The sequence below is a fragment of the Notolepis coatsorum genome (assembly GCF_963971535.1).
Source record: "Notolepis coatsorum genome assembly, chromosome: 1".
In the NCBI taxonomy this organism is placed as follows: Eukaryota; Metazoa; Chordata; class Actinopteri; order Aulopiformes; family Paralepididae; genus Notolepis; species Notolepis coatsorum.
Genome location: NC_140165.1, coordinates 102,300,007 through 102,372,095, shown reverse-complemented (window position 1 = coordinate 102,372,095; position 72,089 = coordinate 102,300,007).

Here is a 72,089-nt window from a genome sequence, read left to right as displayed (position 1 = left end):
TGAGCACCACCGGTCCCATGGAACTGCTGCATACCGCCTTCTGTCTGGTCTGCAGCGTTGAACCTTACCTGCTCTTCCTTTACCTATTCTGAGGGCATATGGCCCTGAGCCATCGTCTTGTATCTCATCCTGTTTACATACACTTGCTGTAGTTCTTAGTTCTATCCATTACTTCAATTTCACAATTCTCTTATATACTTTGATTCTATTATCACCATGCTGTTAGGATAGGGGTTAGGATAGGGGTTGGCCGAGCCATACTGTATGGTGACTGCTTGGTTTGACTGGCAGTGGCCGCCGAGCCATACTGTACATGGTGACTGCCTGGTTTGACTGGCAGTGGCCGCCGAGCCATACTGTACATGATGACTGCTTGGCAAAAATAAATTAAAAAAAATAAAAATATATATATATTAATTAATAACAATTTTTTTTAAATAACTTTTTTTTTGGCATCCCCTATTATTTTACCCACGCGACGCCACTGAGTATAAGGCAATTCAACAAGGCTTGAGCAGCAAGGCTATGGTTAGTTGTCGTACCAGGGAGTGGTCGGAGGAGCCCGGCAGGTGGTCGGTGGGAAGCCTTCCCACAAGCACAGACGGTGCAGGCAAGGACGAAGGCGCGGGTGTCTTCCCTCATGGAGACCCACCAGAAGTGCCGCTTCAGTAGGGACAGGGTACGGTCAAGTCAAGTCAAGAGTTTTAATTGTCACGGCATACAGGTATACAATGAAATGCGGGTGGTCTTGCCCGCAACGATGTGCAATACAGTGGTACATATAATAGAATCAAAAGAAGAAACAACATTGTGCAGTAACAGGTAGCAGGTAACATGGAGTGACATCTCGGTATCTGTACATAGTTATTTACAGCGCATGTGTGACATGCTAGTTAGTTATGTAAGGGGTGCAGCGACCCGGCTGTAGTCCCTGATGAAACGCTGATAGAAGTTAGCAAACCCCAGGAAGCGTTGGAGCTGCTCGACGTTGGTGGGCCGGGGCCAGTCGGACACTGCCTTGATCTTCTCGGGATCCGCCCGGATCCGGCCACCCTTTATTATGTAGCCGAGGAACCCGATGAAGGAGACGTGGAACTCACACTTCTCCGCCTTGACGAACAACGTGTTCTCCAGCAGGCGTTGGAGGACCCGGCGGACATGCTGGACGTGCTCTTCCATAGAGCGGGAAAAAATCAGAATGTCATCCAAATAAACAAAAACAGAGCGGTTAAGGACATCGCGGAGAACGTCATTGACAAGGGCCTGGAAGACAGCAGGGGCATTGGTCAACCCAAAGGGCATTACCTTGTACTCGAAGTGACCGAGCGGGGTCTTAAAGGCTGTCTTCTATTCGTCCCCCTCCCGGACACGGACAAGGTGATAGGCATTCCTGAGGTCCAGCTTCGTGAAAATGGTGGCACCTTCTTGGAAACGAAAAAGAAACCCACGCCGGCAGGAGAGGAGGAGGGGGTAATAATGCCTGAGGCCAGGGACTCGTGGACGTATTTCTCCATGGACTCCCTCTCCAGGTGTGAGAGGTTGAACAGGCGACTAGCGGGGAGCGGGGCCCCCGGGAGCAGGTCAAGAGCACAGTCGTACAGGCGATGGGGTGGCAAGGAGAGAGCATGCTGTTTACTAAAAACAGCCTCTAAATCATGATAAATTGGAGGGATAGCGTTCGTTGGAAACGTGAGAAGACGCGTGTCCAGTTCTCTGGCTAAATTAATTAGCTTGTCTAGGGAAGACGGTTTCTCTTTAGACGCCAATTCATCCTTTAGGACGTCGCTGAGGCCTTGACGGAAAGCCCCTCGTAACGGCGTGTCATTCCACTCGGAACCCGCTGCTAGGATACGGAATTCAATTGCATATTCGCTCACACTGCGGTTTCCCTGGCGGATTGTGAACAAGCCGGCAGTACTATCCGAGCCCCCAGGAGGATGGTCGAAGACTTTGTGCATGTCGCCGATATATGCAGAGTACGAATTGCAGAGGGGGGACTGACTGAAGTGGAGGGCGGTTGCCCATTGTAACGCGGGACCCTTGAGCAGACACGACAGGTAAGAGTCTTTAGACTTATCACTTTGGAAGGTTTGTGGCTGTTGCCCGAATACTAATGAACATTGGAAAATAAAGGCACGACACTTAGAGACGTCTCCGTCATAACGTTCTGGTGCGGGGACATGGGGCTCCCTGTGCGGGGATACAACAGGTGGGTCGTCTAGCTGGGCAGAGACGTATGCATCAAAACGCTCACATTGTCTGTCTCGCTCCACGGAGCTGAGCGTGAGAGCGCAGAGTTGGGCAATGGTTTCGTCCAGTAACTGTGAGTGTTGGTTTACCAGAACGGCGTGTCCATTGAGGACGGTCTGGAATTCCCCCCATCCTCCGGGCTCCTGTGGTGCTGGACTCGACATCTGGTCGGAGTGTTCTGTTAGGATAGGGGTTGCCCAATTGCAGAACACAGGAGGAGAGAAAATGGAGCGGCTTAGGTTGGTTTTAATTATGACCTTTCCAAGCAGTGTGCCGCACGGGGGCGTCCAGGTGAGCGGAGTACCGGAGCGGTGGTCCTGGGGCACAGAGAGAACAGTATTAGGACAAGGCAATTCAACAAGGCTTGAGCAGCAAGGCTAGGGTTAGTTGTCGTACCTATAAGTAAGGTTAACACTCCGACGAGGGTAGAACAGGATCCGTGGGCTGAAGTACCATCTCGCTGATGAGGGGATCCCTCTCAGCCGTGTCAATTAGCGTGCTGGCAGCGTGGGAATCCGGGGATCGGATGCTGCCCATATAAGGGTGTGAGAGGATGAGGGGTGAGGAAGGCTTCCGCCGTGATGGTAATGGTGAGGAAGGGGGAGGGGTGAGGAAGGCTCTCGCCATGATTACAACACATGCATGCATGCCTGTTCTGGTTCATTGCTGGGTTAAGTACTTCTATTCTATTCACATATGCTTACTACATGTATCTATTATTCTATTCTATTATATTCACATACATGCTTATTGCTTACTACTTACTACTATCTATTGCTATGTCTGCTCATCACAAACACGCAAACTATCTAACGCCTGTCCCCGCCTCCCTGTCATCCCTCGTGGTGATGACCGGAGTGGTGGACGTCCCATGATGATGGCCTGGAGGATGCAATCCTCTCTACGCCGCCCCCATACCTCAGGTGGATCCGTCATCAGCTCTATTTTCAATCTTTCAAAATATTCTTATATACCCTAGTTGCTATTGCATGCACTTATTTGTGTTTCATTACACCTATATGTTTACACCTTCATTACACCTATACAGCTTACCAACTGTTTCGCCTGTTTTATTGCAACACTATCACGACATCTAAGAAGGGAGATCCCCCCTTGAACGGCCCTTCTAAGGTTTCTCCCCTCCACATTGCTTATGGTGCTTTTTTCCCTATTGCTAGGTTTTTTGTGAGTTTTTCCGTACCTTCTTGTCTGGGAGTGTTGCATTCATTTATTTTATTTATTTAAAATGTTTTGGACTTCATGGTGTTTTTGTTTTGTTCTTGATTTATTGTAATGTTTCTTCTTGACTTGTTTAAAGAAGACGTGTCCGGCCCATGGGGACATTAATGATGTGTTGCCTTACAAATACATTTGATTTGATTGATAAACCTAGATCTCTGGACAATCCAGAGACTCCGTGGGCAATCTGCGCATGCAGAGTTCAGGAGTAGGTGCGGAAAAGTGACTATAGCTCGGCCGAGAAAGTGCTGATCGACTTGTGACCGGTCTCTCTGTATTCAGGAGACTCAGGCATATAAAAGTCTATTGGATCATGTCTCCAGCACCCCCACAGCCATAGCTACATCCACTTAATGCCAAGGCTCTCATCCACATTCATACATTTTCTCCCCCTGCTCTCTCTCCCATGAGCTCAATGTAATGCGGAAGTACACTGGTCTATGTCATAGGTTCTCTTTGATTGGCCCACAGTCCAAAGTCATGACATCATCCCAGACGCATGTGGGTCAATGAGGCTCATGAATATTCACGCTCATTAGCGAAGAGACTGAGCTCAGTCATCTGCTTTTTTGTTTGGGACGAATGTTCTGTTTAGTGTGCGTCTGCTAAGATAGACCATCATGAATGTGCATGTGTGTTTTCTGGTCATCTGATTCTGTACCAGTGTGTGGTTATCTGTGTACTGACTGGCCAATATTGCCATAATCATCTGGAATTTTTCAGATCATCGACATATCTATCACGATATGTGAACAGTCTGCAAAATCATAACATCAACAATCCAATTGCAGTTCATCACATTGAACTGCATGATAATGTCAGTGTTGTGACGACTGCACCTGAGCAGGTCCCTGCGCCGTGCGGCACTGTCACTCAGCCCCGACGCGCACGTCTCCCTGGACGTTCTCGTCCCACAGCTGATTCGAGTCTACAATCAGAGACTCCTGTCACGGCGAGGACTATAAATGTTTGACCGGCCCAGAGGACAACGTGAGTTCATTCTGTTTGGAACAGTAGGTGTTTTGAGTCTTAATATCTTTCTTGACTATTTTGTCTCTCCTGAGTATTGTGATTGCATTTCAATATTTGGAGTAATTTGACTTTCGTTGTTGATGCGCATGTTATCTTCCTATTGTTAATCCTAACCTCGTTCTCTCCCCTCTAGCTTGGGTAGATGTTTGCTGGTTTACTAATCTCGTGTTTCTTTTTCTTGTGTCTAGTTTTGGGAGGACGTCGCCCTCGCAACCACGCCGCGCTCGTCGCGTTCATTCAGTAGTTTCTTTCTCCCCCACCTCGCCTATCCCTCGCTTGTTATTCCCTCGGGATATTCCCGATATTATTTCCTGGCGTTGCTGAGGCAACCTTGACCAACTACATATTTTCAACATGGTAAGACTCCATTCTACATATTAAATACATACAGTCATCTGCTACACAACACATTTGGGAGTAACCACACACTTCATTCAGACCAGGCTGCAGAAACAAATTAGTGGGGGGGTGTTACGCACCCCAGTAGGGAGACGCAACACAAGGCCACAGACAGGGTAGGTGAGGGTGCAGTGACACAAAATCCAGGAGACAATTTGCAAAATAATTATATTTATTTTACAAAACACAAATCAGCAACACAGAGAGCAAGGAGGATCTACCAGTGGCACCAAATGAAATATCAAAAGGAAATTAAAGCCCAGGTGGCGGTGCTCACTTCTAAGGCTGGTGTCTTTAACAGTAGGTCACCTACGTGATGCAAAATGTAGACCCAGGGTATCTTCCTGTCCTCAATGTCCCTGTGTGCGAAACAAACGAAAAGCAATCACCATAGGCTGGGTGACACAAGAACAAAATACACAGGTTAACAGAAATGTGCAACAAACTATAATGACTTAAACACAACACAATGAACCAGCGCGTCAGGTACCAGCTCTATACCAAACTAATGCCAAAAAGGCCACAGCTCTACATAAGATACACAACACTAAAGACACAGTTTCTGTAATAAAGATGCACAACACTAAAGATACCTCCTAAACTAACTAACAGCACAAAGTGCCAGAGCCTTCACCAGCTCTATTACCAGAACACACAAAGAGCTCTCCCACACAGACACAGCATCGTTACCACAACCAAACGAACCAGGGAGCTCACTAAAGTGGTCTGCACATGGCGAGCGACCGACGTCGCCTGGCGATGCGATCGTCTGTCGCTCAACGACAATCGCCTGGCCCCCCACACCAGAGCCGACCGACAGTTCACAGGTATAATAATGTGTCGCTCTGTTTAGCTGGGGGTGTGGTTATTACTTGTTTCCCCCCGGAGGGAGATATAGGAGGACGGACCGGATGTTAGGTTATCGTGAAGCAGGTAGCTGTGGTAGCTGTGTTGTGCTCTACGAGGGAATATTAACCTGTAAAACCCATATTGAGCTGGAATTAAACCACCATATATACGAATACAACCTCTCCTCATTCTTCCTGACATTACTGCATGCCTGATCGCTACAATACGTTCACTACCACCGATTGAACAAGTAATGTTATGCAGCTGAGAGAGAACGTTTTTTCACGGAAGACGCTGTTCTGTTCTCAACCATCATTTTCTTTGGACAATAAACCGTATAAACTACATCAGCCGCAGCCTGGACATTAAACTCTGTCAACATCCACAACTTCTTTTGTTACCCGAGTATAAAAACACTAGTAGGTGCATCGTGGCGCATTGTTCATTTATTAGTTAATGACAAGCGGCCACTATAGCTTGTCCAACTAATTATTTAAATTGTTCCTGTTAATAATAATTAACATAAGTAGCATGGTAATAATATATAGGTTATTGATCAATGAATGTATTGATACATACAGTAATGGTGTACAAATGATACACCAGTAGAAGTCATGTTATTTCCTCATTGTCCTTTCTGTGTCGCCTCAAAAAATAGGATCGAGACGGTTTTTAGCCAGGCGACAGAAGTTGCTGCGCGATCGTCGCTTCAAAATCTCTTGCCGTGTGGGTTCTCTCATTCATAACAAAGGAGGCGATACAATTCTGTTGGTCGGCTGGCAAAAAAAGTCGGTCGCTTGGCTAAAATCGCCCTCCGTGTGCGGAGCCCTTAACACTGCACACAAATGGGGTATATGAAGGAGTGTGGAGCTTGATTGCTTGATGAGCCTCAGCTGCTGCTCCTGCTGCTGCTGTTGTTGTTGTTGCTGGAACTGAGACACCTGAGAATGGGGATATGTAGACACAAGAGGGAGACAAAAGAACACAACAAACAACACATGCCTATATATACAACATATTATCATACACTACTCCCCCTATATATATACATAAGGACACCGTCCGTAACAGGGGGCATAAAATGTTCTCGGAGGGGCACAATGGTTTTTCAACACAGGTTCCCTTTTATACGTTTCAGCTGGGACAGCGGCGCTGTGGCTTGCTTGGCGCTGCCCACGGTGCTGAACTAAACAGCAGAGAGGCAATTGAAAAATCTAATTTCTCTCTATCTTAAGAACATTCACTTATACAAAAACAGACTGAACGGATATATATAACAGACCTGCTGGGGCAGCGGACTGAGAGCAGGGGACACAAACAGGCTGGATAAGATGGTCAGGAAGGCCAGTAGCGTGGTTGGGGTGGAGCTGGACTCTAGCGAGGGTGGCGGAGAGGAGGAACCTTGCTAAGCTCCAGGCCATCAGGGAAAACCCCTCCCACCCACTATACACAGACTTGGCTGACAGGAGGAGCATGTTCAGTGCCAGGCTCACACTACCTAAATGCAGCACTGAACGGCACAGGAAGTCCTTCATTCCGACAGCCATCAGACTATACAATGCATCACTGTGCCTCACTGCATCACTGAGCACAGAGTGACAGTTACCATCTTCCTGGACTCTTACTTTTTAAACAGCACTGTGCAATATTACACCTACTGTAGACTTCAGTATATTTTTACTGTATTTATTTACTGTATCTTTTTTTCTATTTTTATTCTATTTTTATTCTATTTTTATTCTATTTTATTTTATTCTATTCTTAGGCCATTTATTTTGTTATTATTTTTTTTATATTTAAAGTTTTTTATTTTTCTCAAACAAGACAATACATACATGACAAAACAAGACAAGAAATTATAATAATAACAATAACAACAAGGGGCGAGGGGGGGGGGGGGTTGCAGAGCGTTACAAAGGTTCAGTAGACAAACTTATTCCAGATAGTGATCTAATAAAGTTCAGGGGACCTTGAAGGCCATCGGGCCTATCACTCTCTTGAAGAGACAGAGCAGCCTGTTCCATCGATAGCAAGTCCATGAAGTCCTTGCGCCAGTTCTCCATACTGAAGCAGTTCGGTTTGCGTTCTTTCCAGTTCATTAAAATAATCCGTTTGCATGCTAGAAAAGCCAGTGCTACAGTATTATTTACAATCTTTGCTTGAGCAGTGTCCATTTTTACACCCAATATACACATTATAGGGCAAGGATTAATGTCAATTTGGAGAGTAACTGACAGGTCCTCAGCAATGTCCAACCAAAATGTCCTAACAAGCGGGCAGTGCCACAGCAAGTGCATGAGCGTACCCTCTACTCCACACCCATGCCAGCACAATTTGGGTAGGGTGTGATTCATTTTATTCAATGTACAGGGTGTTATATAGGCCCTGTGTAGTATCTTTAATTGTATAATTTTATATCTAACACATTTTGATATTTTTGTACTATTCCTAAGTGCTGCTTCCCATTGTGTTTCAGATATGGGTATACCCATGTCTCGCTCCCATTGGACTTTAGTTTGGGTATTGGTATCAGGGGTGGTTGAACATGATAGTTTATACATTGCAGAAACAATGCCTTTCCTGCCTGTAATTCCCCTTAATGTCTCTTCCATGACTCCGTTTGTTCCTATAGCTATGCCTTTAGACAACAATGATTTAATAACTGATTGTATTTGTAAATAAGATAAAAATTCTGTGTCTTTCAGCCCAAACTGTGTTTTAAGTTCAATAAAAGGTATCATATTTCCCCTTTCGATCACTTGGCCCACCTGTGTTATATTATGTTGTTGCCATACATTATTTTTAAGGATTTTACCTCCTGCAGAGAGCAAAGGGTTTTTCCATAATGGACATGATGGTAAGGAATATCCACTAAAGGTCAGGCGTTTATGTAAGATTTTCACTATTTCACATGAAAATTCTAAAAGCGGATTGTCCAGTCTGGGAGTGATTTTTGGGTTATACCACAACATTAAAAGAGATAGATCTTTGTTATGTTCTTCTATAATTTGTTCTTCAAGCCATTCCCAGCTGCCAATCTGTCTCACACTATTGTAAGCCCACTGCAAGGGGTATCTTGAGTTATATGCTATGTAATATTGGTGGATATCTGGTAGTCCTATTCCTCCACTATTTCTTGGTTTTATACGTTTTTTATGGCTGATTCTAGGTTTTCTGTTGTTCCATAGGAAGCCAGAAAATAATTTGTTTATTTCTTTGAACCAACTAGTAGGGAACTTTAACGGTATAGAGGACATCAAAAAAGCTAGCCTTGGTAACAAATTCATTTTTATAATATCAGATCTGCCCCAAAGGGATAAAGGTCAGATGTATTTAACTCAACCATTTTTTCAATGGGAGATCGGATTTTAATTCCCAGGTATTTAATTCCTTTTGGCTTCCAATTGAAAGGAGCAGAACCCAGATGTGATTGAAAAGTTAGGTTGTTAAGTGGAATAGCTTCACTTTTACTATAATTCACTTTATAGCCCGAACATTTACCAAATGTATCTATAAGCTTTAGCACTTGAGATATGGAATGGCTAGGATTTGTTAGTGTTAATAATATGTCATCAGCAAACAGGCTGGCCTTATACTCACAACTACCAATACGAATACCACTGATTTCTTTATGAGCACGTATAGCACAGGCAAGTGGTTCGAGGGAAAGAATAAAAATGTGCGGTGAAACCGGACATCCTTGGCGGGTAGATCGATAGAGATGGAATGGATCAGACCTTATACCATTTGTTCTGACTGACGTAACCGGTTCATGGTAAAGTGCCTTTATCCAGTTCATGAGAACCGGACCAAATCCGTATTTAGGTAGTACATAAAACAGATATTTCCACTCCACTCGATCAAAGGCTTTCTCAGCATCCAGCGATATTGCCATCGCTGGATGATGGGAGGCCCCCGCCCTTGACATGACATGCATTAGCCTCCTCATGTTATTTGAAGCTAGACGACCCTGTACAAAGCCAGCCTGATCAATATGAATCAATGAGGCTATAACATTTTCCAATCGCCCTGCAAGGACCTTCGCAAACAACTTATAATCATTATTTAAAATACTCAAAGGTCTGAAATTACACATTTGCAAGTGATCCTTGCCAGGTTTTGGAATCAATGAAATAGTAGCTTGCCGCATGGTTAGCGGCATGGATTGATTGGCCACTATATCATTAAACAGCAATATTAGAAGTGGTGTAAGAGTGACTTGGAAACACTTAAGAAATTCACTTGTATAACCATCGTCACCCGGTGTTTTACCAGTTGAGAGGGATTTGATAGCCGATTTAATTTAATTTTCCGTGATAGGTGTATCCAGTGATTCCCTTTCTTCTTCAGAGAGGGTTGGGAGATTTATATCTCTGAAAATGTTTTTAATTTCCTCTTCACTCGTACAACATTCTGATTTATACAGTGTGCTATAAAATTTAGTGAATGCTTGATTGATTTGAAGTTGTTCACAAATCAAAGAGCCATCTTCATCATATATGCTAGAGATTGATTGACGATTTTCTTGCTGCTTCAGTCTGAGAGCAAGCATTTTACCAGCCTTATCGCCAGATTCATAATATTTTCGACGCAACTGAAAGAGGGCAAATGCATTTTCCTCATGTAGAATTGCTTGTAATTCTGTTTTTATAACCAACACTGCTTTTTTCAGTTCTAAATTGTCAGGGTCCAACATATGACTAGTTTCCAAGGACTTAAGTTCAGTAATCAGACCATGTTTCCTTGCCATTTTTTCCTTTTTCTTAGCTGTTGAGTAGCTTATAATCCAGCCCCTACAGGTTGCCTTATAAGCCTCCCATACCGTCTGCACTGACTGGACTGATGTAAGATTAATACTAATGTACTCCTGTGTTTTCTCCTCAATCATAGACACAAAAACTTGATCTTTCAATAAGGAGTTATTAAATCTCCATTGTTTGGTTTTATTGTTAATTACAGCAGGAGTAAAAAGGACTGACAGGGGCGCATGGTCTGATAAAAGTATGTTATGAATTTTGCAATCAATTACATTACCCACCAAGGATTGTGAGAAGAGAAAATAGTCAATCCTGGAATATGAATTATGAGCGGAGTCAGCGGAGTAATACGAGACAAGGACTGAGGTTGGGACTAGATATTCACTTAAGTATATATATTGGCGCAGGTGTAAACAGCAGTAGGTTCATCAGTTCGTCTAAGTAGCTGTTTCATCAAGTTCGGTGATACAGTGAAGTGAGCAACCTTGCGTCTAAACAGAGCATTGAGAACCGCGTGCGAATAGAATGGTAAAAGTGTCAGAGTTTAATGAAGTAACGTTGAGTTCGACTTAATCTAATGTGAAGTAAATAGTCGATAATTTATTGTATATCGTGCGGCCACAGTTCTTTCGTGTGTAGCATTACCCATCGGTTCGTTGTGTCTTTAGCTAGTGCACTTAACCAGGCTGTGTGGCCTAAATACGTCGCCCACACCCGAGGAGTCCTAGGCGGAGAACCGTTGGACAGGTACACAGGAGAATCGGCGTCGGCAATTGCAGAACCATTCCTGGTTGGATTATATTGATTTGGGACGTGACCACCGGAGAAGAGCATCGTTGATTTCCACTATCGTTTGGGATTCAACCTCGTGAGGATTACAACTCGGGCCTGCCTCGTGGACGGGGCTGGCTAGCTGTCATCAATGCTGTCAGGCATTTTGGATTACAATTATTGCTTTTGCTGCTGATCAAGGGAGTTTACAAGAACCGACTCCTGTACCTGGAGTCTCTTTATTCCTCGTTGAATCAGACGGAGTACCCGAACATTCCTCTACCCTCCAGGCCTTACACCCCGGAGGGAACCCATTGTCTCCAGTCGGTACCAGTGTTGCCCTATATAATTGCTACTATACAACAGGTGGCGTCAGCTTAGACCCATCGTAGGATTCCTGCTATTCTTAGTGACTTATGCTCTTGACTGACTTTACGTATATTCTTCGCCATACAAGCGCAACCCTAATTCTCATTCTGTAACCTAACGTTGCCTAATAATAATAAATTACCCTCCAATAGTATTTCTGTGTCAATGCCGTGTTCTTGTGGGTGTTCACCATCTATATTTGATGTACTGTCTGGCCAGTAATTAAAGTACATAACTAGCAGTGGTTTAATCTATCACAATCTTTAATACAGTCAGGGTTTTGTAACCCCTCAGTTACAATTGGTCCTTCGAGCCGGAGGGTATCAGTGTAATATTTAATATAATATTAATATTAAACATGGCCAGCGGTGAACACTCCCCAAGCGGCTCCCCTAAGCTAGAACGCCCGCAGCGCAAACGTCAGCTACCTCCATATCTGGAGGAATTCGCTTTCGTTCTACCCCCTAGCTTATCAAAACAGACGTTAAATACGGATAAAGCGGATAGTCTAAGCATGTCCAATCCTATCGACTTGGCGACCCTGCCAGTAGAGACCCCAGTGGGTTCAAACGAAACTGACTCAGCTCACGGGGGGGACCAGGTGGGACATGACATGACTATACCTCCAGACAGCGTCACCGGGATAGACCCCGGAGCGCTCCAAGATAAAGAAAGCGCTCCAGGGATAGAACCCGACACACAACCAAGAGAAGAGAACCGCGCCCAGGAGATAGACCTCGGAGCGCGCCAGGAGAACAGATCTCCAACAAGCCCTGTCAGCACCCGATCACCTCCGTCAGTGTCATCCCCCAGCGAGGCGGACCAGAGACTGGCGCAAGCCTTGATCGCCACACTGACAGCCTCAACCGAAAGAGACCGACTTCAGGGTGAACGCGACCGGTCTCAAGCAAAGACGCTTAGTGAGCGCGAACACTCCGCCACGGAAAGAGAGCGCCTCCACGCGCAACTCCAAGCGCAAGCCCTTAGTGAGCGCGAACACTCTGCCGTGGAACGAGAGCGCCTCCGGGCGCAACAATTAAGTGAGCGCGAACACTCTGCCATGGAACGAGAGCGCCTCCAGGCTCAACAGATGAGCGAGCGCGAACAACGAGAGCGCCTCCAGGCGCAACAATTAAGCGAGCGCGAACACTCTGCAGTGGAACGAGAGCGCCTTCACGCGCAACTCCAAGCGCAAGCCCTTAGTGAGCGCGAACACTCTGCAACTGAACGAGAGCGCCTCCAGGCGCAACAAAGGAGTGAGGACGACCGCATAAGACTGGAGGAGAGGCGCCTTCAGACGGAAGAGAACATCGAACGAGAACGCGCCAATGCCCAGCGCGAAGCAGAGCGCGACCGGCTGCAGGCGCAGATGATAGAACAATTGATCGCCAGGGCGACACCCCCTCTCTCCGCACGGAGCTCCCGGAGATCATCACGACAAGGGTCTAGGGCACCTTCCCCTACCCGACAAAGCGACCCGGGACCCGGCCAACAGGAGGAACCTGTCTACGTCTCCGAGCCCCCTCCCCGACCGGTCCATACGAGACCCAGCCAACGGGAAGAACCGGCCTACATCGCCGAGAGACTGACTAGAAGACTCCAGGACCTAGAAGAGGAAGAGGAAGAGGAGGAATGTCAAGCCCACCAGCAAGAACGTACTCTGGACCAGGAGGCCCAGTACAGCCCTGACTTCAGCCCCGAGTCGCTGCACTACAAACCCCCGACCCAACTCACGGGTGAGTTTGACGTACAGTCAGCACCGAGGAACAGCACCTGGGGACCCGGCCTCTGGTACCCACCAAGTACTAACCCACGACCACACGTACGGGGAGACTCGCCCAGGAGGCCTCTTCCCCTACGCTCACCAATGTACCAGCCATCCATGGCATCGTACCTTGGCACACCGACGTTCCCAGACTTTACGCGCGAGGACAGAGCACAGTACACGGAATTACGCATTGTTTGGAGACTATGATGTCCGATGTCCCCGACGAGTCGTACAAATATGCCATCCTCCTCAAGCACCTCAAGGTGCCCAGAGCGCATAACATAGCGCTGGCATATTCCAACTCAAGCACCCCATACTCCGCGGCTCTAGTGGCCCTCGACCAGCGTTATGGACGCATATGGGATTATGTGATCCAAGAAATACGGGATATCGACCGCCTCCCCCCAGCCAAAGACAATAGAGCACTGGATGACCTCTCTATCAAGGTACAATCCCTAGTAGGGATGCTGGGGTCCCAAAAGGAGAAGGGGAGATATGAACTGTATGCAAATTCTAATGTGGAGCGAATACTGGAGAAGCTCCCTCCAGCCCGCCAAGAGCGTTTTCGGCGGCAGAGAGACCACCGTGATCCCAACGGCCCCGAGCCATCCCTCCTAGACCTGGCCGCTTTCCTCGCAAGGGAAGTTAGCAGCCTACGACTGGACACATTCATGTGGAGTGGATCTAGCCCAAGAGATGGACCTCGGAGGTCCAACGATAACCGCCGGTCAGTGACCGTTATGCACCAGGCCGAGTCAGTGCCGCAGCACAAGAACCACAGCACCCCCCAGACCATGGGGAAGTGGAAGATTGTATGACACTTTCAAGAAGCTGACCGCTGACGAGGTGAGTCAGTGGATCAAAGCCAACCGCCGCTGCTTCCGCTGCGCGCGCAGCCATATGGCAGCTGAGTGCCGCTTAAAGAAAAGATGCAGCAAGTGCGACGGCGCCCACTTGGAGGTCCTACACAACAGCAACAAGAAGAAACCCGTACCCCCAAGCAGCTCGAGAGTGAACGTCATGTACATAGACCCTGCGAAGAGCGGGAGCTCCCGAGTGCTCTTGAAGGTGGTCCGAGTGATCTTAAGCTACGAGGACAAGGTCATGGACACTTACGCCGTCCTAGACGATGGGTCAGAAAAGACTCTCCTCCTCGCATCCGCCGCAGCCCGGCTGGGTCTGCGGGGGAGCGAAGAAACAATGACAATCCGTACCATTAGAAGAGACCTGAAGACCATAAAGGGTGAAAATGTCTCCTTCACGATAGCAGCGGTCGGGCAGCCCGAGAAGCAGTATAGCATCACTAACGCCTTCACCAGCCACGACATAGGCCTGTCACAGTACACCTACCCCATCCCAAAGCTGATGGAAAAATACGTGCACCTATGTCAACTACCTATACCGCTCATCGACGACGCCACCCCGACCCTGCTCATAGGATCCGACCACGCACACCTCATCGTCCCAACGGACCGGGTCCACATCGGGCCCAGAGGCTGTCCAGCAGCGGTCGAGACCCGCCTGGGTTGGACACTACAAGGCCCCCTCTCCGGGTCTCCCAACCGACCGACAGCCACTCGCTGCCTCCACTCGAGGATAAACGAAGACACAACCCTCTTACAGCACGTCGAGAGGCTATGGACATTAGACGTGATGCCCTTTAAGAATGAAAAGAAACTTGTTCGCTCAAAGGAAGACACTTATGCCATAACCCTCCTCGAGCAGAGGACAAAGAGAGTCGAGGTCAATGGAGTGATGAGATACGCAACTCCACTCTGGAGGCGAGAGGGTATGCCCACCCTCCACGCCTCAAAAGAAGCGACAGAGCGATATCTACTGAACACCGAGCGGCGTCTAGCCAAAGACCCCACTCAAGCTACTGTGTACCGCGCTGAGATCGACAAGCTGATCACAGCGGGACACATAAAGAAAATTGACATTCAAGAGGCCGACCAGACGATCGAATCTTGGTATGTGCCCCACCACAAGGTCCACCACAACGGCAAGGATCGCATTGTATTCAACTGCAGCTACCAGATCGGACTACAGAATCTGAATAAAGAACTCTTGCCCGGCCCAACACTCGGCCCCTCTCTCCTCGGCGTACTACTACGTTTCCGCCAAGACAAGGTGGCCATCAGCGGCGACATCAAAGGGATGTTCCTGCAGGTGAGACTAGTGGAGGAGGACAAGCCCTTGCTGCGGTTCCTATGGAGAGAGAGGATCAAAGATGAGCAACCATCCATCTACCAATGGGAAGTCCTCCCCTTCGGAACCACATGCAGCCCATGCTGTGCTACGTTCGCACTGCAAAAACATGTGACAGAAGACCCTGAAGCTGACGAGGAGGTCAGACAAAGTGTAGAGAGGAGTTTCTACGTGGACAACTGTCTGCAAAGCCGAAGCCCTCCTACTCAAGCTCCGCGCCTCACTGATCAAAGGCGGCTTTGATCTCCGGCAGTGGGCCAGCAGTGACCCTCAAGTACTTCGCAGCCTCTCCCCAGAGACAAAGGCAGCAAGCAGCGAGACCTGGATGGCGACCATCCCAGGTGAAGCACAGGAAATGACATTGGGCCTAGTCTGGCGCTTCAAAACAGACTCGCTCCATTACAAATACACACCCCTGACCACGGAGCAGGGAAGGTCGACCCCTCTACCGACCACCAGACGGAGCGTATACAGAACACTCGCAAGGCAATACGACTTGCTGGGGTGTATCCTACCTTACACCACCCGGGCGAAAATGATTGTACGAGAGCTGTGGGACAAGGAACAGGGCTGGGACGACCCCATACCCGACCACCTAGCTTCCACCTGGAGAGAGTGGGAGAGAGAACTCAACTCGCTCCAAAATGTGAACATACGCCGAAGCTACTTCCCACCCACAGTGCGGCTGGAGACGTGCCAGATGGACCTGCACGTCTTCAGCGACGCCTCAGAAGTGGCCTACGGTTCGGTGGCTTACTTGCGGGCCCGAGAGGAGGGAGGAGAAATACACACAGCCTTCATCCTGGCTTGCTCAAGGATAGCCCCCCGCAAGCAACAATCGATCCCGCGTCTAGAGCTCTGCGCAGCTCTGGTAGGCGCGCAACTCGCCACGTTAATCCAACGTGAACTCACCATCCCGGTGCAAGGAACAATCTTGTGGTCAGATTCCATGACCGTACTCACATGGATCCAGTCCGATTCTTGTAGATACAAGGTCTTCGTGGGAGTCAGAATCACAGAGATCCAAGACCTAGTAGGATCAGCGTGCTGGAGGTACGTGGACACGAAACAGAACCCAGCCGATGTCATCACACGGGGGATGTCCCTAGATGACCTCACACGTCACAATATCTACAGTGACGGTCCTGAGTTCCTCAAGCTCCCGGAGGAAGAGTGGCCTACCCCCACCCCTCGGGAGGCTAGTCAAGAGGAGGCAGAGATCAAGAAATCTATGTTCTGTGGGTTGACGCACACCCCAGTCCCCACTGACCCTAACATAGACGACTGCCTCACCTTTGAGAGTGCGCAGCTAAAGACATTCCTGTGGCACCACCCTGAGGTTCCCCCCACTACTGACATTAATGCAGCTAACTACGAAGAGGCAGAACTCCTTCTGCTACAGCGAGCCCAAAGAGACTCGTTCCCCGACGAGCTAGACTGCCTGCAGGGAACAAAGCCAATCCCGTCAGACAGCAGACTGCTCCACTTGGCCCCCGAGCGCGACACCCATGGCCTCATCAGGGTGGGTGGTCGTCTGAGACGGGCCCCGGACTTAACGGATGACGTCAAGTTTCCTATAGTCCTCAACAGCCGACACAAGGTCACTGAGCTCATCATAAAGAAATACGACGAGGATGTGCACCACGCTGGGGCAGAGAGAGTCTTCGCTGAGATCCGACGTCGCTATTGGATACTGCAAGGAAGAGAAGCAGTACGACGCTTCCAGCGGACCTGTCTAGACTGTCGCAAGTGGCGAGCACAGCCCAGTATACACATGATGGCAGACCTGCCTCCCTGTCGCCTCCGACTCGGCGATAAGCCCTTTCACTCCACGGGCGTGGACTGCTTCGGCCCGCTCTACGTGAAGAAAGGAAGAGGGATGGAGAAGAGGTGGGGCATTGTATTCAAGTGCATGACCACCCGAGCAATACACATAGAACTCCTTCCGACCATGAGTACGGACTCATTCCTCATGGCCTTCCGGAGATTCACAGCGCGAAGAGGAAAATTGTCTACGTTGTTGTCTGATCACGGGACAAACTTCAAAGGCGGAGAAAGAGAGCTGAGAGAGAGCTTCCAAGCCATGGGTCCAGACTTAAGACCCACCTCGCTCCTTCTCAGATCGACTTCCAGTTTAACCCCCCGAACGCCCCTCACTTCGGGGGAACCTGGGAAAGAGAAGTACGTTCCATAAAGACAGCTCTGTACGCCGTGCTTGGGGCCCAGACCGTGGCTGAAGAAGTCCTCACGACAGTCCTCACGGAGATCGAGGGAGTATTGAACTCAAAGCCCCTTGGTTACGTCTCAAGTGATGTAGCAGATGTCGACCCAGTCACCCCCAACACTCTCTTGATGGGGCGCTTCCACAGACGGTGTACAGACCCGAAGAAGCGAACGGCCGAAGAATGTGGAGGTACAGTCAAGTATTGGCTGACAAGTTTTGGAACAGTTTCCTCCTCCACTACCTACCGTCTCTCCAAACCCGCCAGAAATGGGTAAAAGATAGAGACAACTTACAAGTGGGCACAGTCGTTATGATCATAGACCAGTCACTACCCCGAGCTATGTGGCCGGCCGGCCGCGTAAGCAAAGTGATCACTGGTGCCGACGGAAAGGTCAGAGCGGCAGAAGTTATTGTCCAGGGGCGGACCTACACCCGACCCGTGGCGAGGCTGATAGAATTGCCGAGGCTCCCTGACTCCCCTGATGACGATCATGACCCACTGACTTTGTAGATTGCCCTACTCCCCACAACAGACATTGAGCAGTTGACTGGACTATTAATCTGTCTTCCTTTAACTAATTAGGTGCGGACTAATTAGGAGGCGGCTGTTGTGAAGGGCCAGATTAAATTGAGAATATATATTTATCGTTTGATATACTTTGTATATTATTTATATATATACACGGAATATCCCTTTACCTGCGTTCAGACCAGAGTAATATTCGCTCTCCTATTGGACAGCGCCCCCAGGCGCCAGCGCGCAAGCCCCCAACGGCAAGTTCAAAGACAACTGCAGGCATGTCAGAACATGCCCGGAGTCAGCGGAGTAATACGAGACAAGGACTGAGGTTGGGACTAGATATTCACTTAAGTATATATATTGGCGCAGGTGTAAACAGCAGTAGGTTCATCAGTTCGTCTAAGTAGCTGTTTCATCAAGTTCGGTGATACAGTGAAGTGAGCAACCTTGCGTCTAAACAGAGCATTGAGAACCGCGTGCGAATAGAATGGTAAAAGTGTCAGAGTTTAATGAAGTAACGTTGAGTTCGACTTAATCTAATGTGAAGTAAATAGTCGATCATTTATTGTATATCGTGCGGCCACAGTTCTTTCGTGTGTAGCATTACCCATCGGTTCGTCGTGTCTTTAGCTAGTGCACTTAACCAGGCTGTGTGGCCTAAATATGTCGCCCACACCCGAGGAGTCCTAGGCGGAGAACCGTTGGACAGGTACACAGGAGAATCGGCGTCGGCGATTGCAGAACCATTCCTGGTTGGATTATATTGATTTGGGACGTGACCACCGGAGAAGAGCATCGTTGATTTCCACTATCGTTTGGGATTCAACCTCGTGAGGATTACAACTCGGGCCTGCCTCGACAGTGCCTCGTGGACGGGGCTGGCTAGCTGTCATCAATGCTGTCTGGCATTTTGGATTACAATTATTGCTTTTGCTGCTGATCAAGGGAGTTTACAAGAACCGACTCCTGTACCTGGAGTCTCTTTATTCCTCGTTGAATCAGACGGAGTACCCGAACATTCCTCTACCCTCCAGGCCTTACACCCCGGAGGGAACCCATTGTCTCCAGTCGGTACCAGTGTTGCCCTATATAATTGCTACTATACAACAGGTGGCGTCAGCTTAGACCCATCGTAGGATTCCTGCTATTCTTAGTGACTTATGCTCTTGACTGACTTTACGTATATTCTTCGCCATACAAGCGCGACCCTAATTCTCATTCTGTAACCTAACGTTGCCTAATAATAATAAATTACCCTCCAATAGTATTTCTGTGTCAATGCCGTGTTCTTGTGGGTGTTCACCATCTATATTTGATGTACTGTCTGGCCAGTAATTAAAGTACATAACTAGCAGTGGTTTAATCTATCACAATCTTTAATACAGTCAGGGTTTTGTAACCCCTCAGTTACACTATATCTTTGAAAAGTCTCCATTTATTCAACACTTCTGAATTCACTGACAAACTAAACTGAACTGACAAAAATAAGGTGCATAAAAAAGCAAACAAAATTCCTCCACAGGCTACTCACCATCATTAGTAGAGCGGCAAGCAGCATTTGGGGACAGGGTGAAATCTTCTTAAAACACTGTCCCTCCACTCATTCCTGAACTTTTTTGTTAAGTCCTTCATAAATGCCAACTGAATTAAATTGGCCTTGCGTCGATGAAGCATACTAAGGCGATGTTCTGTAAAGAGACGTTCTTGAGGGTAGAAAACGAATTCTCACAGAGTGCCGTGCTAGCTTCAGTAGTGTTGTTGTTGACATCAGTGCCCACTAGGGCTGTCCCTGACTAAGGATTTGGATAGTCGACTTTGATTGGCCAAAATAATAATAATAATAATAATAATAATAATAATAATAATAATAATAATAATAATAATAATAATAATAATAATAATAATAATAATAATAATAATAATAAAAAAAAAATTTAACCAGGGCGGGCACAGCTGACTCAGTGGGCGGGCCCAGCCCCCAAATGCCCGCCCATGCCGCCGGGTCTGACTTAATTAACCCAGGCCCCCGACCTGCTTGCACTACACCACCACCGTCGTTGTTGTATTACTCTGTTTTGTCTGTATTTCTTCTGTGAATAAATACACGCTTATTTAGCGTTTCCCTGTTGAACCGGTTGCATTCTCTTATTTACGGGTCCCGTTCCTCTGTTCCCATAACAGTCAGGTCTGATATCACACCAGTTGGCGTTGTTATTTTCAACAAAGAGGGAATATCACACCAAGACGCTGTTATTTTCAACAAGGAGGGAATAAAAAAAAGTGAATGATTGATGGCGAGAAAGGGACATGTGAAGGATAGAGGGAGTGAGAGGGTGAGAGGAAGAGTGACGGATGGAGTGAGGGACTTGGAGACCAAAGGACTGGACACAAAAAACTTGAAGAAAGAAGTAGGGGTCAGCAAGGGACGGCATAGAGAACTAGTTAAAGGCTCAATTTGTGTTTTTTTCTTGACCATATAAATTTGATGTACATATTTACATACAATGTAAATATCAGGTCTTGTTTGTACTCTGCAAAGATTACTTGGCAAAATTCTTTTTACAGAATTTGAAAACATTAAAAACTCAAACTCAGTAGTACTTAGTCCTTGCATTAGGGAGACTTGTCAATTCATTTTCGAATGGTAGCATAAATCACCTATCGATGATGTATGGTAGCCAAGGTAAAGTAAAGTAATTTCGAGCTACTTTAGTATTTATATTTTAGGGAATAAATGTTTTCAAAGGAAATATTGTACTTTTTACTCCACTACATTTATCTGAACCCATCAGTTACTAGTTACTTTGAAAAAAAAGATTTTGCATAGAAAACATGGCAAAAATATATGAAGATTATATACTTTCAAATCTGAAGCCTGTCAACTACAAGAGGACTTAATCAGAGCAGCATAACTGGACCACATACCACTTTAACATAAACTGTAGAGGTCAATGGATCGAGGATCGAATGCTCCCAAGCACTGGAACACACAAACATCATGTAGAATGCATACTTTTATTTGCAAATACTTCTCTACTTTTACTTAAGTAGAATTTGAATGGAGGACCTTTACTTTTACCAGAGTACTAATTTATCTGGGTATTTAAGTAAAGGAACTGTGTACAGTACTTCTTCCATCAGTGTGCACATTGGCTGTGGAGGAGGCAAGTTATCCTCAATTTGCTTCATGTTCTTGTACTACAAAGGTGCTATATGAATTATTTCCTTCCTTCATTCATTCATTCATTCATTCAGTCGTTCCAATTCCGTGTTTTGAATTGTGGTGGCGTTGTTTCAATTTTGGATTACGGATTGTGCATTTAAAGAGAGAGGGGTCAAGAGAGAGAGTGACTGACTGGCTGCTGAAAGAGGAGTATGGCTAAGAATGAGCGGTATGTGATTTAGACGTGACCAGCCCACCACCAGCTGTGAATGTCGTGTGAGACACACACACACACACACACACGCACGCACGCACGCACGCACGCACACACACACACACACACACACACACACACACACACACACACACACACACACACATACACACACACACAAATGCACACACTTATAAACACAAACATACTGACTGGACCCCTTTGCACATTGGCACTGTGATGAAGCAGGAGGTCTTACTCTCTGTTTCACAATTCAATCACGAATTTAAATCAAATCAAATCAAAGTAAAAAATTCAGTACTGTATCTACAAAATTCAGTACTGTATCTACAAAAAACCCTGTAAATTATCTGCCCTTTATTCATTTGCTTAGATTTTTTGTACACTTGATCTCAAGAAGGTGCTGAATGAGCTCAGAGGCAAAAACTGTTCAATCAATGTTAGCATGGTGTTATTCACTGTCAAAGATGAAAAATAAAAAAATAAAATATATTGATATTCTCCTTTGGTTCATTACAATTTACTCAAGCATAGTGACATACACAATATTTCTGACACTTGGAATACATTCCCTGAGGTCCAAAGATGCCCCCACACACTACGGTATAGACCAAGAACATGCAAACGGACCTTGTAGAAGTGGAGCAATCTTCCATTTACTTGGGTATGTACTTTTAGGCAGATTTTCTGAAAATAGGGCTTTAACAGTTTAAAGTACCTTTATTTTGCCTGGCCATGGTAAACTTCAGACGTAACACAAACATTCTGTTTTGAACTTGGGATAATTTCACATGAACAAAGGATGTTGTTAATTGTCTGTAATTAGCAGACAATTAATTAGCTGTAAAGGAATGTGAATCATTCACTACCCACTTTCAAAACCACTCTCAAGGAACACCTACGGGAGACTGCAATTCGAAACTGGCCCCTGTAAATGACCTAACCCAACCCCCTCCAATGTACAGTAACTTACCTAGTATGGTTTTGTCAATATTCCAATGTACAGTTTTGCTTGTTTGTACAGTGTCTCCCCCCCCCCCCAACCCCCTCCAATGTAAATTACCTAGTATGGTTGTCAATATCCCAATGTACAGTTTTGCTTGTACAGTTGTACAATGTTTCCCCCCCCCAACCCCTCCCTACCCAACCCCCCCCCCCCACACAACCCCACCCAACCTCCTCCAATGTGCAGTTTTTACATCAAATGTATATACTCCCTTTTCTGGACTCTTTTTGTATCATAAACAGTACTGTATTTGCAAATCTGATATGTCATAAATGTATAGATGTAGCAGTACTGTCTATCTGTATGTCATGTATGTCATATATGTCCTGATGAATTGAAAATGGGGGACCCTGATGTAAACAAGACGAAAGTCTTTCTCTGGTCTGCATCCCCTTAACAATTGTGTGTATTGAGCTGTACTGTATTGTACCCATTCTGCAATCTGTTAATAAAGTTTTCAATCAATCAATTCAATGTAATTTCCCTACAGCAAAATGTGCATAATGGTACAGTTGAAATGTAAACGTTGTATTTATATTTGTTTGTGTGTGGGGTGTACTAGCCTACAGTTTTTTACACAATTAGCCTACCTGTGAAATTACCTGTTAAATCTCATAAAACTTGATTGTCCAACTTATTGGTTCTCACTCTTTTACGTCAATTGATATGGAACAAGCCATGGACCCCCAATTGATAAGATGAATCTCCCCGGGACCCCTATCTGAGAAGATAGTTGTTGTTAGATAAGATAAGATAAGATAATATAAGATAAGATAAGATAATATAAGATACAAACGTAATCTATATATATATAAAAATATTAAAAAAATATAGCAGTGTAAACAATAGAAATGAAATCAGAACATAAACATATGAGAAAAATAAACAGTGTAAACAAAAGTGCAGATGAGGGTCTGTATGCTCTATCGGTTATAATAATGTTATATTCATTATATGTTACAATAAATATAGGCAATAAATAATTTGAATCTGTAAGGTGCGGGTCTGTACCATAACTGGCATAATTATACATTATAGTCCGTGCAGGTATTGGTGGTTAATAAGAGTCAGACACACTTAGTGGTCAAGGGTCAGACACTCCTAATATTTCTCTAAAGTTCTGCAGCCGTTAGATTTTGTATGGAACTGATTATACTGTACGTGGGGACATAACTGTGGAGAGAGTAAAAACTATGATCAGACTAGTCAATCGTATTGTGCTAATAACCTTCTGGTGAATAGAAAATAGTAGTAAAATTACTCCCCATTTTGCTGGGGGACCCCCTGGAACCCCCCCCCCCCCCCCAAGGACCCGTAGGGTGGGGGGGAACAGCGGGGGATGTAACTTAGAGAGTACAACACTAGAGTAGTTGCATACAATGCAGATTAAAACACTAGAGTAGTTGCATACAGTACAATACAGAGTAGTAGAGCCAGAGGCTGGGTGGTGATGGTGGCTGAACCAGAGGCTGGGTGGTGATGGTGGCTGAACCAGAGGCTGGGTGGTGATGGTGGGTGGTGATGGTGGGTGAACCAGAGGCTGGGTGGTGATGGTGGCTGAACCAGAGGCTGGGTGGTGATGGTGGGTGGTGATGGTGGGTGAACCAGAGGCTGGGTGGTGATGGTGGCTGAACCAGAGGCTGGGTGGTGATGGTAGGTGGTGATGGTGGGTGAACCAGAGGCTGGGTGGTGATGGTGGCTGAACCAGAGGCTGGGTGGTGATGGTGGCTGAACCAGAGGCTGGGTGGTGATGGTGGCTGAACCAGAGGCTGGGTGGTGATGGTGGCTGAACCAGAGGCTGGGTGGTGATGGTGGGTGGTGATGGTGGGTGAACCAGAGGCTGGGTGGTGATGGTGGCTGAACCAGAGGCTGGGTGGTGATGGTGGCTGAACCAGAGGCTGGGTGGTGATGGTGGCTGAACCAGAGGCTGGGTGGTGATGGTGGCTGAACCAGAGGCTGGGTGGTGATGGTGGCTGAACCAGAGGCTGGGTGATGGTTGGTGAACCAGAGGCTGGGTGGTGATGGTGGGTGAACCAGAGGCTGGGTGATGGTGGCTGAACCAGAGGCTGGGTGGTGATGGTGGGTGAACCAGAGGCTGGGTGGTGATGGTGGCTGAACCAGAGGCTGGGTGGTGATGGTGGGTGAACCAGAGGCTGGGTGATGGTGGCTGAACCAGAGGCTGGGTGGTGATGGTGGCTGAACCAGAGGCTGGGTGGTGATGGTGGCTGAACCAGAGGCTGGGTGGTGATGGTGGCTGAACCAGAGGCTGGGTGATGGTGGCTGAACCAGAGGCTGGGTGGTGATGGTGGGTGAACCAGAAGCTGGGTGGTGATGGTGGCTGAACCAGAGGCTGGGTGGTGATGGTGGCTGAACCAGAAGCTGGGTGGTGATGGTGGCTGAACCAGAGGCTGGGTGGTGATGGTGGGTGAACCAGAGGCTGGGTGGTGATGGTGGCTGAACCAGAGGCTGGGTGGTGATGGTGGGTGAACCAGAAGCTGGGTGGTGATGGTGGCTGAACCAGAGGCTGGGTGGTGATGGTGGCTGAACCAGAGGCTGGGTGGTGATGGTGGCTGAACCAGAGGCTGGGTGATGGTGTCTGAACCAGAGGCTGGGTGGTGATGGTGGGTGAACCAGAGGCTGGGTGGTGATGGTGGGTGAACCAGAGGCTGGGTGGTGATGGTGGGTGAACCAGAGGCTGGGTGATGGTGGGTGAACCAGAGGCTGGGTGATGGTGGCTGAACCAGAGGCTGGGTGATGGTGGGTGAACCAGAGGCTGGGTGGTGATGGTGGGTGAACCAGAGGCTGGGTGGTGATGGTTGGTGAACCAGAGGCTGGGTGATGGTGGGTGAACCAGAGGCTGGGTGGTGATGGTGGGTGAACCAGAGGCTGGGTGATGGTGGGTGAACCAAAGGCTGGGTGATGGTGGGTGAACCAGAGGCTGGGTGATGGTGGGTGAACCAGAGGCTGGGTGATGGTTGGTGAACCAGAGGCTGGGTGGTGATGGTGGGTGGTGATGGTGGGTGAAAGCCTTACTTGCAGGTAGAGCATCAGCAAAGTGGCAGAAGGTCAAAGAACAGTGTGTGTGAATGGGGAGGTATTTAAATAGACCATACATTTCCCTAAACAATGGTATAGGGGCGCAGTGTCACTATGACAACGCGCCAGCGCCACCATTTTGTTTTTAAGATTTTTTATTTTTTGCAGTGAAAGCTTGGGGCCAGAAACAGACACTTCATTGTGTCACTCCACTAGGCTCAGTTTGAGAGTTCAGTACCACCCAGAGATATGGCTCTGGCGCCACCTAGTGGACAGTCCTACAAAGAGCTGCCTCTGCGCCTGTACCAAAAGGCTGGACTAAAGGACGAGGGAAGACAGGTATGAAAGGGAGGCGATGTCCTCACTGCAAAGTGCAAACTCAAAACACATTTTACTTTAAGTGAACATATATGCCTTGAAACATGATTGAGTAGATGGGTATGTGTGATTGGTGAACTTAGATATTTTATTATATAATATTTTTATGTTTTATTGATTGTATTGTATTGATTTGTGTGGTCAGTGTGGACCCCAGTAATAGTAGCCTATGCCTGTGGCAATGGCTAATGGGGATCCGAATAAACTAAACTAAACATCATTCCCGTCATTAGCGAAACTGCTTGAAAGCTGAAGGAGCAGTGGTGGAAAGTATTTTTACTCAAGTACTGTAAGCCTACTTAAGTCAAGTACTGTACTTAACTTAGGGCAAACACTGCGGCATGCCATGGACGCATGGTCATGCTGGACCTCCAAAAGGCTTTCGACACTGTAAATCACTCCATTCTAACTGATAAGCTAAAAGCAATTGGTTTTGATAGTTCATCAGTGAGCTGGATGCAATCCTACCTGGATGGGAGAGAACAGATGGTGGAGATAAACGTAAGGTTATGTATATAACCCAGTTCTGTTAGTTATGGTGCGCTCAGTACCTAGTTGCATATATCCCGCTTCAGCGTATATACACTGAATAAAAAATTCCACCATGTACCTTTACATGCCAGCATTCATCTGGCCACACCCCCATCCGCTTACCTTCATAAGCAGGGGTGGGGCCACACACTCATCTCCTTCCCAACAAATTTCACCACAATGAAAAATCAAGGGCCGCAGCGGCGTCCTAGGTGCTGAGCGCACCATAACTAACAGAACTGGGTTATATACATAACCTTACGTTCTGTATCGTTAAGGCTTCGCTCAGCACCTAGTTGCATAACAGGAGCTGAGCGGGAGCCTTAGCCCGACAAATACACCCTGCTGAGGCCCCCCACAACCATCAGACCGGGGAGGACCGAGCCCCCCCGACCCTCCCTAATGGAGGACACCCTCCCTAGTGGAGGCTTACGGGAGGGCGACGGATCCGACCAGGCGAAGAGGAGCTCAAGCAACTCAATGCACAGGGTGAGCAGACCGTGGCTTGACCCCACGACTACACACACGCACAACCCGCATTCCACCAGGGAACGAACGGAAGGAACAACCTCGTTACTGCCCCCAAAAACACGGGGTCAAGAGCAACCCCAACCCCGTGGCAAGGCCGTAGCAGCGGAGCGCGAAGAAAGACCCAGACCCACTGAAGGGACTGGATCCCCTGGAAAACGGGGGCCCGGAGAGGTCAATGACGCCAGGCATCAAGACCCCACCAGGTGGTCACTTAGTGACACCGCCCCCCACATCGCCAGCGTATTCGGATAAGGCCCCTCCAAGAGCGGGCCCTTTCCCACCAATAGCACACCGCCTGGCACACTGACCCTGCAGAACAGCACACACAAAAGGTTAACCAACGGAAGCAGGCAGCGCACCGGGGAAACCAAGCAACAGGCTGTAACCTGAGCCTGGAGCACTGCGGACGAGACAGGCGCCAAAGGAGTCAGCTGAAAACAGCCCCCCCGGCGGAAGGGGCGTATGCTGGCGTTGTTGAGCACCATGACAAAGCCTCCATTAAAAAAAAAACACCCAGAGGGGTTGAGGCAGAGAAGACTGACATGATTGGCAGACGTCATGAACGTGCAGGGGCACACTCAACTGGGTAACCCGGGAGTTGACTCTGCTCCAACACACCAGGGAATCAACCACCCGCTCGGTACAGACGGTGGTTGTTCCTATAACCCCTCAAGAAAAAACTCCAAAACACACGTGCGGGTATACACTGGCTATACCGCAGTACAAGCATTTCAGTTTTCAAAAAAGGGTTATCCCAGGCCTACGGTATCAACAAAACTTTACTTCGGACCGGGCCCGGCGGCACGGGAAGCACAGGGTTACCAGAGGAGGTCCAAGACCACCCCAACAGCCCTCTCTTCGCCACGCGTGAGAGAGGAGCGAAAAGAATGGAGAACCAGCCCTAAGCACACCGCACTTGGTATTCCCAGGCGGTCTCCCAACCAAGTACTAACCAGGACCGAACCTGCGTAGCGTCCGAGATCGGGCGTGTACAGGTTGGTATGGCCGTAAGCCATTACGATAGTGCAGAGTACAACATGTACCCAACAAAGGGTCTCCATAGCGCCTAACCCTGTGACACCCGGACCGACCTGGCATTTTTCCCCCCGAAAAAAGCACAAGTCCCTCAGGGTACCAGAACAGCAGATCTGCATCCCCGGCAGACAACGGGTTAACTGACCTGGACCAGCGTGACCAGACCAGTCCCGTGTCCTAACCACGCCGACATGCCCACTCCAGAAGAGGGGGTAGGTATGCGTGTCGATCTAAAACATGAAAAGAGGGCGCCACCCAGACGGTCCCCATTTAGACCGTGCTCAGTGGCCCACCCCAAGGGCGTGAGACCCCTCTACCTATGTTCAGATCTATTCCGTTAACATCCCCCAGATATGAACGAGAATTCATCGAGACAACCTAGTAAACTGGCGCTCGGAAGAGACAAAACTCCATCCCAGTTGCCCTATAAAAACGCTGTTTTAACAAGCAACCAAGGCGCACTTAGCCCCTGTGTGATTCTGTCACAGAAACACACCTGAGCCAGCACTATGTATGCGTCGAGACCCAAACACATCAATGGATAGTCTAGCAAGACACCAAACATTGTTCCTCCAAGTCGCCTGGGAGAACGACACGGAGCCGTCGTGCTTCATGTACCTTCCTCTTATTATTCAAAAAAGAAAGAACACGGACTGACATGAATCCCTCGTGGCGCCGCTGAGGGTAATTTTTTTTTACATTTTTACATCCCACCACCCTTCCATAGGGAGGAGACGGAAATCCCCAGAGAGACTTCCCACGCGAGCTGTATAGATTGAAAAGAATATATTGCAACATTGAGCCATGTAAAATTTGGGTTAGGGATCTCCGAGGAGGAGGCACTGAACCAATACACACTCAATAATCGGGACCTTCCTACCGTGAGCGCAGGCCAAGCGAACTGCAGTCTGGCTAACGGGGCACCGACGGTAAACACAGCATTCCTGTGTTGACGACAAGTGTTGACGACAAGGTCAGCGTCGCAGTCCTCGCCGGCCGGGCTCCCGGTAGGTTCGACTAACATCCTCTGTCAAAGATGACGTCATAGTCAGAGTGTTTAAGGCATGTTATAGTCACAGAAAACGTTCAACAGTGTAGCATTAAGCTAACAGCCATTCGTCTGATAGCAACAAGCTAACGTATACCAGCCTGGTAAACACAACGAGCTAACGCCGCAGCTAACAGCTGCGCAGCTAACAGCTGACTGGCTAACACAGTAGTCCACAACTAGCACGCAAGCTAAGCAGCTATCACCTGAACTATACACAATGACATAACAAGCTACACTTCAGACAGGCCGCTGTCCCAGTCCCTCCCCTAAGAGGGGAAAAGAAAAAGAACGTCAGAACACAGTTATCAACGGTGATCCAGACATCAGCGGGGCCAGCACAGTTCCCATTTCGGGCTGCAGCCGGTTTTGAGCATGGAACTCCCGATAAAGAAGATCCTATGCCCACATTTCCTCGTTAGGGTATACTCTCATTTGTATATGAAAGATGGGGCCTACACGGGACAGAGAAGCATCGCTCGTCCAGAGAATCCTGGGATCACCAGTTCCTGGTCGCGGCCCACTAGTTGACTATAATGGGCGTCAGACCAAGATCCTCCGACCGCCGTTTAAGCCGAGCAGAGGACCCTAGCCTGGAGTCGGCGTTTCGTAAATTGTCAGTTAACCCCCACAGCATCAACAACAACCAGAGCTCGTAAGCAAAACAGTACGTACCCAACCTGGAAACCACCGCTTCTCACAACAGTCGGTGCGTCCTACAGTCCAGCTGTGTTGCCGGAGGGTAACCCCATCCAACCGCAGCAAGGAGGACTGTAGTTGGGAAGCATGTCAGCGGCGTGAGCTCCTAATACGAAAAAACCGTTGAAGGTCGGAATGATCCAGACACTCCAGTAACGAAGACAATATCGCCGTATTTTCTCGAAAATAGTGAGAGAGAAAATAAAGATATGATGTCAACGTATCTCTTGTTTTCCAACTTTCTTCTACTAACAACCTCGTCAAGTGGGGATCTACCGAAGGCACTTCCTTGTGGTGAAAGTGAAGAAGGAGGAGTAGGTGACCACACACCTGCTTATGAAGGTAAGCGGAAGGGGGTGTGGTCAGAGGGATGTTGGGATGTAAAGGTACATGGTGGAATTTTTTATTCAGTGCACGTGCACGAAGTGAAGTACAGTGCAGAACAGGTGCTGAGCAATCCATTAACGTCATAGAACTACCTATAAAGCAGGGGAAGTTCAGAGGTTTACTTGCATGCCTGCCTGCAACAGTCTGTAACGGTTTTTAACATACTTATATTAGTGCATTGTATAAGTAATGTGGTGTTCTTCCTTTTAATGCACTTCATCTATGTACGTATACAGTATGTTTACTATGTAAAAACATTTATTTTATTTGATCACTATGTACATATTGTGAAAAAAAATTATGCATTTAAATGTCTAAGTCTCGACGACATTGAAAATGAGGGTGACCTCAATTGTCCTTTTTGAGAATAAATAAAGGTTTGAATACTAGGACCGCTACTCTTCCTAATTTATGCAAATGACATGTCGTCAGCCTGTGACTGCAACTTGTTCCTGTTTGCGGACGACTCAGCCCTGCTGGTCTCTGACAAGAACAAGTTGCAGGTTGAAAAAACCCTCAGCTCGGAACTAGGCAAAATCTGCATATGGCTCGCTGATAACAAACTATCATTACACATGGGCAAAACAGAGTCCATTCTCTTCGGTTCAAATAACAAACTCAGCAAGACCGACGGCTTCTCAGTTGCAGTGGGTGACAATATTGTCACAAGGAAAGATGAAATTACCTACCTGGGTTCCATCCTAGAGGCAAATCTTTCCTGTGACAAAATGGCATCCAATGTAATAAAAAAAGTCAACCAACGAACTAGATTCTTGTACCGGATCTCCTCTCTGGTAAACAAGAATACCCTGAAGACTCTGGCAGGAGCACTCATTCAAGGGTACTATGCGTGCACCTCATGGTACCAAAGCACCTCAAAGGCGCTTAAAACAAAATTACAAACATCACAAAACAAACTGGTCAGACTACTACTTGACCTTACCCCCAGAACCCACCTCACCCCTGCCCACTTTGACAACCTAGGATGGCTTAGAGTAGACAACAGAGTACAGCAACTTGCAATGGGCCTGGTCTACAAGATACACTATACGACCAAGGTACCCATGTACATGTCAAAATACTTCCCAAAGGTCAGTGAATACCACAACCACTACACCAGAGGAAGCTCAACAAATCATGTTAAACCCAGATTCGGCTCAAACAAGGGACTAAACACGTTTAGCAATTATGCCACATCAATGTAGAACGCCCTACCCAAAGCTGTAAAGGAATGTGAATCCCTACCCACATTCAAAACCGCTCTTAAAGAGCACCTACGGGAGGCTGCAATTCGAAACTGGCCACCGTAAATGCCCAAAACCCCCACCACCTCCTAATAGACAGTCTCCTCCCCAACAAACTCAGCAAGGCCAACGGCTTCTCAGTTACAGTGGGTGACAATATTGTCACAAGGAAAGATGAAATTACCTACCTGGGTTCCAACTTCCATCCTAGAGGCAAATCTTTCCTGTGACAAAATGGCATCCAATGTAATAAAAAAAATCAACCAACGAACTAGATTCTTGTACCGGATCTCCTCTCTGGTAATAATAATAATAATAATAACTTTATTTGTATAGCACTTTTCATACAGAGGTTGCAGTTCAAAGTGCTTCACAACAGTAAAAAATACAGGCATAAGCGAGCATAAAAAGATAGACAGGTAGAATCACAGTGTTTCACATTAGGATCTAGCATCCCAATAGGCTCTCCGCTTACAGTTTTCAGTAACACAAATAGTAAAAATAGTTTAAAATGATTCAGTTTAAAAATAGTAAAATAAAAATAAAATAAAATAAAATAAAAATTATAAAATAGAACGGACATAAAAAATACAGGCATGAGCGAGCATAGTAAGATATGGCTACTACAGCCAGGACACAGTTAACCTGGTTCTACAATGCTACAGCCAGGACACAGTTAACCTGGTTCTACAATGCTACAGCCAGGACACAGTTAACCTGGTTCTACTACAGCCAGGACACAGTTAACCTGGTTCTACTACAATGCTACAGCAATGCTACAGCCAGGACACAGTTAACCTGGTTCTACAATGCTACTACAGCCAGGACACAGTTAACCTGGTTCTACAATGCAAGTGACAACAATGCATAAAGTTTACAGACAATCCATGCTGATTGATCTGCCATAAGCAAGTGAAAGTTTACAGACAATCCATGCTGATTGATCTGCCATAAGCAAGTGAAGATTACAGTCTGTTCTAACAAACCAAACTGCCATGTATTAAAGTTTACAGACAATCCATGCTGATTGATCTGCCATAAGCATAAGATTACAATCTGTTCTAACAAACCAAACTGCCATGTATTAAAGTTTACAGACAATCCATGCTGATTGATCTGCCATAAGCATAGTGTTTCACATTAGGATCTAGCATCCTAATAGGCTCTCTATTCAGTAATTAAAAAGTGCAATAACCGACGGACATAAAAAATACAGGCATGAGCGAGCATAGCAAATAATAAGAATAGTTTAAAATGATTCAGTTTAAAAATAGTCATCAGTAAGAAGTAAAAAGTGCAATAACCGACACATGAATTTGATAGGCAGTGTAAAAGAGTAGGCAGGGTAAGAATAAATACAAGTTGTGTCAGGATATCCCTGATGTTTCCTCTTGCCACTAGGTGGTAGCAGATATCTATCAGTGAAATGCCTGAGCAAAGAGATAGGTTTTAAGCTGTCTTTTAAAGATGTCTAGCGAGTTGGCTTCCCTGATGTTTTGGGGTAAACAAGAATACCCTGAAGACTCTGGCAGGAGCACTCATTCAAGGGTACTACGACTATGCTTGCACCTCATGGTACCAAAGCACCTCAAAGGCGCTAAAAACAAGATTACAAACATCACAAAACAAACTGGTCAGACTTCTACTTGACCTTACCCCTAGAACCCACCTCACCCCTGCCCACTTTGACAACCTAGGATGGCTTAGAGTAAACGACAGAGTACAGCAACTTGCAATGGGCCTGGTCTACAAGATACACTATACGACTAAGGTACCCATGTACATGTCAAAATACTTCCCAAAGGTCAGTGAATACAGTACCACGACCACAACACCAGAGGAAGCTCAACAAATCATGTTAAACCCAGATTTGGCTCAAACAAGGAACTAAACACGTTTTGCAATTATGCCACATTAATGTGGAACGCCCTACCCACAGCTGTAAAGGAATGTGAATCCCTACCCACATTCAAAACCGCTCTTAAAGAGCACCTACGGGAGGCTGCAATTCTAAACTGGCCACCGTAAATGTCCAAACCCCCCCACCCCCACCCCCTCCTAATAGACAGTCTCCTCCCCACCGCATGTATATATTCTCTCCCCGCCGTATGTATATTTCTCTCCCACCCACCCACCCACCCCCTCCAAATGTACAGTCTCCTCCCCACCTTATGTATATTTCTCTCCCACCCACCCACCCCCTCCTAATGTACAGTCCCCTCCCCATCATATGTATATACTCTGTCAGGATCTATGGGTAACAGTACTGTATATTTGAGTATTGTATATGTCACAAATGTAACAGTACTAAATACCTGTATGTCATGTATGTCCCTATGCCATAAATGTCATGTATGTTGTGTATGTCATAAATGTCACTATGAATTGAAAATGGGGGACCCTGATGTAAACAAGACAAACGTCTTTCTCTGGTCTGCATCCCCTTAACAATTGTGTGTATTGAGCCGTATTGTATTGTATTGTACCCATTCTGCAATCTGTTAAATAATTCATTCATTCATTCATTCATTCATTCATTCATTCATTCATTCATTCATTCATTCATTCATTCATTCATTCATGCATTCATTCAGTAAACAGCAAGTACAACAAACCAGAGTGAAAAGTAGTAGTAAAGTGCGTACATTTTCCCACAAGAAGTAGAAATATCAGACCCAGTTTGATGTTCGTCATGGTAGTCATCTTCTTTCACATCTGTCTCTTGAAAGGAAAGAGTTGAGGAACTAATACAACTCTTAAAGAGATGCGGATGTGTGTGATTGGTTGAGGTGGTTGGTTTGCTCTGTACTACCACCTGCTCCTTCTAAATTCAGAGTCAGACTGGATGTAATTGATAGATACATTCACAATAGATATATTGGTGATGTAAGCATATGTCTTTTCACATTGGTATTAGGCCAACAACAAGTCTATTACTGATCTCTAATATATCTACTAGCCTATTAGTGATTTATTACATCCAAAACAGATCAATAAGTCTATTGTTACCTAACAGATGTATTAGTGATCTTTTACATCAGCAATAGATCTAATGGTGATCTGTTACATTCACAACAAGTCTATTACTGATCTCTAATATATCTACTAGCCTATTAGTGATTTATTACATCCAAAACAGATCAATAAGTCTATTGTTACCTAACAGATGTATTAGTGATCCAATAGATCCACAACAAGTGTAATTGTTGCAGGTTAAACACTTGTACGGTATGCAAATCTATCACAACATTTACAGCATATTATATCCTGACCACTGCCACTGGCTCTGCAGCCACTGCGATGCACATTCATGACCCATAAAGGATGAACCCCATTGATTTTGGTGACCTCATGACCTCTCCTCTATCTTCAATTTAAGAACTAGTGTATCTAAAATACCTTTTGGTCAGGGTTTGAGTTCTCACCTGAGAGCTATGGGGGCCCCCGAAACCGCAATTATTTCCAGAAATTTTGTCCATTTTCAAAGCCATATTTAGAGGAATATCTCATTAGGATTAGAGTCTAATACTAATGAGTAATGGCATCACACAACAGTCTAATCATTAGACTATTGTGTGATGTCATTATTCAGTCTCATTCTTAACCATCAATATTTTATCATTTTCTTACTCACCTCTGATATATAATGCCATATTTAGTAATTTGCATTTTGCATCTGATAAAATACAACAATTTAATTTGACAAATGAGACAACAATTATGAACTTGAATGAACATTTATTTAACTCTGTCTCTGCACTTATAAATAAAAAACTAACAAAAAAACCTAATGGAAAATAAATAGTTGTATGGCACTTACAGTAACAGCAGCATTCATCAGGATACAGTAACATTATCATCTGATAGAACATAAAATCATAAATACTTGTATAAATAAAAAGAATAAATAATGTTCAAGGATCAATACATAAATAATCAATAAAGGATCACTATATCTTTTTATATGGGGGGACCTGAGACAAATAGGGTCCACGGCTTCATTTGTATGAATCTGGGGGTCCTTGGTGGAGAACCACTGCTTTAGTTAACTGCAGACACTATTTCCTCTACTACTTTCAAATGTAGAAGGTCCAACTCGAGGAGAGTTGAAGACATAGTTGATGAAATACTGTCAGTGTCTGCAGTTCAACTAGAAGGAGATGCGGTGGAGTTACGAAGAATTTGTGTTGGACTGGGTGGATAACACAGAGGCCCTCTATAGGAAGGGACAGAGCAGGACAACACAGAGGCCCTCTACAGGAAGGGACAGAGCAGGACAACACAGAGGCCCTCTACAGGAAGGGACAGAGCAGGACAAAACAGAGGCCCTCTACAGGAAGGGACAGAGCAGGACAAAACAGAGGCCCTCTACAGGGAGGGACAGAGCAGGACAACACAGAGGCCCTCTACAGGAAGGGACAGAGCAGAACAACACAGATGCCCTCTACAGGAAGGGACAGAGCAGGACAACACAGCCTCTAGGAAGGGACAGAGCAGGCTGTTCTTCCTGAGGAGACTCAGGTCCTTCAATGTGTGCAATAGACTGCTGCAGTCGTTTTACCAGTCTGTAGTAGCCAGCGTCCTCTTCTTTGCCATTGTATGCTGGGGGGCTACATCAACTCAAGGGACACCAACAAACTGAACAAGCTGGTGAGGAAGGCTAGCTCCGTGGTGGGAGTTGAGCTGGTCAAACATCTCATATTTTGATATTCACATTGTAGTGTATTTTTTAGTATTAATGGTTATTAAACAGTAAACAGCACAAATTGTTATTAAGAAACAATATGGACAGAATGCCAGACAAAGATGTTGATTGCAAGAGCTCTGAGAAGCATTCACCCCAATCAATACTGACTGACCAAGAAGGAACCTGACTTCAGGCAGATCTAATGTAATTAACAATAGGTTATAACTATAACCAAGTTCTGTTAGTAATGGTGACGCTCGGCGTCACTTCCGCACTGTACCTCGCTTGTGCATGCGCACTGAATAAAATTCCACAATGTACCTTTATATCCCAGTATTCGTCTGACCACACCCCCATCAGCTTACCTTCATAAGCAGGTGTGTGGCCACCTACTCGCCTCCTTCCCAAGCTTTCACCACAAGGTGAGATCAAGGGCTGCAGCGGCGTCGGATGCCGAGCGTCACCATTACTAACAGAACTTGGTTATAGTTATAACCTATCGTTCTGTATCGTAACGGCTCTCGCTCGGCGTCACTTCCGCACAAAGGGAGGCCGAACGAGAGCCATCGGCCGACACATATACCCCGCTGAGGCCCCCCACAACCATCAGATCAGGGAGGACCGAGCCCCCCCGACCTCCCCTAATGGAGGGTACCCCCCCTATTGGAGGATCACGGGAGGGCGACGGACCCGACCGTGCGAAGAGGCACTCAAGCAACTCAACGCACAGGGTGAGCAGACCGTGGCCTGACCCCACGACTACACACACGCACAACCCGCATGCCACCCGGGAACGAACGGAAGGAACGACCTCGTTACTGCCCCCAGAAATCACGGGGTCAAGAGCAAACCCAACCCCGTGGCAAGGCCGTAGCAGCGGAGCGCGAAGGAAGACCCAGACCCACCAAAGGGACTGGATCCCCTGGAAAACGGGGGCCCGGAGAGGTCCATGATGCCCAGCATCAAGACCCCACCAGGTGGTCACTTAGTGACACCGCCCCCCACATCGCCAGCGTATTCGGACAAGGCCCCTCACAAGAGCGGGCCCTGTCCCCCCAATAGCACACCGCCTGGCACACTGACCCTGTAGCACAGGTAGTCAGCATGGCCGTAAGCACCAAAAAAGGCTTACCACGGAAGCAGGCAGCGCACCGGGGAAACCAGGCAACAGGCTGTAACCCGAGCCTGGAGCACTGCGGACGAGACAGGCGCCAGAGGGGTCAGCTGAAAACAGCCGCCCCGGCGGAAGGGGCGTATGCTGGCATTGTTGATCACCATGACAAAGCCTCCCTTAATGAGGCAGCGAAGGCTGACACGATTGGCAGACGTCATGAACGTGCAGGGGCACACTCAACCGGGCAACCCGGGAGTTGACTCTGCTCCAACACACCAGAGAACCAACCACCCAGTCGTTACCCTATGCGGTGGTTGGTCCCATAACCCCTCAAGAAAAAACTCCAAAACGTACCTGCGGGCACTACCGCAGTACAAGTGTTTCAGTTTCCAACAGGGTTATCCCAGGCCTACGGGTCGACGAAACATTACTTCGGACCGGGCCCGGCGATATGGGGAGCACAGGGTCCCCTGAGGAGGTCAAAGACCACCCCAACAGGCCCCTCTTCGCCATGCGTAAGAGAAGAGCGAAAAGAATGGAGAACCAGCCCCAAGCACCCCGTACTTGGTATTCCCAGGAGGTCTCCCAACCAAGTACTAACCAAGACCAACCTGCGTAGCGGCCGAGATCTGACGAGATCGGGCGTGTACAGGTTGGCACGGCCGTAAGCCATTACGACAGTGCAGAGTACAACGTACTCAACAAGGGTCTCCATAGCGCCTAACCCTGTGACACCCGGACCGACCTGGCATTTCTCCCCCTGGAAAAAGCCCAAGTCCCTCAGGGTACCAGAACAGCAGATCTGCATCCCCGGCGGACAACGGGTTTAACTGATCCGGACCAGCGTGACCAGAACCAGTCCCGTGCCCTAACCACGCCGACATGCCATGTTTGACCTTAAAACATGAAAAGAAGGCGCCACCCAGCCGTTCGGTGCGAACCGCGCCCGGTGGCCCACCCCCAGGGCGTGAGACCCCTCTACATATGTTCAGATCCATTCCGTCATCATCCCCCAGATATGAACGAGAATCCGTCGACAACCAACATAGGTCGTCGGAAGAGGAAAAAAAACCCATCCCAGTTGCTTTATAAAAACGCTGTTTTAACCCCAAGCAACCAAGGCGCGCCAGTCAGTCGCCTGATGTTCAACAGAACACCCCGAGCTAGCACTATGTGTGCATCGGGCATATCCACATCAATAAACAGGCTTTTTAGACCTTTCATTGAATCCCCAAGGCACCCAGGGGAACGACAAGAGGGGTGTGATGCTTCCTAACTCCAACTCCTTTTAATAAAAAAGAAGGAAGCATCAACAGCATAAAACCCAATCTGCACAGCCGGGAGTAAAAACTGTTTATATTTTTACATCCAGTCACCCCTTATTTAGAGGGTTTAGACCGAAAATCCCCAGAAAGCCTTCCCACATGAGTCGTAGTATGAAAAAGACATGGCAACTGTGAGTCACGTGACCAACTGACTCAAGTTTACACATAAAATCGAGCGTAGCAGACCCGTAAGCCCTACGCTCTAACCCGACACTTTGACACCACAGACCTTACGTAAAGATCTAACTCACGGAAGCCGTCATCATAGCAACGTATATGCTATGACGGGGGGAAACCCTGCACACAACTCCTGTTTGTAATAGGAGCCGCGTCATGACAACCCCCCCCCCCCCCCCCCCTCCCCCGCCAAGTCGTTGAACGGCTTGGCCCTGACTGGCTCAACAGGAGATGAGAAAAAATCCCCTCGACCAATCAAGCGGGAAGGAGGGTTTTTTCGGCACCACCTCACAAAAAACCCTTTATCCCTACACACAATAACAACTGTAGCATTTGAGACCTTTGGTAGAACGCTAATGCATAGCGTAAGCTAATACAATGCACGCTACCCACAGACTGTGAACAGGATTTATAACAAAACCAAGTCGTGTGTGTGTGTGAATCCTACACCCGCATTCTATGTTGTACATAGAAAAAACACTGACAGAGAGTATAACGGCTAGGCCGTGGAACGTGTGTATACGAGTATTACTGCAACTAACACAACAGTGTTGTGGATCAACATTACTTTGTGTAAGCAACAGATCATACAACCAGCTTCTACCTGCATGTGGAGCGTCAGGTTAAGATAGAACCTTTCTATGACTGAGTGTATGCTTGCAGACCTTGCTTAATCTCATAACACGAACGTAACTCATCCCTCAATGTAAACAATGCAGATTCACATTTCGCAGCCTCATCATATGTATTGGTGAAGAAACACACAGTTTGTTTGGCCAAAAAATACAGTCCCCCTTTAAGGGGACTTCTTATTTAGGCACAAAATATGAGAGGACCGGGGAGGGGTATAGAGGGGACCACAGGGGGAAAAAGTCACTAATTCAGCGGCGTCTGCTGCCTCGAGCCGCTCGGGTTTTGCCACCCCGAGAAGCCCCGGAGGGACGGTAGACAATCGGCTGCTGGTCTCGTCGATCCCTACCGTCTCCTCCGGTCGTAGATGGGCCGGCGGCAGCAGAAGCACCGTCTCTCCTCCTGGCCTTCTTGGACGGGCCAGCAGTGGCGGCGGAGGCAGTGGTAGGCACGGCGGAGGTAGCTCGACGTCGTGGAAGCCTTCTGACTCCACCGGCGAGGACGGGAGGCGGAAAATGGGGTTGGAGAACGGATCTCTCCTCTGCCATCTATCTGCACGTTGAGGTCATCAGCTGCAGGGCCTTCCCGAATAGTCCAGCATCGGAGAGGTTGGCCGTCAGAAGAGGGGCTCTCTTCTTCTCTGGCACACGGGCCTGCTCCAGCCAAAGGTGGCGCTGGTTCAGGGTAGCCAGGGCGCGCACTTTCCCAGCGGCTATGGCCTGCAGAACCGGCTTGCATAACGGTTCCCACACCATATCCGGACAGAGGAGAGCGGCCATCGGCCTATCAAGCCGTGGCACACCCTCTCTCATACCTTCGACCAACCCCGCCACCCGCGTAACTGGTACGTAGGCGGGAGTAAGGCCCATGATGTGAGACACCACCTGGCCCCGACGAACATAGGCCCCCATTGAGGGGAAAAATGGGTAGACAACGTCCACCCCTCTCACCGGGCGACGCTGCCAGAGATGACCTATGAGATCATCGGGGGCAGGAGCAGGCAATGGCTGCGGCAGCGGCACGCCGTTTGCAGCGGCCGCTACTGCCATGAGCTCGGGGAACAAAGCCCGCAGTTCCCCCTGCTGACTTCCCTCCACCGAACCCGCATCCCTCACATGCAGCAGGCTTCGACCGGTTGAGGAGCCACAGTCTGATGTGGCTGATAGCAGGGCATCCTGCTGATGAGGCAGAGGTGGTTCCCCGACATCCTCGAACAAGGCGCCCCAAGGAGACATTTCACCCCCCTCCAGTGCTACCTGGAGGGGTGGGATACTCGCCTCCACTGGGCCTTCAAACAAGAATCCGTCCGCCTCTACCATGTAATCCTCAGTTTCCATAGGGCATGCAGAGACCGACGCATCCTCGCTGGTCTCCAGCAATTCCCCAAACCCAGGCCGTTCACGTCTGCAGGACACCATCTTGCGACGTGAACGGGCAGACGCGAAAAGTTTGCGTCGCAAATCCTCCGGAACCAAAGGAACCGGCCGCTCAAGAACGGACGATTCCCTGGAACCAGAGGAACCAGAGTCGGGATCAGGCCACCGCCGGAGCGACGGCGCCGGAGCGACGGCACCGATGCACCGGCTCCTCGGAGAGGCAAACTACCCATCGGCTGTCTCCCGGGCTTGGCTGGCAACCACGAAGTGGCAACAGCCCTGCACCAGAATGCACGACGGAGGCGGGAATGGAGAACCGCTGGTGAAGAGTGGGTCTACTCTCCGAGGTAGATATTATGACTTAGATTTTTCTTTTTGAATATTTATGAGAGAAGAAAAAAATAAGCACAATGTAAACACGTCTCAACTGTCTTCAACTTAGCAACCTCGTCAAGTGGGGATCTACCAAAAGCACTTCCTTGTGGTGAAAGCGAAGAAGGAAGCGAGTAGGTGGCCACACACCTGCTTATGAAGGTAAGCTGATGGGGGTGTGGTCAGACGAATACTGGGATATAAAGGTACATTGTGGAATTTTATTCAGTGCGCGTGCACAAGCGAGGTACAGTGCGGAAGTGACGCCGAGCGAGAGCCGTTACGATACAGAACAATTGAGTGAGGAACACACACACACACACACACACACACACACACACACACACACACACACACACACACACACACACACACACACACACACGCACACACACACACAAACACACTCTCTCATGTGACATTTCAGTGACCATTGTCTAACTAACAAGACAGACTGGTTAGGTTAAGTGGACCACACACACATCGTCCCAGATTGATGAATGACACACACCCAGTATTGCAGGTGACCGAGACTAGAGCTCACACCCCCTCACCCAGGCCCGGACTGGCCATCGGGAGCACCGGGATATTTTTTTATTATATATATATATATATTTTTTTTTGCCAGGCCATTGTTTCTAGTTGTGGCGGCGGCACGGCGCGATAGTTTTTAGATAACCAGGTGGGTGGGGATTGGGGAACAACCAGGATTTCACTGTCTGCGACAGAGTTGGAGAACTATCTGACTCTCTCTCCCTCACGCGGACACACACACACACAATGGAGCCGTGCTGCCGCTTGTGATTGGTGGAGGCGGGACCAGGCGATACAACTGATTGACCGTGGAGGCGGCGAATGGAATGGCAGATGGCACACTCCCAAAAGGAGTTGTTAAATCTGACATTACAAAAAACAATATGTGGTGGTTATGATTGGGGCTGAAGTTGAATAAACAATTTATGAAAGAGAGAGTCAAAATAATTCCAAGATAATTCAAAGATTACACACCTTTGCCACATTGGCTACAAACATAATAATAATAATAATAATAATAATAATAATAATAATAATAATAATAATAATAATAATAATAATAACAATAATAATAATAATAATAATAATAATAATAATAATAATAATAATAATAATAATAATAATAATAATAATAATAATAATAATAATAATAATAATAATAATAATAATAATTTAGGACCTGCTCAGAGGTCATTAATCGGCACGCATGCGATGCATGCATGCGATTCGTCTCTGCGATTAACCCATCCCGTCGTCCTTCCCCCCAAGGGCAGCCGGGAGCAGACAGGCGTCAACGTGAGCCGCGCCAGGGGACCAATCCAAGTGCTCCTGTCCGTCTTCGTCAAGGACGCCACAGCGTTAGCGATCTAATCACTGCAAAGTTATCAAAAAAATAAGAATCTGATCAGACACAAGGGTTAAGTTGTTGTTCCCTTTCTAATTTCCTCAAAAACATCTAGTCTAGTTAATGTGCTCAATATTATTTGACAATTGATGCTTTTTGTTGGAAATTTCAGTTAGTGAGCTCATACTTTGAGCTCATTTTATAGTTAAAATGATTGAGACAACGCAATCTTCTGTCTTCGTTGTGCATGCATGCGTGTGCTCACCACACGTGATACATGTGTCACTATTCTGGCAGTGGCTACTGTTATTATAGTATTGTAATAAAAGGTCTGTTATTTAACGTTTGTGTAAAGGGCTATTTTAGCTGTTGATGGGTAGTGCATCAGTAAAGTGAATATGGTATTGTGCTCTTGCCTTGTTTGAATAGGTGGAGAGAGTGGTTAACTGTATTATAATAGTAAATAGACAAATATGTTGTGCTCTTGCTTTTTTCTTTTTGAAGGTGGAGAGAGTACCATTGCTAGTGCCACAACAGTTTTATTTGAGGTTCATAACAGTACATTGTACTAAGCAATTGTTGGCTCATTAGTTTGTGATTCACATGCACTAAAATTCACCAGAATGCAGGAAATTAAGTCTTTGTAACTAAAATGTTCCGGGTGGGGGACCCCCCACTTAAAAAGTGGCTTGATTGGGGCTATATTTCGCGCTATATCTCCCGGTATGAATTATTTCCCCAGTCCGGCCCTGCCCTCACCCATTAGAACCTCACGCAGACAGAGACCAAACCAGTTTACCCATGATAAGCAAATCACATCACAGCATTTAGATTCAGTTGAAACACATATAAGCCACACATCTTGACATTAGGAGACACACTCGACAGACCCAAGCTGTCCGTGTCACTGAGAGATTATTTTGTATCCTGTGATATTGCTGTTTTTTCTATTATTGTAATTATTTGGCTATTTGAAGAAGAAGTCCTTCACATTTTGTTAGTAATGTTAGTGGAAGTAAATGGCGTTCCTTTGCACTTCAGATCATAATGTAGCACCTTCCAAACCCCCCTCTCTTAACCTGCACCTTTGATGGGTTTCACATCCACGTCGCCCCTGCCTCTCAGTTTGGTTTTGACTGCAGCTCTGGTCCATGAGTTTGAGTTTATTTGGATCCCCATTAGCTGTTACAAATGGCAACAGCTACTCTTCCTGGGGTCCACACAAAACAATAAATACAAACAAACAACATAATAAAACCAACAATAAACATAATAAACAATACACATAACATAATCAAACATAATCCCCCCCCAACACCAATCCAACCCACCTCATTACATTAGCATTATACCAAAATGACTAGTAAAATAATAAAATGTTATATATCAAGCATTGTGCCTGTACCCAAAAGTAACCTCTTTACTTGCTTTTTAAAGCTTTCTTTGCTTGTTGCTTGAGTAATTATATATGGCAACCTATTCCACTGTGAGATGGCCCTATACATAGCAATTATTTCCATTGCATTTGATCTCGGTAGAGGAATTGAAACATGACCCCTGGTAACTTGTCTTGTCCTGTGCTCATGTCTGTCTTGTGAAAAGGTTATTCTTGAGTACAGGCAGCTTGGTTGTTTAGACACAGTTATATTCCTCAATAGTGTTAGTCGATCTGTCCTCTACTTTCAACCACGCAATATCGCTATGCATTTGGTCTACACCCGGGCCCCGTTCCCCGTACCTGGTTCAACTAAGTCGATCAAGATGTCATTATCCAGATTCAGTTAACCCGATGTTTGAAGCCGGGATTTTCCTGTTCCTCGAAGGTGGATTCAGTCTCGTTAACTCAAGCCAGACTTGAGACCCAGGATAAGTGCGCGTGCCCGCCTCAGCCGAGAAGGCAGCAAGTGTCGAGAGCAGAGATCCTGATTCTCTAGCGGCATTGATTGATTAATTGATTTAAAACTTTAGTAACATATTGCAGTACGGCTCAATCGCCTCGCCGACAAGTTAAATGCGTTATCTATAGGCTAATTTTAAGTCCCTCATTACCTCAATCAATCAGATTATATTTCTTTAAACTTGCCTGCTGGATTGAATAATCAAATGAGATCTTGCTAGCGAAAATAATTAGTTAAACTGTTATACAAAATAACGATACGGCTCTCTTCCCATTGATTGATGTATAGTCGATCTTTTACTTATCTCCACTGTGGTGTAACGGGTTCTTCTTTTGACTTTCACGCAGACGACCGGGGTTCGAAACCCGGTCTTTCCCTTCCTTTTGCGATGTAGGAATAATTCAATTTGGTGCACGTTGAGAGCTATATAAAGAATGACATCCTCAATGCATGTAGATTTATAATATTTTAACTTGAAACTAGGCTACTTTGGCGTATAATCATTAATATTATATTCCAAAAAATTATATTGGAAATACAGGGTTTCGAACACCGGTTGCTGGGTTGCCAGGATTGAGCACTACCGCTGAGCCACTGTGCCAGATGGGATAAATTCATTGTTTATACATTAATGAACGAGACAAGATCCACAATCCACGCATAGACACTTCAATTTTATGCTTGAATGAAACACAATCCAGGCGCTCCATTAAACATCCACAGCGGAGAATATGAAAGGAATCAGAGCCAAACGAGCGATAGGTTTCAATCATTAAAAATATCCCCGCGGGATTCACATTTGCAATGCTGCGCGTTGTTAGAATAACCACATAATGTGTACATCGCACCGAGCGAGCGCCACGGTATATATAACGTGCATTATTTAGGACAAAGTGAATTTAGTATCAGCATCTTGGGTCTATTTTACATTTCAAAAGCCCCCTCTGGAAGAATGGAGCACAAAAACGTAATTCAGAATGGTATAAAGCAGATCCTAGACTGTGGGAATAATTTCAGGAAATGCGCTGTCACTTTCTTTGCGGGGGCGTGGCTGTGCTTCATCCGGCTAACTTGAACTTAAACCCTGCTTTCGACCAGGCTCAAACTTTTGGATCTGTTGTCATGGTGATTTGAACAATCCAGGTACGGGGAGCCGGAAAGTCCGGCTTAAGTCAGACTTAACCGAAAGTTATCCGGCTAACTCAGTTATCCAGGTACGGGGAACGGGGCCCGTTCTCGTAGACCAAATAGACACATGAGGCAGGTAAGGCCTGCTTTGTTGTGGTTATATGATGCAGAGAGACGTGTGAAGAAACAGGAAGAGAGATGAGGGCCAGTCTTCCTGTGGTTGACACCTTGACGATGATGTTTGTCGCTGCAATGGAAAATAACAGGGCGGCACAACCAACGATACTAAATAAAAGTAACATCAATGTTGATTATTTAGATACATTTTTTATTTTGTTTAATATGCTGTGGATTTCTAATAAAGGATAGACATTTGAACGCCGTAGAAGATGTTTGTCTAACTTGCCCGTCCTCTACAGAAGACCCCCATCGAGCTGTCCTTAATAATAATAATAATACATTTTATTTGGGGGCGCCTTTCACAACACCCAAGGTCACCTTACAGATCATAAAAACAAAGCAATACAGTTAAAAGCGGAGGTTAAAAACAAAACAAACAACAGGAAGTATAAAACAGTGAAGTAAAAAAAATATAAAAAAACAGCAGGCGGTATCTCTCTCTCTCTCTCTCTCTCTACAGGATGCGCATGGCCTATTTTCACCCCCTGTGTCTTAGTTTGTCGTTCACACTGCCACACAATTAAAACATCTCTTTCACAGTCGACTCTCAAAACCCACAGTTCTCTGTTAAGGATCCAACACAGGCAACCTCAGATTGAACCCTGACCCAATCAGCTAAGACGTGAACTCAGTATTCAGCACAGAGAATCGCCTAGCTAGCCACAGTCTTCTGCTTTTCTTGTTTACTGAACTAGAAATGCATTACATGTTTAGGTCACCAAAGATTAATTGACAGATGGGCATATTTTCATGATGTATTCTTGCTTGAGAGGAAGACGGGGGCTTTTTGCTCGTCAGAGATGCGCTGTGAGTGTATGTGGTTTCCTGCTCAACAAGAGGTGTGATGTGTGGGTCAGTGTTCTCTGCAGTGGGCTGACATTTCTGCGAAACGAGAGTCGAGCGGAAATTGCAACGAACCCGACGACTTCAAACACACAGATGTTTTACAGAACATGAAAAAAAATATATATATACGTATATATATATATTTAAACTAAATAAGACTTGTGCACATCTGGTTGGACCCCGACTGGAGGTGCAGGTCAGCGCAAGAGAGATATATAAAAACTAAAAGGAGAATACCTTCAAGAGAAAGAAGGGACCGCACACTCCTCAGGACTGGTTTTAGCTTTTTTTATTGCACAACGCGTCCTGAGGAAGCAGATAGCGAAACGCATTGTGCAATAAAAAAGCTAAAACCAGTCCTGAGGAAGCAGATATCGAAACGCGTTGTGCAATAAAAAAGCAAAAACCAGTCCTGAGGAGTGTGCGGTCCCTTCTTTCTCTTGAAGGTATTCTCCTTTTAGTTTTTATATATATATATTTATTAGGGCTGTCCCCGACTAAGGATTTGGATAGTCGACTTTGATTGGCCGAAATTTGTTGATAGTCTTATTTTTTTTTATCATTCCATTTGGGCTGTGGGGGGTGCTTAATGTCTGAAGGAGTCGACTGAAGGCTTCTTGTCCTCTGCAAAAAGCATGCAATTGGTCCACTGACTGATGGATACATCTTGATATTTGTCTAGTCTAGTGTGTTCATTAGATGGGTGAAATCCTCTTTCAGTGCCTTTGTGTCCATTTTCTTAGGCAGATAGCCTTGCTGCTATGCGCGCCATTAGCGTTAGCCACGTTTTTCATTCGACTAAGAGGTTGGCAGTCGACTACGGCTCCTTTCGATCGATTAGTTGACTATTCGTCTAATCGGGGTCAGACCTAATATTCATAGATTAGATACCTATTCATATTAGTTCAACCACTGGCTAGACTTGTTTATTACCATAGTGTATTCATACTACTGTATATAATAATACTGTACATACATTAGCTTAGCGTATTTACTCCGTAGCTTTTGCATATATTCTCCATACCATTGACATGTTACACTGTATACTGCGATGCACTTTGCTGCTCCTTTGCACTTTGCAAATTGCAAATTGAATCTAAGGTCACAGCTATCGCAAATTTGCGCTTGCTATTCTGTACCTAGAAAACCTTTTTTTTATTTAATGTAGGCTATACACATTAAAATCATGGGGAAATGATCAATTAATAATAGAGAGGATAATTACATTTATTGAAACTGAAAAACAGAAATGACACAAGAAGACAAAGGGCAACAGTTCAGTCCACGTGTACAGTAGTCTGGCTAACAGGATGTTGCACATGTAGTCTGGCTAACAGGATGTTGCATGTGTAGTCTTGGCTAACAGGATGTTGTACGTGTAGTCAGTCTGGCTAACAGGATGTTGCACGTGTAGTCTGGCTAACAGGATGTTGCACGTGAGCAGAACTCTCCCACCTCAGTCAGAATCCTCCTCCCCTTAACTACCCCTATTTTACATGGACATGGTCCCCAACCCCTTGACATTATGTTACAGACATGTTGGAAAGTGGGAAAATTCCCACTTCCTACTACAAAAAATGCAATGGAACATAACTCCAAGTATTTTAACTTTCTCAGATCTGACACCTTGGCGGCACACATTGGTAAACTGTAAACAGAATACCTACTTGTTCAAGCTTGATTCTTAAAGGAACACACCAATATTTTGGGAAATGAGCTTACCGTCTTCTCCAGAGACAAGAAGATAGATACCAGTGTCCTCTCTGTGCGTTCAGTAGAAAGCTAGCTGGCTGCACGTTAGCCTAGCTTTGCACAACGAATGGAAGCGGACAGTGCCGGTTAGCCTTCGGGAGAGGTGTTAATTGGACAATGCCTAGGCTAACCGGCACTGTCTGCTTCCATTCATTGTGCTAAGCTAGGCTAACGTGCAGCCAGCTAGCTTTCTACTGAACGCACAGAGAGAAAACTGGTATCTATCTATTATTAGTTATTATCTTCTTGTCTCTCTCTGGAGAATACGATAAGCTAATTTCCCCAAATGTTGGTTAACATAAATGTAACTATGAGGTCATTCGATGACTGTATATCGTATGCTCAGAAATCAGCCACACAAACATCAGTGTCTACTCTTGTGGATGTCCATGTTTCTTCCTGGATTTTTACAAACTGGATCCATGACCCACTGAAGTCACAATACACCGCTCACCAACTGGGAATTTACAACCGTTGACTTTGAATGGAATGCCTCATTAGTTTCATCCATGATGACAGTGATTGGTTGTAGAAATGTAAAACAATCTAGACGTTTTTTTCTCCTCTAGTCCAGTTGGCTGAGAAGGTCTGGGGTAATGCGAGACTAGTCCACATTTTGTCATCTTAGCCCAGAGTAGATGGTCTCAATGTGAGACTAGTCCACATTTTGTCATCTTAGCCCAGAGTAGCCTGGTCTCAATGTGAGATTAGTCCACATTTTGTCATCGTTGCCTAGGGTTGATGGTCTCAATGTGAGATTAGTCCACATTTTGTCATCGTAGCCTAGGGTAGATGGTCTCAATGTGAGACTAGTCCACATTTTTTCATCTTAACCCAGAGTAGATGGTCTCAATGTGAGATTAGTCCACGTATTGATGTCTTAGCCCAGGGTAGATGGTCTCAATGTGAGATTAGTCCACGTATTGACGTCTTAGCCCAGAGTAGATGGTCTCGTTCTCCCTTGTGCTTCTCTGTCTCCTGGCCACATTCTCCCCTCTGAAGTTTAGAGTCACATACTGCAACCTGTCCACATCTTCCTCCTGTGAGGAACAGAGAGTTGAGGAATAGAGAATACAAATTTTCCAGTTTAAATTAGGAGTTTTAGCCTGTTTACTAATCACCAAGTATTTAAATGAGGAGTTATAGCCTGTTTACTAATCAGCAAGTATTTAAATTAGGAGTTTTAGCCTGTTTACTAATCAGCAAGTATTTAAACGAGGAGTTTTAGCCTGTTTACTAATCAGCAAGTATTTGACCTCCAACCATTTTCCTGAACATCACTACTACTTTTTATTTTAAATGTTTTGCTTTGTTTACCAATTTAAAATAAATATGATAGTCATAGTGATGAAGCATATCATTATATACAGTAAAAGAAGCATATCCAAAAATGATCTCCTGGTCTCTTTTCCCCTTGATTACGTTCAGACACACATGATGGATTCTTTTGATAAGATGCTACATCTTTCCCAGCACCGTACTGATCATTTAACTGTACATGGGCTACAGGACTATACCTATAACTAATTTAACTGTACAGGCAGAGAGGGGCTACAATAAGAGGACTATACCTAATTTAACTGTACAGGCAGAGAGGAGCTACAATAAGAGGACTATACCTATAACTAATTTAACTGTACAGACAGAGAGGGGCTACAATAAGAGGACTATACCTATAACTAATTTAACTGTACAGACAGAGAGGGGCTACAATAAGAGGACTATACCTATAACTAATTTAACTGTACAGACAGAGAGGGGCTACAATAAGAGGACTATAACTATAACTCATTTAACTGTACAGACAGAGAGGAGCTACAATAAGAGGACTATACCTATAACTCATTTAACTGTACAGTCAGAGAGGAGCTACAATAAGAGGACTATAACTATAACTCATTTAACTGTACAGACAGAGAGGAGCTACAATAAGAGGACTATACCTATAACTCATTTAACTGTACAGTCAGAGAGGAGCTACAATAAGAGGACTATAACTATAACTAATTTAACTGTACAGTCAGAGAGGGGCTACAATAAGAGGACTATAACTATAACTAATTTAACTGTACAGTCAGAGAGGGGCCATACAGTACGTGTCAGTTGGGTCAGATGGAGTCGCCTACCTGATTGTCAGAAGTGTGCGTGACGACACTCACCTGGTGCATCACTATAAGAAAATAGGATATGAATGACTACCTTCATCATCATTATCATTACCTTCATCGTCATTGTCATCAACATCATCGTTACCTTCACCTCCATCATCATCATCATTATCATTATCATCAACATTAGAATCATTATCATTTACATTTACATTTAGTAATTTAGCTGACGCTTTTATCCAAAGCGACTTACAAGTTCTGTACAACAAGTCATCAGGAAGGGTACAACTTTATCAGCTGAGTAACAATGTTCATCAAAGTGTTGAGTGCTACAGTGTAGGTTAGTATATTAGGACAAGTGCATGACAGTAAGGTTAGTTATTTACATAATCGTCATCAACATTATAATCATTATCATCATAATTTATTATTCTATTTTATTATTTGTAGTTTTGCACAATCAAGGCGGGCATGGCCACCTACATTTCACTGCATGTATGTGTGTGACAAATAAAACTCTTGAATCTTGAATCATCAACATCAACATCAACATCATTATAATCATCATCATCATCATCATCATCATCATCATCATCATCATCATTATTGATTGATTGATTGAAAACTTTATTAACAGATTGCAGAATGGGTACAATACAGTACAGCTCAATACACACAATTGTCCCTTGTTTGAGCCGAATCTGGGTTTAACATGATTTGTGGAGCTCCCTCTGGTGTTGTGATCGTGGTATTCACTGACCTTTGGGAAGTATTTTGACATGTACATGGGTACCTTGGTCGTGCACTGTATCTTGTAGACCAGGCCCATTGCAAGTTGCTGTACTCTGTCATCTACTCTAAGCCATCCTAGGTTGTCAAAGTGGGCAGGGGTGAGGTGGGTTCTAGGAGTAAGGTCAAGCAGTAGTCTGACCAGTTTGTTTTGAGATGTTTGTAATTTAGTTTTTAGCGCCTTTGAGGTGCTTTGGTACCATGAGGTGCAAGCATAGTCGTTAGGGATGGGTACCGAATTCGGTACTTTTGAGGTACCGAACCGAAACACGTCGGTACTAAAAAAATTATAATAATAAAAATTACGTTTTTTTTAATTTTTTTTTAACTTTTTTCTTTTCATGTCAACGTTCACACGCACAATATATGCTTACCTAGGATTTGACTTGATTCAACAACAAAGCAGTCGGAGCAATGGCAAGCCGAAAACTGTCGAAATTGTAGTTATTTGAAGTTTGGATTTTCTTTTTTCACGACTGAGGTAGGTAAATTAAATTTCTTGAGACTAAAGTACAGAAAAAAGGTACCGTTGGGTACCGGTATCGATTCACAGGTACCGGTATCGGTTCAAATGTGAAAGGTACCCATCCCTAATAGTCGTAGTACCCTTGAATGAGTGCTCCTGCCAGAGTCTTCAGGGTATTCTTGTTTACCAGAGAGGAGATCCGGTACAAGAATCGAGTTTGTTGGTTGACTTTTTTTATTACATTGGATGCCATTTTGTTACAGGAAAGATTAGCCTCTAGGATGGAACCCAGGTAGGTAATTTCATCTTTCCTTGTGACAATATTGTCACCCACTGTAACTGAGAAGCCGTCGGTCTTGCTGAGTTTGTTATTTGAACCGAAGAGAATGGACTCTGTTTTGCCCATGTGTAATGATACGTTTGTTATCAGCGAGCCATATGCAGATTTTGCCTAGTTCCGAGCTGAGGGTTTTTTCAACCTGTAACTTGTTCTTGTCAGAGACCAGCAGGGCTGAGTCGTCCGCAAACAGGAACAAGTTGCAGTCACAAGCTGACGACATGTCATTTGCATAAATTAGGAACAGTAGCGGTCCTGGTATGCTTCCTTGTGGAACACCACAGCTCACTGTGAGGGGGGGGGGATAGGGTACCGTTTACCTCCACCATCTGTTCCCTCCCCTCAAGGTAGGATGGATCCAGCTCACTGATAGACTATCAAAACCAATTGCTTTTAGCTTGTCAATCAGAATGGAGTGATTGACAGTGTTGAAGGCCTTTTGTAGGTCCAGCATGACCATGCCGCAGTATTTGCCCGCGTCCACCTCTTGTTTGATGTGGTCGTTCAAATAGAGAAGGCATGTGTCAGTGGAGTGAGATGTTCTGAAGCCAGATTTTCTTCCGCTAGGTACTTTTCGACCTGTTCGTAGACAATTTTTTCCATGACTTTCGAGATGGAGGTAAGAATAGAAACAGGGCGGTAGTTGCCTGGGTCTAATTTGCTGCCCTTTTTGTGCAGAGGGGTCACCCTCGCAATTTTGAAGTCCTTGGGGACGTGTCCCTGTTTTATGGAGAGGTTTATTATGTGTGTGATGACTGGGGTGATGGCGGCTGCTGAGTCTCTGAGGAATTTGGAGGGGATGTTGTCATGGCCAGTGGCCTTGTTAGGTTGGAGGGCGCTCAGTTTTTTGAGTACCTCATCTGTTGTTACCATTTCCAGCTTGAAGTCGTCCTTGCGGACCCCTAGGTTTTTGTAGTAAGCTACTATGTGTTCTACCCCATAATGCCCTGAGTGGGAGGGTAGTTTGTTTACCAGTGTTGTGGCTATGTTTGTGAAGAAAATCTTTAAGTAATTGGCTACATCCAGCTTGTCTGTGATGAGCGTGTTGTCAGTTTTTACGTTTATGTTTGAGAATCTGGTTTTAAGTTTTTTACTGCAGCCTAGTTGATTATTGAGTAATTTCCAAAGTTCACGTGGTTTGTTTTTATTTTCCTCAGTTTTGTCATTGATGAAATTCTTTTTTGCAGTTTTGATCATGGAGTTTACATCATTTCTTAGTCTGTTTCTTTCCAGTTTGAGTTCAGTCACATGGGCTTGGAGTTCACTGCTCGTGCTTTTGGTAAGCTTTGACTGACTTTTACGAAACTCAAGCATTTTTTTTCTCTGGTTTTCATAGCGGCCAGTAGTTCGGAGTGCATCCACGGCTCAGCGCGATTTTTTACCCTGGTGGTTCTTAGGGGGGCCATGTCGTTTAGTATTGTTGAAAATTTGGTTTTGAAACCAAGCCATGTTTCTTCAACCAGTGTACCATTGAGTTCATCTGACCAGTCCAGACTCTCCAGTTCAAGGTTAAAGGCCTCAAGGTTTTGAGGTCTCTAGATGTGACAGCCAGCCTTTTGTTTTAGCTTTTTGCGGGTACAGAATATCATATAATGATCACTTAACCTGCATGCTATAACCCCTTTATTGGAGATCTTGGACTTGGACGGAGGTCAGAATGAGGTCAATGGTAGTCTGAGTTGACTCACATACACGTGTGGGTTGGGTGATTAGCTGGCTGAGGCCGCGCAGATCACAAAACCTACTGAATGACTTGAAGACGGGTGCATCTTTCCGTTGCATATCCGTGTTCCAGTCTCCAATAAGAATGTTGTCTACATCCTCAACTCCAGCTAAACACCCGTCAAGTGTATCATAAAAGCCACTATGATCTGGCGGTCTGTAGATTGAGCCAACCAGTATCATCATCATCATCATCATCATCATCATCATCATCAGCATCATCATCAAATAATCATAATCATCATCATTATCAAACCGAGTTACCAAAATGAATGTTGGTGACCCATACCTCCAGATGTTCTGCTTGTCCTGTAAAGGACACCAGCCAGGACGATGTTCAGGCCAGACGAGAGAACGAGAGCAGCAGCCAGACACCACAGCAGGGCCAGATGTCCGTTCTGACGTCCTGTGAACACCAGGAAATAAGCTGTTATATTAGTCAAATAAATGAATTCAACCCTCTCTCTAATACAGCAACATACATTTTAAAATACATGCACGCACACACACACACACACACACACACACACACACACACACACACACACACACACACACACACACACGTCAACTGTGTGTCCTTGTGTGTATGTTTGACTCTTTTCATTTTGGATTTTTAAAGTGTTTGTTACTTAATTATTCTGTATGTATGTTTGTTTGTTTTGTTCTATGTGGACCCCAGGAAGAATAGCCGTTGCCTAGGTGACAGCTAATGGGAATGTTAATATACAATAAACAATAAGCGTAAAACAAAAAGAAAAGCAAAAAACAACAACTGCCCACTTACCCTCGACTTCAACCCTCATTCCATTTCCAAACAGTATCTCCCCACACGAGGCCACAGCGCAGTAGTACGTCCCAGCGTCAGAGGACGTGAGGTTTCTCTTGGAGAGGCTGTAGACACAGCTCTGGTTAGGAGCCCCTAAGCTCCCCTGACACTGCCTGCTGCTGGCTCCGTGCGTGTAAATAATCCCGGGATGAGATTCTCTCGAGTGTCTGAACCAGTAGATGCCACGCTCTCCGTCGCACTTCCCGGTGTGTACCGTGCAGTTTAGGGTCACAGAGTCTCCCGGCTGGAGGGACTCGGACGCTGGCTGTTCGGGGAACGACCTTCTGTTGGAATCTGGCGCATACAGTGAAGACACGGTACAGTATGACTGAATTCTGTCGTTAAAAATAACCCAGGGCGCCTATCGCAAAGAGTAGGGGGTTCCCCGACGTTCCTGGCTTAATTTCCAATCAGGTCTCTGACATCAAGGCCACCTAATCATCCCTTCCCCTTAATTGGCTGATATCAATCCCTGTCTCCAGAGCCATTCAGCCATTGTGTAGTGTGATGTGTGCCTGGTGCCAGTGTATGGCAGCCATTGAGCCTGCGTAGCCCAAGGTTGGGTGCTACCAGTGGTGGTGAAGGAGGCAATTTCCACCCTACATTGTGGGGAGCGCTTTGAGTCTGAAAAAAGCGCCATATAAATGTAATGAATTATTATTATTATTATTATTATTATTATTACAGTAGTTGCATATTTGGGCGTTCCACAAGAGTAGGAAGAGTGGGAATCACTCAAAAGCAAGACATCCATAAAAAGGCCATACTGGAGAGCTAACGGCTGGTAAACTTCAGAACTATTAGGACTATCTGACTCTGGTACAGTGTGTTACTACGGTTTGGACCATGTATACCATCATCACTATTGCTATTGTCTGATTAAATCCTGCGACTGACTACTGTTCACTACTACTACTGTTATCACTATTATCATTACTACTTGCACTTTGTTCTTCTATGTTCTATTATTATTACTACCCGATATCCTATCTGTACCCCCCACCCCCCATGCTGCTATGACACTTGAATTTCCCCATGGGGGTTAATAAAGAAACACTTTTGAAAGCAAGAAATGCCTCATACCTTTGAAAATAAGAAAGGTTCCATGGCCAAATTCGACAATGTTAATATGAGTTTCTCCACAGTAGTACATAGCCGAGTCAGACTCCCGAGCATTCGAGATCTTCAGATGATAATACCCTGTTGCAGTTTCCACTGAGAAGCGGGAGTCATCTCTAAACTGGTCGTAAAAACCGTTGGACACATGCTTGTAGTAATGTGAGATTTGTTCAGGCTTCTCTCCGACAACCTGCTTGTACCACGAGAGGTAAGAGGTGGCCGACGAATAGAAGCACCTCAGAGTGACGCTCTCTCCAACGTTAGCGAAGAGAAGAGAACTTGGCCTGGTATGGTCCTGGATGCGTGCTGTACCTGAAATACAGAATGATTTGTAAACAGTTAAGATAAGATACGATATGGTACGGTACAGTAAGATACGATAAGGTATACGATATGATACGATATTATTATTACGAAACGGTATTCCTTTAATGATCCCCATGGGGAAATCCGGGTGCCATATCAGCATGGGGGAGGGGGGAGGGGAGGTACAGGTACGGGCAGGGTAATAGTAGAAAGATATACAGTATAGGCAATAAAGAATTTGAATCTGAATATACTATGATTAAGAGTAAAAGTAAACAGTATACACAAGGTGCAGTATACACATGGTACCCTAACATGCATGATATGCATCATACGTTGTAGTTTTGGTGGTTAAGAGTCAGACACACTTAGTGGTCAGACATTCCTAATAGTTCGCGATAGTTCTCATGTTCGTACCTAGGAGACTTTCAACAAACGTGAATTTGAACCACATTTAATTTGGCTTCAGCCAGTGGTGGAAGAAGTACAGCCTTCCTTTACTTAAGTAAAAGTAGAAATAACCAGATTAAATAGTACTCTGGTAAAAGTAAATGCCCTCCATTAAAAAGTCTACTGAAGTAGAAGTGTATAGGTATTTGATATTGAATGTACTTAAGTATCAAAGGTAAAAGTATGCATTCTACATGATGTTTGTGTATTCCAGTGCTTGGGAGCATTCAATCCTCAATCCGTTTACCTTTAAAGGTTAAATTAAAGTGGCATGTGGTTGAGTTACAGTATGCTGGCTCTGATTACGTCCAAATGTGGTACCATTTGAAGGTACATGATCAACTTTTGCCACATTTATACTATGCAAAATCTTTTTCTTCAAAGTAAAGAGTAACCGATGGGTTCAGATAAAAGTAATCAAATACAGAAATGTACTTTTAAATGTAGTGGAGTAAAAGTACAAAGTTCCCTTAATTAAATGAAAATACAAAAAATACAAATACTCAAAATTGCACTTACAGTAAGTGCCATTACTTGAGTACAGATACTTAGTTACTTTCCACCACTGGGTTCAGCGAAGTCCTTTCATCAAATACAATGACCACAATACAATGACCACAGGTTGCAAGGTAATCACTTCAGAGTTAGAATGAACCTACTGTACAACAATGTAACCCTTCAGACGAAAATCTATGTAAGTCCATTTTGAATTTGTTTGTTTGAAATCACCAAAAAATACTCACCCACTACTGTCTCTTAACCTGCAAAGAGTCTGCCTGGCCATTTTATTTTGTATTTTTTGAGGACTGCATACTTTTTTTGCAAACCAAAACAACATACTTTATACTTATAGAACATGCATGAGCCTGGTCTCTTTTGAAAGATGACATTCTGACGTTTCTGGTTCCATAAAGAAAATTCACTTTTAGTGCTAATGAAATAGAGTAACATAGGTCTGAACTTGAGTTGTAGAAAAACGTGTTACTCAAGTTTTTCTGTAGTAGTTAGTAGTCCAGAGGTAGTATTTCCCCAGAAGGTGGTATGGCTTAAAAAAGACAGAGCCATAGCTGGAAGCCTTATGTAGTACATGTCCAAATTTCATAAAGATCCATTCAGAAATTAGTGATTAGGAGTGATTTTGGTAAACTGTGTACAAAAGAAAAACTCAGTTTTCTCATAGACTTCAATTAATTCTGCTATTTGTCTCTTCCTGTTTTTGCTCGTTAGTTTTTCACCTAGATCTTAGATCATACATCCCCAGATGGGGTATCATTGGAAAGCCACACTCATTGGCTACAACCCTCCACAATCATTTTCAAGATCGCCAAATGATTGACGGAACTAGAGCCCCAAGAGTCGGGAGTGGTATTTTGCACAATACCGTGTACTTTGCACAAGCCTCAAATACCGGCATGTAACTCGAGAACCGCTGAACGGATTTTGTCGGATTTTGTCGCTATCGACAGGCAACAAATAAGCATTCAATTCGATATATATATTGTATTACAAAATATGCACACCCAAGCCACTAGTGGTCGCCAAAGTGCCGGTGGGCAAATCGTCCTAAAAAGGTGTGGGCCCTTGCATGTTAAGAGGCTATGAGTGAACACAACACTCTAACTTACCATCTTTTGATAATAAAGTACTCAACCTCTACTGTCTTTAACTATGAATGAACACAACACTAACTTACCATCTTTAGATAATAAAGTATTCAACCTCTTCTGTCTTTAACTATGAATAAACACAACACTCTAACTTACCATCTTTAGATAATAAAGTACTCAACCTCTACTGTCTTTAACTATGAATGAACACAACACTAACTTACCATCTTTAGATAATAAAGTACTCAACCTCTACTGTCTTTAACTATGAATAAACACAACACTCTAACTTACCATACTCTGACTTACTATCTTTAGATAGTACAGAACTTGTAAGTCGCTTTGGATAAAAGCGTCAGCTAAATGACTGTAAATGTAAATGTAAATGTAGATAATAAAGTACTCAACCTCCACGGTCTTTAACTATGAATGAACACAACACTCCAACTTAACCATCTCAAGATTTAAAAACATAGCTCAGTTAACTTAACTCCAAACTTGAAATGGAGTTATGTCGTTTGAAGCGTTCAGTTCTAATGGAGAGAATAACTATCAAGGTAAAGATTGCGCTGAAACTGTGAATTTACCGTCTCCCAGGAGAAGAGCCAGGACCACCGTGAACATCTTCTCAGCCTCTTGATCTCAGACTGCTCTGCTGTCGGCACGTCTCCCCTGCCGGCCTGAAGGCAAACTAGCTGTATCAGCGGAAAAAAATACATTTTCAAGCCACATCAGTCGCACCTCTGTAAGCTGCAATGCTTGTTCATGAAAAGTGCTTGTTCATAAAAACGGATGTGGGTCGGCTTGATTTTGCTCCTTATATTACTATACTATATGCAAATATAACTGAGAGGGCAGACATACCCTCATCTTGCACCTTGTTGCCCATATGCGCATGTCCAGAGTTAATTATATTGTTATATTGTTTACACTGTCTTTTTATTCTATTTTTATTTTTACTTCTCCACTGTACGATAATTCTATGACCTGTACCATGTCTTCCACATACCTGTACCTCCACTCCCCCATGGTGCTATGATGCGTGCATTTCCCCAAGGGGACCAATAAAGGAATATCTTATCTTATCTAATCTCATTTTATACTTCATGCAGACACTCTTTCACTCACCCTTGCTTTCAACCCATGCATTCCTTCCCCTTTCACCTTTTTATTTATCTCTACTTGTGAGGTTCGCCTCTTCCCTGGACCTTTAATTCCTGTTCCCTGGACCTTAATCCCCTGTCTCCTCACCTCACCAGCCCCCACCCTCGCGTTCTTTTACTCTCGTCTGCTCTTCAGCAGCCCACACCCTTGGACTACCTGTCATTATGTGTTTGATTGGTCCGTGCCGAACACACACTTCTAGTCAAGTATCAATTACCATCACGCACCTGATGTGTGTTCTAATTAGCGCTCCAGTGGGCTTTAAATACCTCAATCTCCCCCCCAGTCCTGGTCGGGTCGTTCTGCAAACTCCTACGGGAGATTCTCTATCTGTAAGCTCCTACGGGAGATTCCCTATCTGTCTGTATGCTGTTCCATCTCCGGCGTGAGACGAGGTGCAAGCCTTCGCCACCTGTCGCCGTTTGCCTGGAGTGGGACACAGTACTGCGCTCTCTAATTCTCTACGGGAGGTATTCCAGTGTTCCACTCCAGACCCCGCGCCAGATGCGCTCTCCGAACCGGCGCGTTCTCCAAGCAGACGCGCACCACTCCAGACCCCGCGCCAGATGCGCTCTCCGAACCGGCGCGTTCTCCAAGCAGACGCGCACCACTCCAGACCCCGCGCCAGATGCGCTCTCCGAACCGGCGCGTTCTCCAAGCAGACGCGCACCACTCCTGACCCCGCGCCAGATGCGCTCTCCGAACCGGCGCGTTCTCCAAGCAGACGCGCACCACTCCAGATCCCGCGCCAGATGCGCTCTCCGAACCGGCGCGCTCTCCAAGCAGACGCGCACCACTCCAGACCCCGCGCCAGATGCGCTCTCCGAACCGGCACGTTCTCCAAGCAGACGCGCACCACTCCAGACTCCGCGCTGATGCGCTCCTACAGCAGACGCGCTCCTTCTGCAGACGCGCTCCACTCCAGACGCGCATCGCTCTCTAATTCTCTACGGGAGGATGTGTCTCTCCGAGCCGGCGCGCTCTCCTCCAGACGTCTAGCCTGCGCCCTCCTACTCCATCCCTGTAAGCAGCTCTGGCCCTAGTCTCCCCTGTTTGGCTTCTTTGTTAGCTCCCCTGTTAGCTTCCCTGTTAGCTCCCCTGTTAGCCTGTTAGTCTCCCCTGTTAGCTCCCCTGTTAGCCCTTGTTAGTTCCCCTGTTGACTCCCCTGTTTAGCTTCCCTGTTAGCTCCCCTGTTAGCCTGTTAGTCTCCCCTGTTAGCTCCCCTGTTAGCCTTGTTAGTTCCCCTGTTGACTCCCCTGTTAGCTTCCCTGTTAGCTCCCCTGTTAGCCTGTTGACTCCCCTGTTAGCTTCCCTGTTAGCCTCGTTAGCTCCCCTGCAGCTTGCTAGGCCTCTACTACCAGCATGGCCCCAGTCTTCTAGCTTAGCCCCGGCTGCTAGCACAGCCTCTATGTTAATGCAGCCCTTGCAGCTAGCATAGGCCCTGTAGCTAGCCATGCCCAGGCAGCTAACCCAGTCCCTCTGCATGGCCTCCACTTTTTGTGTAGTTTTCCCCACTGCTAGGACTGCCCCTTCAGCTAGCAAGGTCAGTTTTCTCCCACTGCTAGGACTGCCCCTTCAGCTAGCAAGGTCAGTTTCCCCACTGCTAGGACTGCCCCTTCAGCTAGCAAGGTCAGTTTTCTCCCACTGCTAGGACTGCCCCTTCAGCTAGCAAGGTCAGTTTTCTCCCACTGCTAGGACTGCCCCTTCAGCTAGCAAGGTCAGTTTCCCCACTGCTAGGACTGCCCCTTCAGCTAGCAAGGTCAGTTTTCTCCCACTGCTAGGACTGCCCCTTCAGCTAGCAAGGTCAGTTTTCTCCCACTGCTAGGACTGCCCCTTCAGCTAGCAAGGTCAGTTTTCCCCACTGCTAGGACTGCCCCTTCAGCTAGCAAGGTCAGTTTCCCCACTGCTAGGACTGCCCCTTCAGCTAGCAAGGTCAGTTTTCTCCCACTGCTAGGACTGCCCCTTCAGCTAGCAAGGTCAGTTTTCTCCCACTGCTAGGACTGCCCCTTCAGCTAGCAAGGTCAGTTTTCCCCACTGCTAGGACTGCCCCTTCAGCTAGCAAGGTCAGTTCCCCACAGCTAGGACTGTCCTTCCAGCTAGCTTGTTCTCTCATGCTGGTCCAGCCCTGTCTGCCAGCCTAGCTCCGGCAGCTAGCGCAGCCTCTATGTTAATGTAGCAGTACAGCTAGCATAGGCCCTGTAGCTATCAGTGCCCTGGCAGCTACCCTTTCCCTCTGCTAGCCCCTTCCCTGTTCCCCTCTCCAGTGCCCCTGTTCCAGCCCTGTCTGCTAGCCTAGCTCCGGCAGCTAGCGCAGCCTCTATGTTAATGTAGCAGTACAGCTAGCATAGGCCCTGTAGCTATCAGTGCCCTGGCAGCTACCCTTTCCCTCTGCTAGCCCCTTCCCTGTTCCCCTCTCCAGTGCCCCTGTTCCAGCCCTGTCTGCTAGCCTAGCTCCGGCAGCTAGCGCAGCCTCTATGTTAATGTAGCAGTACAGCTAGCATAGGCCCTGTAGCTATCAGTGCCCTGGCAGCTACCCTTTCCCTCTGCTAGCCCCTTCCCGGTTCCCCTCTCCAGTGCCCCTGTCCCTCGCCCTGTCCAAGGCCTTAACCCTGTTTTCTCTGTCCCTGTCTCCAGCCCGCCCCTGCGGGCCTCTGTTCCTGTTCCCCTCTCCAGTGCCCCTGTTCCTGCCCTGTCCCTTGCCCTGGCCCTGTCCTTTAGCCTTAGCCCCTTAGCTTGCTCGCCTCTTAAAGGCACATTGCCCTTTTTCCCTGTTCCAGTATATTTTGTGTTCTCCCTTAAAGGGACAGTGCCGCTTTTTTGTTTGTATTCAATAAATGCCCAGTTCTTGGCTTACTCTCATACCTGTCTTGTGTTGTGCGATTGGGGTCGGTTACAAACCATAACAGTACGACCTGACCAGTCGACGACCCCAGCCAGCACAGACAGTGTATGTTGAGTTTGTCCTTTGTTAGTTCTAGCTTCCCCGCTAGCATGGCCCAATTTTTTGTTTGTTGCCTTGTCATTTCCCCTGCCCCTCTGTCTGTATTTTTGGGTCGCCCGGTGGCTCCCGTGGAGGGGGGAGTACTGTGAGGTTCGCCTCTTCCCTGGACCTTTAATTCCTGTTCCCTGGACCTTAATCCCCTGTCTCCTCACCTCACCAGCCCCCACCCTCGCGTTCTTTTACTCTCGTCTGCTCTTCAGCAGCCCACACCCTTGGACTACCTGTCATTATGTGTTTGATTGGTCCGTGCCGAACACACACTTCTAGTCAAGTATCAATTACCATCACGCACCTGATGTGTGTTCTAATTAGCGCTCCAGTGGGCTTTAAATACCTCGATCTCCCCCCCAGTCCTGGTCGGGTCGTTCTGCAAACTCCTACGGGAGATTCTCTATCTGTAAGCTCCTACGGGAGATTCCCTATCTGTCTGTATGCTGTTCCATCTCCGGCGTGAGACGAGGTGCAAGCCTTCGCCACCTGTCGCCGTTTGCCTGGAGTGGGACACAGTACTGCGCTCTCTAATTCTCTACGGGAGGTATTCCAGTGTTCCACTCCAGACCCCGCGCCAGATGCGCTCTCCGAACCGGCGCGTTCTCCAAGCAGACGCGCACCACTCCAGACCCCGCGCCAGATGCGCTCTCCGAACCGGCGCGTTCTCCAAGCAGACGCGCACCACTCCAGACCCCGCGCCAGATGCGCTCTCCGAACCGGCGCGTCCTCCAAGCAGACGCGCACCACTCCTGACCCCGCGCCAGATGCGCTCTCCGAACCGGCGCGTTCTCCAAGCAGACGCGCACCACTCCAGATCCCGCGCCAGATGCGCTATTCGAACCGGCGCGTTCTCCAAGCAGACGCGCACCACTCCAGACCCCGCGCCAGATGCGCTCTCCGAACCGGCGCGTTCTCCAAGCAGACGCGCACCACTCCAGACTCCGCGCTGATGCGCTCCTACATCAGACGCGCTCCTTCTGCAGACGCGCTCCACTCCAGACGCGCATCGCTCTCTAATTCTCTACGGGAGGATGTGTCTCTCCGAGCCGGCGCGCTCTCCTCCAGACGTCTAGCCTGCGCCCTCCTACTCCATCCCTGTAAGCAGCTCTGGCCCTAGTCTCCCCTGTTTGGCTTCTTTGTTAGCTCCCCTGTTAGCTTCCCTGTTAGCTCCCCTGTTAGCCTGTTAGTCTCCCCTGTTAGCTCCCCTGTTAGCCCTTGTTAGTTCCCCTGTTGACTCCCCTGTTTAGCTTCCCTGTTAGCTCCCCTGTTAGCCTGTTAGTCTCCCCTGTTAGCTCCCCTGTTAGCCTTGTTAGTTCCCCTGTTGACTCCCCTGTTAGCTTCCCTGTTAGCTCCCCTGTTAGCCTGTTGACTCCCCTGTTAGCTTCCCTGTTAGCCTCGTTAGCTCCCCTGCAGCTTGCTAGGCCTCTACTACCAGCATGGCCCCAGTCTTCTAGCTTAGCCCCGGCTGCTAGCACAGCCTCTATGTTAATGCAGCCCTTGCAGCTAGCATAGGCCCTGTAGCTAGCCATGCCCAGGCAGCTAACCCAGTCCCTCTGCATGGCCTCCACTTTTTGTGTAGTTTTCCCCACTGCTAGGACTGCCCCTTCAGCTAGCAAGGTCAGTTTTCTCCCACTGCTAGGACTGCCCCTTCAGCTAGCAAGGTCAGTTTCCCCACTGCTAGGACTGCCCCTTCAGCTAGAAAGGTCAGTTTTCTCCCACTGCTAGGACTGCCCCTTCAGCTAGCAAGGTCAGTTTTCTCCCACTGCTAGGACTGCCCCTTCAGCTAGCAAGGTCAGTTTTCCCCACTGCTAGGACTGCCCCTTCAGCTAGCAAGGTCAGTTTCCCCACTGCTAGGACTGCCCCTTCAGCTAGCAAGGTCAGTTTTCTCCCACTGCTAGGACTGCCCCTTCAGCTAGCAAGGTCAGTTTTCTCCCACTGCTAGGACTGCCCCTTCAGCTAGCAAGGTCAGTTTTCCCCACTGCTAGGACTGCCCCTTCAGCTAGCAAGGTCAGTTTCCCCACTGCTAGGACTGCCCCTTCAGCTAGCAAGGTCAGTTTTCTCCCACTGCTAGGACTGCCCCTTCAGCTAGCAAGGTCAGTTTTCTCCCACTGCTAGGACTGCCCCTTCAGCTAGCAAGTTCAAGTTCAAGTTCAAGTTCTTTAATAGTTGTCATACAGAAGTACAGAATACTTTCATACAAAATGCTTCTTACTGTTACGCTCCAGAGACTGTGCTAGACAAGATAGTATCAAATAACATAATAACATAATATAGCATGAATTTAGAAGAAGAATGAGGTCACAGTTGTTCGGTATAGACATATGTACAATGTTCTGAGTTACCATATAATATACAATACACAATACTATGCAGTGTACTAATGTACAGTACTATCTAGTGCAAAGCAGAAATGGGATGAGGTACAATTTTAGGTACAATTTACAGTAAGGTGTACGAGTTGTAGTGCAATCCTTCATCCATAAATATAAAGTGTGGGGAGTGGGTGCTACAGTGTGTTTGTTTAAAGTGGGTGTGTGCTATAAAGTGTGTGTAGTGGGTGCTACAGTGTGTTTGTTTAAAGTGAGTGTGTGCGTGTGGATGTGTGTGCTATGTGTGTTTGGTGGTTGTTGTTGTGTAGTGTTCATTCATCATTGTTCGTTTAGCAGCCTGATGGCCTGGGGATAGAAGCTACTTCTGAGTCTTTCTGTGCTCGCCTTGAGACTCCTGTGTCGCTTGCCTGACGGCAGCAGTTCAAAGAGGCAGTTGTTCGGGTGGCTCGAGTCCTTAATAATTCTCTTAGCCTTCCCCTTGCAACGCTTGTTGTAAATGTTCTGGAGGGTGGGGAGCCCCCCTCCAATTGTGCGTTCGGCTGAACGTGTCACTCTTTGTAGTCTGCTTTGGTCTTTTGCAGTGCTATTCCCAAACCAGGAGGTGATGTTGCCGGTCAAGATGCTCTCTATTGTACATGAGTAGAAGTTCTTAAGGATCTTCTGGCTGACTTGGAACTTCCTTAGGCGCCTGAGGAAGTAGAGGCGTTGTCGTGCCTTCTTCACCACACTGTTAATGTGTATGGTCCATTTCAAGTCCTCGGATATGTGGGCTCCGAGGTACTTGAAGCTGTTGACTCTCTCAACCGGTGCCCCGTCGATGCTGAGGGGGCTGTAGTCCTTGACCCCCGACCTCCTGAAGTCCACAATCATCTCCTTTGTTTTGCTGACGTTCAGGGAGAGGCTGTTTTCCTGGCACCATCCCGCCAGGACCTTGACCTCTTCCAGGTAGGCCCTCTCATCGTTGGCAGAGATCAGGCCCACCACCACTGTGTCATCAGCAAATTTGACGATTGTATTGCTACTCCGCTGAGCCACACAGTCGTGTGTGTACAGGGAGTAGAGGAGGGGACTCAGAACACAGCAAGGTCAGTTTTCCCCACTGCTAGGACTGCCCCTTCAGCTAGCAAGGTCAGTTCCCCACAGCTAGGACTGTCCTTCCAGCTAGCTTGTTCTCTCATGCTGGTCCAGCCCTGTCTGCCAGCCTAGCTCCGGCAGCTAGCGCAGCCTCTATGTTAATGTAGCAGTACAGCTAGCATAGGCCCTGTAGCTATCAGTGCCCTGGCAGCTACCCTTTCCCTCTGCTAGCCCCTTCCCTGTTCCCCTCTCCAGTGCCCCTGTTCCAGCCCTGTCTGCTAGCCTAGCTCCGGCAGCTAGCGCAGCCTCTATGTTAATGTAGCAGTACAGCTAGCATAGGCCCTGTAGCTATCAGTGCCCTGGCAGCTACCCTTTCCCTCTGCTAGCCCCTTCCCTGTTCCCCTCTCCAGTGCCCCTGTTCCAGCCCTGTCTGCTAGCCTAGCTCCGGCAGCTAGCGCAGCCTCTATGTTAATGTAGCAGTACAGCTAGCATAGGCCCTGTAGCTATCAGTGCCCTGGCAGCTACCCTTTCCCTCTGCTAGCCCCTTCCCGGTTCCCCTCTCCAGTGCCCCTGTCCCTCGCCCTGTCCAAGGCCTTAACCCTGTTTTCTCTGTCCCTGTCTCCAGCCCGCCCCTGCGGGCCTCTGTTCCTGTTCCCCTCTCCAGTGCCCCTGTTCCTGCCCTGTCCCTTGCCCTGGCCCTGTCCTTTAGCCTTAGCCCCTTAGCTTGCTCGCCTCTTAAAGGCACATTGCCCTTTTTCCCTGTTCCAGTATATTTTGTGTTCTCCCTTAAAGGGACAGTGCCGCTTTTTTGTTTGTATTCAATAAATGCCCAGTTCTTGGCTTACTCTCATACCTGTCTTGTGTTGTGCGATTGGGGTCGGTTACAAACCATAACAGTACGACCTGACCAGTCGACGACCCCAGCCAGCACAGACAGTGTATGTTGAGTTTGTCCTTTGTTAGTTCTAGCTTCCCCGCTAGCATGGCCCAATTTTTTGTTTGTTGCCTTGTCATTTCCCCTGGCCCTCTGTCTGTATTTTTGGGTCGCCCGGTGGCTCCCGTGGAGGGGGGAGTACTGTGAGGTTCGCCTCTTCCCTGGACCTTTAATTCCTGTTCCCTGGACCTTAATCCCCTGTCTCCTCACCTCACCAGCCCCCACCCTCGCGTTCTTTTACTCTCGTCTGCTCTTCAGCAGCCCACACCCTTGGACTACCTGTCATTATGTGTTTGATTGGTCCGTGCCGAACACACACTTCTAGTCAAGTATCAATTACCATCACGCACCTGATGTGTGTTCTAATTAGCGCTCCAGTGGGCTTTAAATACCTCGATCTCCCCCCCAGTCCTGGTCGGGTCGTTCTGCAAACTCCTACGGGAGATTCTCTATCTGTAAGCTCCTACGGGAGATTCCCTATCTGTCTGTATGCTGTTCCATCTCCGGCGTGAGACGAGGTGCAAGCCTTCGCCACCTGTCGCCGTTTGCCTGGAGTGGGACACAGTACTGCGCTCTCTAATTCTCTACGGGAGGTATTCCAGTGTTCCACTCCAGACCCCGCGCCAGATGCGCTCTCCGAACCGGCGCGTTCTCCAAGCAGACGCGCACCACTCCAGACCCCGCGCCAGATGCGCTCTCCGAACCGGCGCGTTCTCCAAGCAGACGCGCACCACTCCAGACCCCGCGCCAGATGCGCTCTCCGAACCGGCGCGTCCTCCAAGCAGACGCGCACCACTCCTGACCCCGCGCCAGATGCGCTCTCCGAACCGGCGCGTTCTCCAAGCAGACGCGCACCACTCCAGATCCCGCGCCAGATGCGCTATTCGAACCGGCGCGTTCTCCAAGCAGACGCGCACCACTCCAGACCCCGCGCCAGATGCGCTCTCCGAACCGGCGCGTTCTCCAAGCAGACGCGCACCACTCCAGACTCCGCGCTGATGCGCTCCTACATCAGACGCGCTCCTTCTGCAGACGCGCTCCACTCCAGACGCGCATCGCTCTCTAATTCTCTACGGGAGGATGTGTCTCTCCGAGCCGGCGCGCTCTCCTCCAGACGTCTAGCCTGCGCCCTCCTACTCCATCCCTGTAAGCAGCTCTGGCCCTAGTCTCCCCTGTTTGGCTTCTTTGTTAGCTCCCCTGTTAGCTTCCCTGTTAGCTCCCCTGTTAGCCTGTTAGTCTCCCCTGTTAGCTCCCCTGTTAGCCCTTGTTAGTTCCCCTGTTGACTCCCCTGTTTAGCTTCCCTGTTAGCTCCCCTGTTAGCCTGTTAGTCTCCCCTGTTAGCTCCCCTGTTAGCCTTGTTAGTTCCCCTGTTGACTCCCCTGTTAGCTTCCCTGTTAGCTCCCCTGTTAGCCTGTTGACTCCCCTGTTAGCTTCCCTGTTAGCCTCGTTAGCTCCCCTGCAGCTTGCTAGGCCTCTACTACCAGCATGGCCCCAGTCTTCTAGCTTAGCCCCGGCTGCTAGCACAGCCTCTATGTTAATGCAGCCCTTGCAGCTAGCATAGGCCCTGTAGCTAGCCATGCCCAGGCAGCTAACCCAGTCCCTCTGCATGGCCTCCACTTTTTGTGTAGTTTTCCCCACTGCTAGGACTGCCCCTTCAGCTAGCAAGGTCAGTTTTCTCCCACTGCTAGGACTGCCCCTTCAGCTAGCAAGGTCAGTTTCCCCACTGCTAGGACTGCCCCTTCAGCTAGCAAGGTCAGTTTTCTCCCACTGCTAGGACTGCCCCTTCAGCTAGCAAGGTCAGTTTTCTCCCACTGCTAGGACTGCCCCTTCAGCTAGCAAGGTCAGTTTCCCCACTGCTAGGACTGCCCCTTCAGCTAGCAAGGTCAGTTTTCTCCCACTGCTAGGACTGCCCCTTCAGCTAGCAAGGTCAGTTTTCTCCCACTGCTAGGACTGCCCCTTCAGCTAGCAAGGTCAGTTTTCCCCACTGCTAGGACTGCCCCTTCAGCTAGCAAGGTCAGTTTCCCCACTGCTAGGACTGCCCCTTCAGCTAGCAAGGTCAGTTTTCTCCCACTGCTAGGACTGCCCCTTCAGCTAGCAAGGTCAGTTTTCTCCCACTGCTAGGACTGCCCCTTCAGCTAGCAAGGTCAGTTTTCCCCACTGCTAGGACTGCCCCTTCAGCTAGCAAGGTCAGTTCCCCACAGCTAGGACTGTCCTTCCAGCTAGCTTGTTCTCTCATGCTGGTCCAGCCCTGTCTGCCAGCCTAGCTCCGGCAGCTAGCGCAGCCTCTATGTTAATGTAGCAGTACAGCTAGCATAGGCCCTGTAGCTATCAGTGCCCTGGCAGCTACCCTTTCCCTCTGCTAGCCCCTTCCCTGTTCCCCTCTCCAGTGCCCCTGTTCCAGCCCTGTCTGCTAGCCTAGCTCCGGCAGCTAGCGCAGCCTCTATGTTAATGTAGCAGTACAGCTAGCATAGGCCCTGTAGCTATCAGTGCCCTGGCAGCTACCCTTTCCCTCTGCTAGCCCCTTCCCTGTTCCCCTCTCCAGTGCCCCTGTTCCAGCCCTGTCTGCTAGCCTAGCTCCGGCAGCTAGCGCAGCCTCTATGTTAATGTAGCAGTACAGCTAGCATAGGCCCTGTAGCTATCAGTGCCCTGGCAGCTACCCTTTCCCTCTGCTAGCCCCTTCCCTGTTCCCCTCTCCAGTGCCCCTGTTCCAGCCCTGTCTGCTAGCCTAGCTCCGGCAGCTAGCGCAGCCTCTATGTTAATGTAGCAGTACAGCTAGCATAGGCCCTGTAGCTATCAGTGCCCTGGCAGCTACCCTTTCCCTCTGCTAGCCCCTTCCCGGTTCCCCTCTCCAGTGCCCCTGTCCCTCGCCCTGTCCAAGGCCTTAACCCTGTTTTCTCTGTCCCTGTCTCCAGCCCGCCCCCGCGGGCCTCTGTTCCTGTTCCCCTCTCCAGTGCCCCTGTTCCTGCCCTGTCCCTTGCCCTGTCCTTTAGCCTTAGCCCCTTAGCTTGCTCGCCTCTTAAAGGCACATTGCCCTTTTTCCCTGTTCCAGTATATTTTGTGTTCTCCCTTAAAGGGACAGTGCCGCTTTTTTGTTTGTATTCAATAAATGCCCAGTTCTTGGCTTACTCTCATACCTGTCTTGTGTTGTGCGATTGGGGTCGGTTACAAACCATAACACTACTAAAACTGTATTGTATTGTATTGTTTGTTCTGTTAAAGCATCTTTGAGCATTTGGAAAAGCGCTACTGTATATAAATCCGATGTATTATTATTATTATACCGTCGATAATCTACTGGTTTCCTGTGACTTGAAATGTGGGCCAACGTGCAGGGATTTGCTTCAGGAAGTAAAGATATTTAAATAACTGTCAACTTTCAATATTCTATTTCATAGTCTATTTACCATGGCCGAACACTGTTTTAACATACGACCTAGAACCAATACTATACAGTTTTAATATTTTATCAGGAGAGAATGTACTGTGGTGGAAAATATTATCATGTCATTATAGATCTGGGTTGAGATATCATTTTACAGCTTGACTTGTTCAGTGTGACCAGAGAGTGTAATGTGTGTGTGTCTCTTTAAGAGACTCCAAGTTACCAGCCAGCCAAAGCAAGGTTATTATTACTTCCCGTAACTGGGAACCATTTTTATTTACTTTCAATCATCATATCTGTTCTAATATTACGTCTTGCAAGTGTGTATAAACTATGTTCTGCCCAGACCGCCTGGTCAGTTTATGGCCAGACGCTAGTGTGTGAACATGATGTATCTGTCTGTAAACTGTCCTTTCATTGTGGCCACGGTGAAATAAACTTTTCTATTATTAATAATGACTCAGAATGATTTATAAAACGCCTCATCGTTTTGTCCTTTAATATTTCCCATTACAGTACCCATTTAGATTCCAAATAATGTGGTCAGTTCGTCCAAGCGGCTGACAGAGGAGAAGCGTGCCCAGTTTAACGATAGGTTATGTATATAACCTAGTTATATTAGTATTGGCTGAGCGTCCCGCTCTAGCCTATTGAGATACCCCTTATCTCCTATGGTACCTAATGTACCCCACGAACAACTAAATGCACCCCACCTGAGGGCCCCGCCCCTATGGAGGCGTAGCCTATATAACCATGACTCTGGTCACCAAACACTCTTCCTCGCCAAATCTCGTTCCAGCAAAAGATCCCTCAAAAGGGAACTCAGGGCCGTGTAGAGCGGGACGCTCAGCCAATACTAATATAACTAGGTTATATACATAACCTATCGTTATATATTGTATGGCTATCGCGTCCCGCTCTAGCCTATTGAGATATGGGTTAGAGCGGACGCGAGACCCGACAGATGTACCCCCTGAGGACCCGTAAGCCCACATCAAGGGGTGCGGGGAGCCCTGTCACCCCATCCTTCCTAGTGAAGGGGGGGCGCAGTCAACTCCACCTGAATGCGAACAAGAGGGAACCAGAACCCCTTGAACACACCGCACAGGCGGAACCACGTGTGACTCAACACACTGTGGCCCAACCCACACACTCATGCTACCCTACCAAAGGACGGGAAGCAGGGAAGGCCACAGACCCCAGAACCGCCTGGGAGACAGAACCCCCGGTCATGTCCATGAGGCAAAACCTTACAAAGGGGCCCGGGGAGGACCATGAAGCTGCAGCACAGATGTCCTCCACCGAGGCCCCACCCAGGAGAGCGGCAGAGGCAGCCACCCCACGATCGGAGTGCGCCCTGACGCCCCCAGGGGGATCCTGCCCAGCCAACGTGTAGCAGAGGGCAATGCCCTCGCACAACCAATGGGACAGGCGCTGTTCGATAGTGCCTTACCGGCATGAGAACCACCGTGACAGACAAAAAGCTGAACGGTGACCCCGAGGTCCTGAGTACGGCTGAGGCAATTCCCAAAGCACGGACCGGACATGACAGGTGAAGGCCCGCATCTAACTCACCACCGTGAGGAGGCGGATGAAACGCCTGAACCACAATATCCCTGGAGCGGAAGAACTCCGGATATTTACAGGCACGAAGGCAGGATTAGGCCGCAGAGTGGCACCGCAATCGGAACGAAAGACAGGCACTCTGGGCGTACCGAGAGAGCACAAAGCACACCCACGCGTCAGCGGAGGTGACGGCCAGCAAGAACGCGGTCTTGAACGACAGCTGTTCCAACGGCGCCTGCTCGAGCGGCTCAAACGGGGCCAAGGACAACCGACCGAGGACCAGTTGAAGATCCCAAGTCGGAGCCCAGGAGCGTTGCACCGGCTTAACGCGTCGAGCGCCAAGCAGGAAACGCTTCACAAGAGGGTGGCTGA